Genomic DNA, 72089 nt, shown 5'->3' with positions numbered 1-72089 from the left:
GACAAAGATATTGTATTCAATATCTAATCTGGTGATTTGACCCAAAGTCACCAACCAGGATTATTGACAAATTCCCCAGAATTATAAAATCTTATGAAAGCTACAAATATTTTATTCAAAATTGCCTTAAATAATAATTATTCTCTCTTAGTTTCCTTCTATCTACAATGAAAATTTTGAATATATGTACATGGGTCTAAATGTATTTGCTTCTCAATTCAAGAGGAATTTATGAATTCTAAGCTTATATAATTTGCTGAAAGGAAGAAGTTATTAGTTTCAGGTTTCTTTAGAGGAATGCCAGAGATTCTTCTTGTATATGTCAGTGATGACTGGCTAGTCAGCAGCCTATTACTAGTAGAATTTTAATTTCAAAGTAGACTAATAAGAGTTGACTGATGTCTGCCTGTGCACGTTCTTAAGTGATAATCAGTATAGAATTACTCGTCAGTAGAGGCTGATGTCATAAGCTGACTGTCTAAATGATGAATATAAAATGAAATTAAACAGAATTGAGACAGATGGTTCTAACTTTTGATAAATGTACACATCTTCATAATTAGATAATAAGTCCGTTGCCTGGAAGATCAATTGGGACATAATAACTTTGAAAACCAAATCATTTCATTGTTTGGCATTTATGAGACATGGTAAAAAGCAAATTCCATTTTAATTTACTTAAAATATTGCTTATTTTCTTCCTAAGCACTTGATTAAAAATGGAAAAGCAGATATTGTTGTTTTGTATCCTTCTCATATAAGATTATTTTTTTACATAAAGTTCAGAAACTCATTTCGAAACAAAATTTTGTAGATTGGCTTCTCCTGAGTATGAAGAAGGAAATAAAGCATCTAAAGTATTCTGCATCAAATACTAGACATTAATGGTACAGAAAATGTGAATAATATTGTAACATTTATCTGAAATTCTTTATTTCCTTTATACAAGTTTATGCATTAAAACAGATCGGTATGCTTGTTTTTCTAGGAAGAGACATGGATATTTGATATTTTTGTATATACTTTTCTATACTTATTAAGCATTTTCAAATAAACGACATGTATAAGAAATAACATAACTTTCAAAAAGGTTTGAATTGGGGGGTGACTCAGTGGCCTAGTGGTTAAGTTTGGCGTGCTCCTCTTCAGTAGCCTGGGTTTGCAGGTTTGGATACCAGGCAGAGACCTACACCTCTTGTCAGCCATGCTGTGGCAGCCACCCACGTATAAAAAATAGAGGAAGATTGGCACAAATGTTAGGTCAGGACTAATCTTCCTCGAGCAAAAAACGAGGAGTATGGGCAACGGATGCTAGCTCAGGGTGAACCTTCCTCAGTAAAAAAAAAAAAAAAAAAAAAAAAAAAAAAGAGAATAATCTGAAATAGAAATGACATAGGAAAATAGCCAAATAAGACCTCCCTAGCTCATATCATCTCCCCCTCAGCAAAAATTTAGCATCCATCCATGGACATAAGTGCCTTTGTGGGAGCTGGGTCCAGCACCATACTCTAAGGGTCCTGGGGAGAGTCTTGCCCACCCAAGCATTAGAAAATAGGTCCCAGCTATGGACCATGAAATGGCCTATGAACTGTCTCCAGCCCCTCTTGGCCGTGGTCTGGGAGCCCCTGGAAAACACTGGCTTAAAAAATCACCTGCAGATGAGAGAGCATATGTGGAAGTCCAGGATTCCAGCAGAGAAGTTCCAGCAAGTTGTTAGAGCAAAAGATCCAAGATTGGACACGTTGGGGAGTGTAAGAAGAAAACTGTGATATTACTTGTGTCTCCTCAGCCACCAAAGCGACACAGCTCAGTGCCAAGAAAGCCCTTCTTGGTCCTTGATTTCCCCTCTCAAATCAGTAATGTGTTAAATTGATATGTTAAACTTATGTGTTAAATGGATAAATTATGTAGTTGTATATCATGTCTATTCTATAGATCAACCCTATTTAGATGTCATGTACTATCCTTTTATACATTGTTGAGACTTATCTTTTACTCCACTCTTTCTTAGGAAATAAGTCTATCTAATTAAGGTATGCATTTTTATCATATCTGATCAAGTGCCATGAATATAGCATGTGCTCAGAAATAACTGAAGTTGTTCATTTCATGATGAATTGGTAGCTTTTTCCTCTTTTTTTTAATTCATAGCTCATATTTATTGACATACTTAGAATGCACCAGGCTTATGGCCATGCGCTGGGTTATTGTTTTAGCATATCCAGCATAAAGTCTATCATCCACATTTTAAATTTAGGGGAACTAGGAGCTAGGGTATTCATGGAATTTTGCCAAGATCACACCACTATTCCATGGCAGAACCAAAATTTTTCTGATGAATAATTTGAATCACAACACAACATTTCTTCTCATCATGAGTTTGAAAAACTAATTGCAAACACTTAAGTTTAAAAATATTCTTAGGTAGTCTTCTCAAACTACTCGCTGTCAACAGTTTGTGATATGAATGCTAAAACCTGACCATATTTCAGAGGCTATTAGTTTGACAGCTGAGCATATACTTATGATAATAAAAGAGGTTTTGGTATTTCTGTTTGGCAACAATTAAAGAGAGATTTTATGCTTTATTCACAATATTGAAATATAGTTGCAATGACAAGACATTCCAAAGACAAGAAGAGAGACAGTAAGTTTCTAAGAAACTAACTAGGAAATCTTCAGATTGATAAATTGTTGAGCAAACAATATTAGTTCCAGCAAATTGCTGGCTTCAATTCTAATTGCAAATTTTCCCTTGTATTTTTTTTTGAAATATTTAGGAAAAGTTTGTTACAGGAAATGATGGATTTCAAAGTTTTTAAGTGACATTGTTTAAAGTCTTCTCAAAGGACTTTATCATTATCTAATTATCATTAGATCATTAGAACAGCAACTGGAATAATAGCCACGTCTCCCTGTTCATGTAGCAGAATGCCAAGCATTTGCTTTACCTGGCACACCATCACTGCATTTCATTATTTTGTAGATGTTCACTACACATTATTGCCTTATCACTATTCATCAACTGGTGAATATGCTCTTTGTAAGTATATTTATATCATGTGATTTTGACATAACACTTGTGCAATTATTTACACTTTTAAGGAATTCAAAATTGCGCTTGACTCTGCTACATTATTTGACATATAAATAAGAACTAAGTTTATTTATCATGCGTGTATTCACACCTATGTTCATTATTTTAAATGTATATAGTTTATTTAGAAACTAATATATTAATGCATGAATAAAATATATATAAATATTTCAAAGATTAAGAGGTGAGATACATTTTAATGCATCATTTGTTTCTTGTTGGTGCTTATTTCTGGACTTTTGCACTGCTCTTTTTCTAAATTCCAATTTTTTATAATTGTTTTTCTATCATAGTATTAAGTAATTCACATTTGACGCTGAATAGACATTTAATACTAATAGTAACATTTTGTTATCTATCAATATTTTACATACTTATTGATATATATCATTGTCACTATTTCCAATTCTTGAATAAATAGTTACTATTAGGCCTGAATAGGATGAGACTGTGTTAGATCGTGAGAATATGTAAACAGTTGAGAGGTAAAATAACCAAGTATAAGGGAAATCCAAAAGGATTAACAGAAACTTATTAGAAAAAATCTTTTCAAAGTTAGTGTTTGGTTTATGAAATTTAAAAAAAAATTTAGTAAAAAATTGGAAATAATTATTCCAATGCTGAATAAGGTGGTCACTCATATTAAGATCTGTAGACAATTAATTTTAAGCTAAATTTGCCAAATCTATGTTTTTAAATTTTAATAGTAAGATTATGCTATTATGCCGAACAGGAGAAAATAAATAGACTTTTGGATGAAAGAGAAATTCAATGTTAAGCAAAAATAACTATGCTAAATTAATACTCTTCCAAGATCATAATCGCTATTCTGTATGGATGGGTATATGTTTGGATAGATGGATTGATCAATAGCTAGACAGAGAGATTGGCAGATGCACTTGATAAATTGCAGGGGATCATTGTAGTGACATCAATTACTAAAAAGGAGCCTTGCATTTTGTTATTATCAGTAAAATGGAATAGATTTTATCACTACTTTTGTATTCTCTCTTCATTGCAATAAAACATATACTTTTTCAAAAAGCTTCCATTCATTTCTTTCTTTCACAACCAAACGTCAATATGTTTAGTAAATACAAAACAACTTTATGTGATGTATTCAGTTATTCTGTGGTTGCCACCCATGTGTGCTCTCTAAAAAAAAAACTTGTTCCAGTAGTTATATTTAAAGACTTTGAGGTTTGTGCCACATATATATGCTATAAGATGGTAATAAGAAAAATGAATAATGGAAAAGAAAGAAAGATACATTTCAAATAAAGTAAATTAATTGCCTTTGGCGTTGAAATGCATTGAAATTTGATCCTCATTGCCACCCAATATTAAGATTTACATTAAGAATACAAATTGTATGTTTTCTTGAAGCATAAACTGATTTCCATTGCCCTACGAACTTTTGGATTGTTAGATTAAATCATTATGGTGAACATTTTCAAAGAAAGTTTGAAAGGAAAATGAAATACACTGTGTTTATAAAGTTAATAAATCTAAATAATAAGAAACACAATTTTTTAGAAAACATTTGTTTTGCTTTTAAGCTAATTAAAATATATAATTTTTACCTTTCTATGCATCAATTGTGCTGTAAGCAAGCTGCAAAGAGAATTTTATTTAATGATTCAACATTATTGTTTATCAATAACTAATATTGTTCTAAAAATACTGATTTCCTTTTGGGGATGTTTTAATGAGAGGTGAGGTTGCATGGGTTTTTCACCCGCTCTTTTGTCCAGTACTTCATCAGAGAATCTCCACTTTACTTAGTCTCAATTTGAAGAACAATGGCATTTAAAAATGCTTCTTTTTCCAATTAGTTTTACGTAGGATATTCTGCTTTTAGCAACCAGATTGGCAAGCAATGTAAATTAATCTCACTTATTTCTAATGACTATCAAATTGACAAGATCTACGTGCTCATTTTATTCTTCTAAAACTCTGTTTTCTTTGTTGATGTCTTATTATTGTCTGCATCAAAATTCTGTTCTTCGAAATGTCCTTACTAAATCCTAGTAATTTACCAAATAATGTCCCTCCTAAATCCTAGTTATTTACCAAATAAATCCTTCTTTACTTAGATCATGAAACATATTTTTCTGGGAATCAAGTAATAAGTATGAGTATTTAGTTTTATTTTGCAAAATTTCAGGCTCTAGGAGCACAGTCCTTCATAAGTAGGAAACACAAGTAATCCTGATGACAGCAAAAGAAATGCAAAATATGAAAACACTCCAAATTCCTTCAGCTGTTGGTAATGCTAAATATTAGATGGAGGAGGTGATGGGGATTAATATGTGTAGATGTGTTGTGTTATGGAATGAGAAAAAACCTGGAAAGTGTTGTGATTCACTACCTATTAATGAAGACGACCCTGTTGTGGAGTATTTCTTTGTTTCTGAGAGAGCAATTTTGTTTCTGATTCCTGGTGATTATTTTGAAAGTTCCAAATAGTTACTTGACATTTGGTATGATTTTGTGATAAGCATTTGAAATTATACGAATTAATTTTTTGATCTAACCTTTCTTGGCATCGTAACAGAGTATCACAAACTAGGTGGCTTACAAATTAATTGTCTTACGGTTGGCTAGAAGTCCGAAATCAATGTGTTGGCTAGGACTTTCTCCCTCAGAAGCCTGTTGGGGAATCCTTCCTTGCCTCCTTCTAGCTTCTAGTAGCCTCCAATCTTCACAACTCCAATCTTCACGTGACATTATCCTGAAATCTCTTCACATAGTCCTCCCTTTGTGCATGTCTGAGTATGTGTCCAAATTTCTTCTTTTTCTAAGGACACCAGTCATATTGGATTAGGATCCATTTAATGACTTCATCTTAAGTTGATTACATCTGCAAAGACCTTATTTCCACATAAGGTCATATTCAGAGGTACTGGAGGTTAGGATTTCAATGTGTCATTTTGGGAAGACACAATTCAACCCATAATAGCATCTAATAATGTAATCATAGGGATATTATTTTCCTGTACTTTCTTCTCCCTATCTTCATTATTTTGCTCTTGGCATCTTGTATTTACTAGATTTTCTACCTCCTTTCCAAAGATATAGTTATATTAATGTTGCTAAGCCTTAAGGTAAAAATTATATGTATACATAATATGATTTTCCATTTCTTCCACAACATGCTTTTATTTATGCCTGAATTTAGGTTCTCCAAAAGATGATGAAGGGTTAGAATCCCCTTGAATTCTTCCAATATAAAGCTTTATCATCGAGTTAGTATGCACATTGATGCTTTTAATTTTCAGCTGAAAACTCTTTACGATAGTATAGTCTTCAATTTATTTATGTAAAAGATATTTATTGAGTGCCTACTACGTATTCTATATATCAGGAAGATGGTGGTGGTAAAGGCAGAAAAGGCCCAGCCCCATGGAGATCACATTCTAGTCCTGCATATCTAGAAACAAGCAAATATGTTAGACTGAAAAGTACCAGGAAAGAAATGAGCATCCTTGATATTTTAGAGAGTAGGCCTTCTGACTTAAGGAAGGGCATTATTAGGAAAACCGTCTCCCAGAAAGTGGTATTTGAAAGAAGATCTGCATGTTTGAGAAGTCACTGGGAGAAGTGTGCCTTAGGAATAGGGGACAAAATCATAGGGCCTAAGGTGGGAAAGATGTGATGTTATTTGAATACAAAGAAGTTCAGTTTCACCAGACTCTACTTTATAAGATGAGGTTGAAGATGTCATTGGGAGTTTCCTAATTCTAAGTTAGTAGGAATTCTTAGAAGTTTGGGTTTTATTATAAGTGAGTGGGGAAGTTCTTCAAGGCTGTCAAGCTAAGGAATGATGTGCTTTATATTTTAAAAAGAAAACTCCACCTCTGGTTTGCAAATAGTGATGAAGGCAGCATTTCCTGCTTTTCTTCCGATAGATCATTGAAAAATAACAAAGGAGAGGAACTAACAAAAACTCAAACTCCATTAAGAGTAAAAGTAAAGTAATACCAAACTGCAAATTCAGCGAAAGCAAAACGGTGCTGGACAGAGTTGCACGAGAAATAAAGTAGAGAGAGAGTTCACGGTTTTAGATCTCTCTTTACCAGGAAAAAGCTGGTAAGGGAACTGAAAGCAGAATTAAAACATCAAACTATTTCATAAGAAAAAATAAAGAAAAAAGAAGAAATAAAGAAAGAAACCAACAGTTATAACCTGGCAACTTATTAACTAATGAAAATATTATTCATCTTGGTGTATACCTGACTCTGCAGATAGAACAGCTGTGTGATCTTGGCAAGCCACTACATTCTAGATTTTGTTTCTGTTTTTTTGGCAGGGAAAGAAGGCAAAGACCAGATTTATTATAAAATACTTTGTTTTAATTCTAACACAAGGTATTTTTTTTTTAATTCGTAAATACTATGTCTAGAATTCGAAAGCTATCTTGATCTGAAGCTGCTCTGCAACTCAGCATGCATGGCCTACCTCGTATCAGACACTCTAACTTCTCTCTGTGCATCTGTTCAGTTTGGTTTTTCTATCACCTACTCCTTCTGCTTATTACTACATTCTCTTTCATCATAACTGTCTCACATGTGGCCTACCATTGTCGGTCCTTCCTTGACACTTCCTAGCTTCTGGTAGCCTCAGACTTTCCTTAGTTTATGGCAGCATCCCTCCAGTCATCCCAGGACGTTATCCCAAATTCCACATCAAAATCTTTTAAACGCTGCTTTCAACACTGTTGCTTCATATTCTCAGGACTTCTTAGTTCAAACTAGTGAAAAATGAATAGATTTCTCAGGTTATATTTTTGAGCCAAGAGACACCATAATTTATGGGGCAGCTTACATATCCTGCTTCTTGGGGAAGGTAACATCCCTGGTTGATTTCAGGAGTTGCTGACATGGATAAGAGTCATATAACATTAAATAATCATAGAAGGGAGCACAAGAGTGTCGATTAACAACACACCCTTTACTTAGCAGCATAAACATCCTTTCAGTACTTAGAATGTCAAAGATGCAACCTCTCATACATTGTTAGTGAAACTAAATTGCCACAGCTTTCTGGATTTGGCAATATCTATTAAAATTGTAAACATATATACCCTTTGACTCCACATTTTGACTTCTAGGAGTGTCTTCTATAAACACAATTTCTCATGTGGAAATTGATATAAGATTGAAGCTTGGTTTATAATTTCATTAATCAGGACCTCATTTAACAAATTATGTTGCATCCATTTAATGGAATATTCTGCTGAAACAAAATATTAAAGATTTTACTAAGTTCTGATATGTAATTTTTTCCACTATGTAGTATTAAATTAGAAAAACAGACATGGTGCTGATTATTATATATATTATGGAAATAAACACACTTTTTGCTTGTATATGTTCAAAATATCTCAGATAAATGAAACTGCTAACATTTGTTGCTCTTGGTGGTCTCCCCAGGTGACTGGGAACAAGTGAGTGTTGGGAGAAGTTTTGCTGAATTCAGGTTTGAAACTTTTGAATTTTAACCCATCTAAGTGTAACTAGCTATTCAAACATTATATTGCAAAAAATAAAATAAAATCACCATAGCTTATAAGGAGGATAAGTTATAGAAAGTTAAGTTCAAAGACCATTTAGAAGGATCTTGAAATTGTGAGAGATGATGATGTTTTGCATTAGTAGGCTGATTTGAGACACATTTTGTAAGTCAAATTGATATTATTTGCTGAAAGACTGGAGATGGAAGAAGAGTGAGAAAACCTGGGGGAGCAACTGTAACTCCCAGAGCTTTGACTCGATCACCAGGATGGACGATGACACCGTTTGTAGAGACTGGGGAAATGTTAGGGAGAGAAGTGTACTGGAGGGCGTTGAAGTAGAACCATGCAAGTGCCTCTTGGAAGACTAGAAACTGCTTATGGTAGGAACTGCCTTCAACCATGAATGTCCTGTAGATAATTCAGCGCCTATGCGAGTACCTGGAACCCTGTAAGACACTGACAAAAGCATTAGCAGTGCAGCCACATTCCCGCTTTCCTGGTACCAACTGTGCCCCTATGGAGTGGTGCTAAGAGAAGGCTGCCGGGGATGGCTCTCCTGAGCAAGACCACTTAGGCTGAGAGATACAAAGAAATTGACTAGAATAAATGGGACCTGTATATAAAAAGGCCTTAGGATAGAAAGAAACAAAGAAAACAATTTTGGCTGAAGTGAGGAGGTAGGCAGAGGCCCAAACACGAACAGTCTAAATAGCATGGAAAGCTATTAAGACTGTCAAATACTTTAAAAATGAACCAAGTCTAACAGATACCTGGGGAATACATAGTGGAAAAAAATCTTTAATGAAATTTTACTTAAATACTAAAAATCATTAATTTAGAACTACTTTGTGACTATTTTACTTTCATACCTCATAGGCTGATTTTCTTTGGATAACCACTTTACAGAAAAATTGCTTCACAAGTAGGTATAGTTAGAGTGGTTTTACAGCACAGCAGTACCTGCCACGTATTTCTTGTTAAAAACATAGAGCTTTAAATGCTAAGTTGAATTTTAAATTAAAATGATACCCACATGAGAAATGAATTAAATTTTCTATGGGAAGTATCAGAATAGAGTTCATGTTAAAGTGCTGGTCATAAGGGGAAAAAAAGAAATTTAGTTAAGAAAATAGAAAATGCCCTTAATGACACAAATGATAGAATGCGAAGCCTAACTCTCATGCTGTGTGCTTTATATAGGTATTTTTCTCTTAATGACAGGCAATAGAGCAAACAAGACATTTTCATTAGATTTTTTTCTACATTGTTGTCACACAGTGCAATTTGTATCTATTTGTAATTAAAACCACATTAAGCAGCACTATTTTCAAGTTATACAATATTTCACAGTAAAGAGCTCATATAAAAACCTTCACTAAGTCTACAGACTCAATTATATAATAGGTTCACTGTGTCCTAGTGTGAAAATAATGATGCATTGTCCAATTGCCTTCAAAAGAAGACTTCAGTTTGGAAGTTAGTCATATACTACCTTTCACTGTTTCTTAATTGATTCATGCATGTGTAATGTATCCGGCCGACAACTCTCAAAACTTATGGAATAGACAGATTACAAATAATTCATATTTTGAATATACACCAAAGATATGTTCAGAAAAGGTGTTTAAAAATACTTACAGAGGCAGAATGAAACAACAGAAAGATCTTGTATAAGAAATGCTTGGGCTTGACTCCAGTTTCTCCTTTCTCTCTCTGTCTCGCTCTCTCCTAACTTTCTTTACTTATTTCTAACATGTAGTTAATAATACCTTCCTCCCAAGCATGGACGTTTTAGCCCATTGCTGGGTTGTGATGCATAGTAGAATTCAATTCAATATTATTGTGATATAATTCTATGATTTCCGACTCATTTCTGAATCATAAAACTATAGATATATGTAATATAAATAGACTATCTTCTTCAAGATATCTATTAGTCTTTCCTTTAGCCAATAATAACTTCATATACACTGTACTAATTTCCTAGGGCTGCTGTAACAAAGTACCGCAAACTAGATAGCTGAAAACAACAGAAATGTATTATCTTGCAGTTATGGAGGCTAAAGTTTGAGATCAAGGTGTTGCCAGGGCCATGCTCCCTCTGAAGCCTCTAGGGGAGGATCTTTCCTTTCCTTTTGCAGCCTCTGGCAGCCCCAGGCATTCCTTGGTAACTTCAATCTCTTTCTCCATCTTAACGTGGCTATCTTAACTCTGTGTCTGTGTGCAAACTTCCTCCTTTTTAAAGGAGAACGCTCATATTGGATTAAGGGCCCACCCCACTCCAGTGTGACCTCATCTTAACTAATTACATCTGTAATGACCCCATTCTCAAATAGTCACATTCGCAGGTGCTATGGGTTGGGGCTTCCTCATCTTTTGAGGAGACACAATTCAGCCCATAACATATACTAAAATGTGTATAAAAATAAAACAGTAAAAACATCAGCTACACTAAGATATGACTGACAGAAAATTTACTGCTTGAATAGGGATGGAATTTTCATTACATATAAGGTTATACTGCAGTTGTTATTATATATATTAACTGAATCTAGTCCACCCAATCTATTGCTAATAGAATACCAAACGCATTCATTCAACAATAGGAAGGTAATAGTTCTTTCCCAATTCAATACCTGTTCTTTGGTTCAGTTTCCACTGCCCTTTTATAGTTTTTATCACAGTTGTGAAAAAAGTAAGAATGTGTTATTTCTTGATTGTATTTTCTTTTACGAGGATGTTTCAAAACATTTGTCTTTACAGTTCCTGAAACAAACAGTATCAACAAGGCTCATTGTCATCACAAGAGAGAAACGAATCAGTTCCCGGATGTTCCTGGATCATATATCTGCCTCTGGATTTAAGAATTCTTGAAGTTCTGGAGCTACTTGATTCTCTTTGTTTGAAGAGTGAAATACCAATATATTTCTTTTTAATACTTTACTGTTTTTTTTTTTTTTTTAAGATTTTATTTTTTCCTTTTTCTTCCCAAAGCCCCCCGGTACATAGTTGTATATTCTTTGTTGTGGGTCCTGCTAGTTGTGGCATGTGGGACGCTGCCTCAGCGTGGTTTGATGAGCAGTGCCATGTCTGCGCCTAGGATTCGAACCAACGAAACACTGGGCCGCCTGCAGCGGAGCGCCCGAACTTAACCGCTCGGCCACGGGGCCAGCCCCTGTTTTGGTTATTTTTAACAAACCCTACTTGAATTTACGGAAAAAATATTAGATTCCGATTTTGAAACCTAAAGGAAGGCTTTTATTTTCTGATAGAATGATTTTCTCCAAGCTTACATTTAGGGCATTAAAATTTTTCTAGAATACCCAAACACTTGCAGAACCACATGGAACTCTCTTATGCACAAATATTTTCTAATAAAACTTCATGCAAATTTGTGAGGATTGACGCAACATGATTGCTCAGTGACTGCTGAGATACGGTGTCTATTCTTGCTGGGGTTTGCTAGGTAGACGTGTTGACAGCAGAAATTTTTATAGGACAATGTATAATGCTTGTGAGTCTACAATACAATTAAAGGCATGATGAGTATTGCTGTATTTCTTTTCCTTAATTTAATAGATTCTAAAGCAAGAAGCTATACAATTTTGATGAAAGAAAAAGTTGAGTAATTATAAACACAAAATATCAAATATAAAAAATTGTTATACAAATAGTTCCCACTTAATTGACAAATATAATTCAATTGTTATCCTATCAAATTCTATCATCAAATAAATATAAATGTTGTCTTCTTATTTTAATACCCAGAGACTTTCTCTAACTTACACTTCTTAGGGGAAAGTTTTTGCAGCTTTTACACTTTTTAGACTTTTAGAAGTATAGTACTCATCAGACATTTTAGTTTTCATCTTTTCCCCCACCCCAACCCCTGGCAACCACTGATTTTTTGTTGTCTTCATAGTTTTGCCTTTTCCAGAATGTCTTACAGTTGAAATTACACAGTTTGTAGCCTGTTCACATTGGCTTTTTTAACTTAGCAATGTGCATTTAAGGTTCCTCCTTAAATGTCTTTTCATGACTTGATTGCTCATTTCTTTTTAGTGCTAAGTAATATTCCATTTTCTAGATGTGCCGTTGCTGGGTATGATTCATTTGTAATTAATTTGCATACGGGTGACTTAGGGATTCAACTTTATCTTTCTGCGTGTGGAAATCTAATTGTGCCAGCACCATATGTTGGAGAGATTATTCTTTCCCCACTGAATTAACTCGATTCTCTTGTGAAAAGTCAGTTGATCATAGATGTATGGGTTTATTTCTGTACTCTCAGTTCTATTCCATTGATCGACATGTCTTCCTTATGCCGGCACCATAATGTTATGATTACTATACCTTTCTAACAAGTCTTGAAACTGGGATATGTGAGCCCTTTAATGCAATTTTTATTTTTCAAAAATTTTTGTCCATTTGAGGTTCACTTGCAATTCCATCTGATTTTGAGGATCAGCTTTTCCATTTCTCCTAATAGGCTATTGGAATTTTGATAGTGATTGCACTGAATCTGTAGATTGCTTAGGGAAATAATAATATATTTATAATACTGGCATTTTGTTCATGAACATGGATGTTTTTCCATTTATTTAGGTCTTCTTTAATTTCTTTCAGCAATATTTATATTTTTCAATGTATACATTTCACCTCTTTGAGTAAATTTATTGCTATGTATTTTATATTATTAATGCTATTGTAAATGAAATTTCTTTCCTAATTTCCTTTCCAGATTGTTCATTGCTGGTGTATAGAATAACAGCAGATTTTTGTGTGCCGATCTTGAAACCAGAAACTTTACTGAATTGGTTTATTAGCTATATAGCAGCTTTCTTGTGGGTTCTTTGGGTTCATGCCATCTGTGAACAGAGACAATTTTACTTCTTCCTTTCCAATTTGAATGTCTCTTATTTCTATTGCTATTTCTTATTTAATGGCTTTGTCTAGAACTTTTAGTACAATGGTGAACAACAGTGGTGAACACAGGCTTCCTTGTCTTCTTCCCCAGCCTTACGGAGAAAGCTTTCAGTCTTTCACCATTAAGTATGGTGTTAACTGTGGGTAAATGCCATGTATCATGTTAAGGAAATTTCTTCTTATGCTTAGTTTTCTGAGCATTTTTTATCATGAAAGATTTCTGGATTTTGTCAAATGCATTTTCTGCCTCAATTAAGATAACCATGTAGATTTTTTTCCTCCATTCTATCAATGTGGTATATATTACATTGATTGAGTTCCTTATGTTGAAGCAATCTTGCATTCCTAGGGTAAATCCCACTAGGTCATGGTGTATAATCTTTGGTGTACATGGTGTAACATGTAATCCTTTCAATATACTGCTAGATTAGGTTTGCTAACATTTTGTTGAAGATATTTGCATATGCATTCATAATGGATATTTGTCTGTAATTATCTAATATCTTTGGTGTCTGGCTTTCATATGGGCTGGTCTTGAAGAATGAATTAGGAAGTGTTCACTCATCTTTCATTTTTGGAAGATTTTGAGAAAGATTGGTGTTAATTCTTCTTTAAATGTTTGATAGAATTGGCCAGTGAAGCCATCTGATTCTGGATAGTAATTGGTTGGAAGGTTTTTTTTTTGAGGAAGATTAGTCCTGAGCTAACTACTGCCAATCCTCCTCTTTTTGCTTTTTTTCCTCCCCCTAAGCTAACATCTGTGCCCATCTTCCTCTACTTTATACGTGGGATGCCTACCACAGCATGGCTTTTACCAAGCGATGCCATGTCCGTACCTGGAATGCAAACTGGCGAACCCCGGGCTGCCTAGAAGTGAAAGGTGAGAACTTAACCGCTGTGCCACCGGGCCGGCACCGGTTGGAAGGTTTTTGATTACTTATTTAATCTCTTTACTTACTATACATCTGTTCAAATTTTCTATGTCTTTTTAGAATAAGTTTAGGCGTGTGTGTATTTTTAGGGATTTTTCAATTTCATCTATATTAGTTAATTTGTTGGCATATAATTTGTTCAAGTATACTCATCTTTTTTTAAAGAGATTATTAGTAATATCCCCACTTTAATTTCTGATTTTAGCTGCTTGAACCTCCTCTCTCTTTTTTCTTTGCTAGTCTACAAAAGGTTGTCAATTTTGTTGATTTTTTTAAAGAGTTAACTTTTGATTTTATTTATTCTTTGTGTTGTTTGTTTTTTCTATTCTATATCTTGTTACCTGTACTTTAATATTTCTTATTTTTATTATTTCTATTAGTTTTGGTTTTAGCTTGATCTTTTTCTAGATCTTTAAAATGTAAAGTTATGTCATTGATTTAAGACTTTCTCCTTTTTAAATATAGGTCTTTACTGCTATAAATTTCCCTTTGATCACTGCTTTTGCTGCATCCTATAAGTATTTGTATGTTGTGATTTTGTTTTCATTCATATCTAAGTATTTTATAATCTCCCTTATGATTTAGTCTTTGACTCATTGGTTGTTTAAGAGTATGTTGTTTAATTTTCACATGTTTGTGTACATTTCCATTTTCATTCTGTTACTGATTTCTAGCTTTGTTCCATTGTGGTTGGAGAAGATACTTCATATGATTTCTATAACTGTACTTATTGAGACTTGTTTTGTGGCCTACATATGTTCTGTTTTGGAGGACGTTCTATGTGCATTTAAGAAGAATATGTATTCAGCTGTTGTTGGGTGGGTTATTCTTTATATGTCTGTTAGGTCTAATTGGTTGATAGTGTTTTTCAAGTCTGCTATTTTCTCACTGGTTTTCTACCTGGTTGTTCTATCTATTGTTGAAAGTGGGGTATTGAAGTCTCCAACTGTTGTTGTAGAAGTGTCTATTTCTCCCTATTATTTGGTCAAAACTTGCTTCATATGTTTTAGGACTCTTTTGTTCAGAATATATATGTTTATAGTTAGCGAACTTCTTGATGAATTAAGTCTTTTCAATATATAGCAAACTTCCTTGTCTCTTATAACATATTTTAACTAAAGTCTACCTTGCTTGAGATTAATATAGACACCCCAGCTGCCTTTGCTTAATATTTGCATGGAAGATCTTTTTCATTCTTTCTCTTTCAAACTGTGTGTGTCTTTGGAACAAGAGTGAGTCTTTTGTAAGTAGTTTGTGTTTGGATCTTTTTAAAATCCATTCTGGCAATCTCTGTCTTTTGTTTAAAGAGTTCAATCAATTTATATTACAGTAATTTATAATAAGGATTTCTGCTAATTTGTAGTTGTTTTTTCTATGTGTTGCACCTTCTTTTTTGTGTTTCATTTTCTCCATTGCTACCTCCTTTTTTGTTTAATTGGTTTTTTGTAGTGAAATGCTTTGGATTAGAAGATAATATTGTTAAGATGATAATACTATCCAAAGTAACCTCCAGATTCATGCAATACTATCAAAATCTGAGCGACATTTTTTACCGAAATTTAAATATCTATTCTAAAATTCATATGGAATTGCAAGGGGCCCTGAGTAGCTAAAATAATCTTGAAAAGAAAAAAATTGGAAGACTCACATTTATTGACTTTGAAATTTAATATAAAGCTACAGTAATTAAAATAGTGTGATACTGTTGTAAGAATAATTATATAGACCAATGGAAAACAATAGAAAGCCCAGATATAAATCCTTACATAAATGGCCAACTGGTTTCAACAAAGTTGCCAAGACTATTCAATATGGAAAGGATAGTTTTTTCAACAAATTATGCTGGGAAAACTGGATGTCCATGTGCAAATGAATGAAGTTGGACTTTTCTCTTTTAACTTATACAAATGTTAACTCAAAATGGATCAACAGCCTAAACATAAGAGCTAAAACTATCACACTCTTGGAAGAAAATATGGGAAAAATCTTCATGACATTGGATTTGGCAACAATTTCTTGGATATGACACAAGAATCACAGGCAATAAAAGTAAAAATAGGTAAACTAGACTTCATTAGTAAGTAAAACTTCAATACATAAACGTATATAGTCAACAGAGAGAAACAAATGGGAAAAAATATTTCCAAACCATATATCTGATAAAGGATTAATATCCTGAATATATAAAGAACTCCTACAATACAATAACATAAAAAACAAACAACCCAATTCAAAAATGGGAAAAGAACTTAAATAGACATTTGTCCAAAAAAGATATACAAATGGCCAACAAGTACATGAAAAGATGCTTAACATCACTAGGCATTAAGGAAAGACAGTGCAAAACCACAATGATATATCATTTCACACCTATTAGGATAGCTATAATTTCCAAAACTGATAAAAGTTGTCAAGGATAAGATTTGAAAAGCAGTAAGCTGTTTATGAAGATGCAATTGTTTAAGTGCTTTAATGATTATCTTGATGAAGAAACACGAAATTGGAGAATCAAAACATTAAAATTAGAGAACTGAAAGAACATGGAATTGGTTCAAGAATAGACATATAACAATGGAAGAGAATCAGAGCTAACAAGGAAACTCCTACACATACATGATCAATCGATTTATGACATAACTACCACCATATTGCAGTGAAGAAAAGACCTTTTCAATTAATGATGTCGGGTCAATGAGAAATCCATCTGGAAAACAAAAATTTACTTTATCTCCTAACTGAAACAATGAGTAAAGCCAATTCTGTGAAATCATAGACTTAAGGTGAAAGGTAGAAGAATAGCTTTCCAGAAGATAACATAGGAGAATGTCTTCAATCATTTAGCTTCAAAAAATATTTCTTAAACAAGAACCATGAAGTAACCATGAAGTAAACGCTTGCTAAATTAGGCTTCATTAAAATTAGGGAATCAGTATTTGCAATTCATATGCCAAAAATAGTTTTAAATGAAATATATGATCACTTAACAATCAATAAGAAAAACAAGGACCTTGAATTAAAACACTAGCAGGGGCTGGCCCTGTGGCCGAGTGGTTAAGTTTGCATGCTCAGCTTTGGCAGCCCAAGGTTTTGCTGGTTTGTGTCCTGGGCATGGATCTAGCATTGCTCATGCTCATCAAGCCATACTGAGGTGGTGTCCCACATAGCAGAACTAGAAGGACCTACAACTAGAACATAGAACTATGAACTGGGGGGCTTTTGTGAGAAGAAGGAAAAAAAAATATTGGCAATAGATGTTAGCTCAGGGCCAATCCTTAAAAAAAAAAAATGAGCAGAATAACTAAAGAGGCACTTTACACAAAAAAGAACATCCAAATGGCCAATAAGCCTATGAGAAAGAATTCTACATCATTAGTCATTGGACAAGTGTTAATTAAAACCACAATACAATGCAAACAAACACACACTAGAATGCATTAAAAGAAAGACTGACAATGAAAAGAATAAAATGTTACTATTTTTCTAGAAAAGACCAATATGTTTTTTGCATAAAGCAAGTAATAACCACCAGAAACAGCCTTAAACCCCCATAGCCCAATCAATCAAAAAAACTTCTGAAAGCCCATCAGTGACAGCCCCATGTTTCTGGAAGTCACTTGGTCAGCAAGAACTTCATCCCACAGATCATGATTTCATGTCTAAAGTTCAATGACTAAATGCACCAGTTCTGAAAGATCACTAACACCCTGAACTTCACAGTTTCAAAATTTTTCTATAAGATTGAAAGTTTGTCATATTTAAAGACTCTGAAACTTAAAGGCCTAATTCTCCTTTGGTTTTCAAGAAACATATTCCACTTTTGGTTTCAGATATTGAGTGGTAGGCTCTTCTTCTGAACATCTGAATATGAACAATTAGAATTCTCATACATTGTTCGTAGGATGTTAAAGGTGAACAACCAGTTTGGAAAACCATTGAGAAGTAGCAACTAAAACTGAAAACATGCATACTTGTCACCCAATAATTCTAGTATTGCATATTAAAAAATAGTAACAATTGTATAATAGAGATTTTACCATCTTTATTCATTATAGCCAAAATTGGAAGCAACTCAAATGTCAATGAAGAGAATAATGGATAATTAAATTGTGATAGATTCAAATAATGGGATACAATTTAGCAAAGAAAAAGAACTAGCTACTTCTTTTTTTTTTTTTTTTTAAGATTTCATGTTTGTCCTTTCTCTCCCCAAAGTCTCCCAGTACATAGTTGTATATTCTTCATTGTGGGTCCTTCTAGTTGTGGCATGTGGGATGCTGCCTCAGTGTGGTTTGATGAGCAGTGCCATGTCCATGCCCAGGATTCGAACCAATGAAACACTGGGCTGCCTGCAGTGGAGCGCACGAACTTAACCACTTGGCCATGGGGCCAGCCCCAGAACTAGCTACTTCTGTTAACAACAGTTTGGACAAATTATCACAGATATCACACAGAGAAAGGGAAGCCAGACTTAACAAAGTACATGTGGTATGTTTTTATTTATGCAAAGTTCAAAAAGCAATAGAATTCAGAATGATAGTTATCTTTGAGATTATATGTTGGGTGGGCTGAAGCAAGACTGAGCCTCCTGGAGTTCAGGAAAAAGTCTATAGCTTGATTTGGGTTGTGAATACCCAAGTATGTACAGTTGTAGAATTTGAGTTGTATACTTAATATTTGTGCATCATATTAAATGTATGTTGTACTTCTGAAAAAATATGTAGCTAAGGGGAAAAAAGAATTACTATGAAACTGAACCTAATCAAACACAAAGAAAAATCCTACCAAATTATTTTTCTCTGGAACTAATGCAAACCAAAGACAAAGGGAATTATTAAAATAGTCACTAGAAAAAGATACTCTACCTTTAAAATCAGATGTAAAATGGACACCTGACTTCTATAGAATAATGTTGGGTCAAGGCTCCATTTATCTCCTTGCTTTCATAAGCATCAACTCTCACCAGAAAGCCATCAAATCAATTGATGTTCCTGACATTGGTGTTAGCTCATTTCTGTATCTAAAAGTCTTTGAAGTACTTGGATTTCTCCTCTTCCCTTGTGCACCATTACCTGCCAAAAAGCTACAAATACCTTTACAGAGAATTGAAGGACTGTATGCTGAAATTACTTGCACTGTTTTTTAGCCCTATTCAATGGGACCCAGCCTCTAGCCATTGGGTTGTATCTATGAAGTGGCTCAAACCTCAAAATAGAGCAAGAGACCAAAATTTTACATTGCGATGGCTGATAATATCTTTCAATTTTTCTAATTCTACAATTTGAGCAAATTTTAGTCATCTGACTGACTATCTTGGCCCTGAAAGTTGATTTACTAATCAATGCCTGAGCTCCCTCGTAAGTCAAGGCAACCTGAATGCCGCTTCCTCATTGCTTAAACTATGCTGCTTTGCATGGTTAAAGAGACAATTGGTCTTTACAGTCTGAGACCCTAGGACTCCCACTAATATCAGGCATTCCAACTCCATGACAGCAGCCTCCTTTGTCATTCTGGTCTCCAAAGAACAGGTGCTACTAATCTCAGAGAAGCAATTGTCCCCATCACTAGGGCATTTCCAATGGCTTCAATCTATTAATATTCTTCTGGCTTGTTGTTTTTCTTTTTCCTATATCTAATGATGTCTTCCTATTAGAATGCAAATATGACTAGAACTTAACGAAGATTATTGTCAGACTGAGGAAACTACTTTTTTTTTTTAATTTCAAAAGAATGCTAAATTTTCTACTACCAAGAGATTATGACCTGATATTGAACTCATTGCTTCCTATCTGATAAGTGACTCAAGGGTGAAGTCACTGTTAGAATACTCACATGATGTCGAATTCAAGAGGCCCTATTGTCTTACACTGGTGATCTAGTGGTTACGATTTGGCACTCCCACTTCTGCAGCTGGGTTTGTTTCTCTCATCTGTGGGTTGTTGTACTGTGGCAGTTGTGTGTTGCTGTGAAGCTGAAAGCTATGCCGCTGGTACTTCAAATACCAGCAGGGTCATCCATGGTGGACAGGTTTCATCAGAGCTTCCAGACTAAGACAGACTAGGAAGAAGGACCTGGCCACCCACTTCCAAAAAAACTGGCTGTGAAAAGCAGTGGCATAGTGGCAGAAGGTGAGAAGATGGTGCAAAAAGACCAGGCAGGATTCCACTCTGCTCTACACAGGGTCACTATGAGTTGGCATCAACTCGGTGGTACTAACAATAAATTGTCTTGCATTTATAAATCTTTTCCATGAAAGATACCGTGCCAAATTCAGGAGTCTTTTTCTGACTAGATGGTTTAGTTTCTCTTAATTTCATTTTGACAGATACTGTGCATGTATCCTCAACAATACTTATTTCTGACCACTGCTGTAGTTCAAAGAAACGTACTTGGAAGGATACGTTTTACTGGTAAAGTACATTTTGCTCTTGCTTGCTCTAGGACCTGTCTAAAAAATGTGTCTGTTGTAAATTGAATAATACTGAAGAGTGTGGTCGTGAATTGACCTTTCTTTGGGGACTTTATCCATGCTCTTTCGAAATAACCTCTACAGAAAAAGAGTTAAACAGCTACTTTGACTTCTTGTGAATACTATTTGCACACAAATCAAATATTCCAGCTTCACATATATCTTTTCCTTACTTCATTTGCTTAGTTTAGGCTGAAAGGTAGTCATCCATTGAAACAAATTTATGCCCTAAAAAGCATAGCTAACACAGTTTTACCATAGAAACACACACAAGAAACAAAAGGCAATTTATACAAAGTCATTTACAAGTTATTTAAGGTGTATTTGCTTAGTGTAGAAGAGAACTGTTTTGCTAATTAACAGTTACTATTTCTTGAGACTATTTTCTTTTAGCTATTACATGTATTTTTTCTCATATGTGCTTCTATTGCCCTCTTTTTTATCTTAAATATATATGTAAGCTGCTTTTTTACGATTCTACAGTTTTAACTGTTAGTCTATGCAGTGCTTTTCAACAAATAGGAGCTGTAAGCTAATGAACGTTTTGTTTTCTTGCTTAAGTTTTACTCAAATATATTCAGAGCTCCTCCATCAAATACAAATTTAAATAGAAATTCAGAGAAAAATAATTACAGATTAAAACTTTAGAAATCATACCTTGATTTTTTTTGTGGGGAGAGGAGGACATTTAGCTGACAGATTTAACTGAAGTAATATCTTGCACTTACGGATTCTGAGTCAAAACAAATCTAACTATTATTTTAAGGCATTTTATCACTTTCCATGGCATTTTTTTTCCTGCTTGTTTACTAATTTAGAAATTTGGATTTGTGTTCACGAATACACTTTATTCATGAGATAGAAAAATTATGTATATAAGAAGTGCGTAAGTAGCAGTTGGCAAATTATAAGGTACTAACTAATAAACTTAGTAAAAGTGATAACTTAGATCTCAACAAAAATTTGTCAAGTGATTTTGTTCTTTGAAAAAGCTTAGGATCAAATTATATAAAATACTCTTTCAATCAGTGTTCCAGTTTTTCTATGATACACACTAGCTTCCTAAACTAGTTTTGCTGAGAAACCACTATTTCAAAGGCAGTATTCACAAAACCATATCTCTTGATCCTTTTATTCTTTTTGTCAAAACCTTATCCTTAATAAAAAAAATTAAACTATGACAAAAAATGATACCTATTGTAGTACTCCTCTTATCACACGGTTTTATACCACTGAGAAAATATTTAAATACTTTATGGTTTGTTTTAATATTTGTAATACAGGAATGATACATATCTGAAGTGGTGTGCTGATAATTGTCTAAAACCTGACTTTTGATGAGGGGAGACTGATTTGTAGTGTTTGGCAATTTTGTGGTATAAATGACACTACTGAAAGGAGAATTGGAAAGAGATACATACAGTACACTCATGCAAGCTGGTGTGAGCTGCCTCCGGCACAGCAGTCTCTACCTCAAAGAGGAGTTGTGAGGGAGTTATATAATATTTTTTCTTCAAGAATTATGCATATGATGATGTTATGCAACAATTTATTATAATTTAGAAGTCTACAACTCTAAATTATAGACTCCTTTAATCCTCATTACTCATAGTTTTGCTTACTTGTTGATTCTACTGCTTGAAAGACCCCCCTTCCTATGTTTTCTTAGGGTATCTTTCAGCTTTCATGAGGTAGTTTATTGATACTGACAGGGATAGCAGAAATAGAGAGGAGCTGAGTAACCATAATGGAGACGAAATTAACAAATTTATGCTAATGAAGAATTATAGTACAATTTCAAGGCAGCACACCACTAAAAGTAGGGGAGATCTAAGATTAAGATTAAGATTTCCATCATATAAAAAGCAAAAACTAGGAAAGGCATAGAAAATGAAATTTAATATAAGAATTTGACTTTAGCCAATTATGCCAGTGGGTTAAACATTATATGTTCCTTTTTCATCTGGTTAGGCCTGATTTCAGAAAGGCAGACAGTTGGAAAAGAAACATGGGCATGTAGTGAGAAAGAACAAGGAAAAGATGAAACCTGCGAGATAAAGCTGGAACCTGTGTTGGTCTCCCACTGCCTCTAAGCTGCCAACATTGGTGATTCAGATAACCTGCAGGAGAAGCTGACCACTTTCATCATGAACTAAATATGCACCTGTTCCAGGAGTTGGCGAAGCTGAAGGAAGACATGAGGGCTCCTGGAGGAGCTATAGACCCAGATGCTTTTGCAAAACTACAGAGTGAGTTTGCATTTCAGCAAAAATTTATGAGCAACAACGGGATCTGGTGACTGTACCCACCTTCCTAGTATGGTTGCTGCTTCACTTCTGCCCGGCAAACCTCATGCAAGTTCACTTGGCTCGTGGTCACCAAGAATAGTATATGGAAGATAATTCTTTGAGAGGAAACATTTACCTATGCAACCTAAAATTTCTTCAGAATGTAAGTGGCTTTCAGATGAGCTTGTCCATTGATAACATCCTGACAAGAAGGATAGGGGATAGGAAGCAGTGTTACAATCCCCAAGTGTGGCACTGCTTCTAAGGACAGTGTGACCACAAGTCAGCTGCCAGACTACCTCCATCATTATGGTTTTGATCCTGTCCACCGATCACAACTGAGTTGTCTTCAGATCTGCCAGTGTGCTTCATCCAGCTTCCATAATCAATTTTAATCTAAGACAGTTGATTCTTAATTCTTTCCAGATCAGCAGCCTTTAAGAAGTCCTGCACTAAATCTCAACCCAAATAACGATGGTGGTGATTAATGGAATCAATTAGATTTTCTTCTCTTGAGTAGAACAAGATGTAGGTTAGTCATTTACTTAATTTCTAGTAGAAGAAAGAAGCTAAAAGTCATGAAGAAAATATAATGAGAAAGCAGTAGAAGACTTGTACAAGTGAAATCCATGGATAAACAGAAATAATGCCAAAGCAGAAGATTTAAGCAGGAACAATACTCCTGATTGATAACCATAACTCATAGATTATCTGCTAAGCAACTATTGCTTTTATCTGCAGGTCTAGAGCAGAAGGCTTTACAAATGAATGGCTAATTTAAGGCTTTGTGAATATTTGGGATTAGTGGTTTATGAGTGCTTAATGCGTACTTGGTTCTTTTATTCTTCCCTATGTTGAGCACACAAACAAGTTAACTTATTTTAGCTATTTCTAATATATTTTATAAGCTACTTGATTCTATTTATAGAGTCTCCTATTTTCTATAGTAGAACTGAATAGTCTTAAATAATATAGCAAATATATATTACATGTTGGATTTTTTTCTAATTGACACTAATTATATATTAAAAGATTTTTTCATCAGAGAAGAAAAGGATATTTAAAAGAACAAAAATATATTTAGGTTTTAGTCATGCTAAACATAGTTTTTAAGAGAATGCATTATTTAAAAGACTGTATTCAAAAGGAAGTGAAGAGGCATTTCCAGAATGGTAGAGTAAGGGCCTCTATAAAGCTGCTCTTCCGTAAAGCAATTAGAACACTAGAAAAATTGTCAAAATCAACATTTTCAGACCTTTGCAAATTGATCAAAGGCTTTAAATAATCTGAGAAGCGTTTCTTCAAAAAATGTAGCTGACTCCCAGTAGCAAAAGAACTTTGTGGCATTTTAACTTGCCTCATTACCATCCCCCTCTTTCCAGATCTGTATTAGCCTTAAAACACAGCAGTCTTACACCCATGACAACTGTGAAAACAAGCAGCCTACCAGCCACTGGAGGTGACAGAATGGCATTGGGGCTCCCCTAACACTTCATCCCCAGATAACTATTTGATCTGTCTGGAATCACTCTGACAAAAAACCCATTCATAGGAATTGTCTTTATTTGACCTGACTCAGAGCTCCTTCAATGAGAAATCTTATTCCCAAAGCATTTACTGAAAATAATTAGCCTGAAATTATTTAACATTGCAACTGCCCTAGATGGTGACACTATTTTTGGCAAACAAAAGGCTTCCTACAATAGTTAAAAGGATGATTGAGGGAACAAGATGTCCATAGTGGGCTTTGGAAAGGAGAAGGCTATATTCATGTGCAGATTATACTCATGACCAGCAAAGACCTGAGAAAGCCCTAATCTCTAATGTTTGGCTGACCTTGAGGCACTTGGCAAACAAGAAGTGGGGACTGAGGTAGAGTTGCAGACTGCTGGAGCCTTGAAGGGGTGTCACACCACAAACACACAGAGCCCCCTGGAAAACGAGGGAGATATATTCGCAAAGGCATTTGATCATTGGCTGATGAATAACAGCGAAGCAGAGACTTCAGAAGCTGCACATGACAACAATTACAGACATTACAGAATGAGTCCAGAAAATCATTAAACAAACAAAGAGCAACAATAACAACACAAACAACAATAACAACAAACTTTGTTGATAGATTATTCTAAAGTCCAGAGTTGCCACATTTTTTTAATGTCCACTTTTCAATAACAAAATATAAGACATACAAATAAATAGGAAAATATAGTCCAAAAACTTGAAAAAAACCACAATAGAACTATACTAGATGAAGCCCATCTGTTGGAATTATTAAACACAGTATTTAAGTCAAGTATTACAAATAGCTTGAAATAACTACAGAAAATCTTGTTTAGACAACCAAAAGACAATGTGAGAACAGTGTCCTACTAAACAGAGGATTAAAATAAAAAGTTAGAAATTATTTAAAATAACCAAATAGGAAATCTGAGTTGAAAAAGAGTAAAATAACTAAAGCTAGAAAATCACAACAGCAGATTTGAACTTGCAGAAGAGAAAATCAGTGAATTTAAAGATAGGTGAATTGAGAATATTTAGTCTGAGGAACAGAAAGAGAAAGTACAAAGAAAAATAAGCAGACACTCAGAGACCTATCAGACAACACCACTTGTACCAACTTACACATCATTGGAGTGCCAGAGATAGAAAAGACAGAAAGAAAAAGAAAGAATATTTAAAAAGTAATGTCTGGGCCAGCTCTGGTGGCCTAGTGGTTAAGTTCAGTTCCTGAGTGTGAACCTACACCACTTGTCAGTGGCCATGCTGTGGCAGTAGCTCACATACAGAAAAAAGAGGAACACTAGCAACAGATGTGCGCTCAGGGTGAATCTTTCTCAGGAAAAAAAATAAAATAAAGAAATAATGTCTGAAAACTTAAGTATACATATCAGTGCATATATATATAATATGTATATTTATAATCATATTTGTTTTTTGCTGAGGAAGATTCAAAATAACTGAAATACATCTATAAAACACTCCACCTAACAAAAGCAGAATACACATTCTTCAAGGGCACGTGAAACATTTTCCAGGAAGACCATAAGCTAAGACATAAACAACTACCAATAAATTGAAAATGATTGAAATCATGCACAGTATTTTCTAAAACCACAATGGAATGATATTAAAAATCAATAATAAAAGGAAGTTTGGAGTAGTCACAAATATGTGGAAATTATGCAGTGTACTCTGAAATAACCAATGGGCCACAGAAAAAATCATGAGGGAAATTAAAAAATATTTTTTAAAATTTTCTACTCCGTGTTATACTATTACGGTGTTTACATGTCTTAAATTTGTCCAAGCCCATAAAATGTACAATAGCAATAGTGAACCCTGACGTAAATTATGGACTCTGAGGGATAACCTGTCAATGTACATTCATCAGTTTTAACAAATATGCCACTCTAGTGGGGTATGTTGATAATGAGGGAGGCCATGCGTGTGTGAAGGAAGGAAGCCTAGGGGAAATCTTTGTACCTTCCTCTCAAGTTTCTTGTGAACCTAAAATTGCTCTAACTAATAAAGTCTATTAAAAATAATTTGAAATGAATGTACAACATACTAAATCTTATATGAGACAGGAAAGATAGTGCTTAGAGGATAATTTATGCCTTTTAGTGTGTACTTTAAAAAAGAAAATAAGATCTTAAATCAATAGCTTAATCTTCCACCTTAAGAAATAAGAAAAAGAAAAGCAATCTAAACCCGAAGCTAGAAGAAGGAAAAAAAAAATAATAAAAGTTAAAGTGAAAATAATAGAAACAGTAAATAGAAAAACAACAGAGAAAAATTAATGAAATCCAAAGTGTCTTCTTTGAAAAAAATCAACAAAATTGACAAACTTTTAGTTAGATTAACCAAGAACAAAGAGAAAAGACTTCAAATAATAAAATCTGTAATGAAAGAGGAGATATCACTAATGGCATCATAGAATAAACAGGACTAGAATTATATAATCTTTAATAAATGGACAAATTCCTAGAAAGACATAAACTACCAATACAGTGTTAAGAAGAAATAGAAATTTTAAATAGACCTATAACAAGTAAAGCACTGAATGAGTCATTTGAAAACTCTTCACAAAGAAAAGCCTAGACACAAAAGGTTTCATTGGTGAATTTTACCAAATGTTAAAAGAAGAATTAGTACCAATCCTTTACAAGTTCTTCCAAAATAATAAAAGAAGGGAAATACTTCCTAAATTCTTCTGAGAGATCAGTATCAACCTGGTACCAAAACCAGACCAGTAAATGACAAGAAAAGAAAACCACAGACTAATATCTCTTATGAATATCGACAGAAAAATTCTCAAAAAATAACAGCCAACTGAACTCAGAAACATAAAAAGCATTATGCACCATGACCAAAGTGGGATTTATTCTAGGAAGGAAAGGTTAGTCTAAAATCCAAGAATCAATCAATATCATACACAGCATCAGTAGACTCACGACAAAAAATAACAAACATATGATTGTTTCAATAGACACAGAAAATACGTTTGTGAAATCCAAGAATCTTTCATGATAAAAATATTCTACAACCCTGGGATAGAAAGAAACTCCTTCAATATATAAAGTTCATGTATGAAAAAATGCATGCTTAACATCATATTTAATGGAGAAAAGATCTTTGCTTTACCTGTCATATCAGGAATGAGACAAGTATGTCTGTTCTTCATACTTCTATTCAACATTTGACTAGAGGTTCTAGAACTGGCAAAAAATAAACAAAACAATAAGAACAACAAAAAAGAAAGGCATCCAAATTAGAAAGGAAGAAGTTAAATTGTCTCTACTCACAGGTGGCATAATCTTGTATATAGTAAACCCTAATGAATTTAAAAAAACCACTTAGAACTAGTAAAAGAGTTTGCAAGGTGGCAGAGTACAATATAAATATACAAAAATTAATCACATTTTATACACTTGCAATGAACAACTCAAAAGCAAAATTAAGAATACAATTCCTTTACAAAAGCAACAAAAGGAAAAAGTATGCGAACATAAATTTAACAAAAGTGAAAGTTTTATACACTGAAAAGTACAAAATATTTTTAAGGAAATTTAGATATGCCACGTTCATAGGGTGGAATACTTAGTATTACTAAATGGGAAATACTCCCTGAATTTATGTACAGATTCAACTCAATTCCATTGAAAATTCTAGTTCCCTTTCTTTTTTGAAAAAAAGTACAATTATTAAAATTAGTACTCTATAATGTGCTAATGTACTTATTTGTAAAGTCAATTGTTCACAAAGACTAATAACCTACTACATATTAAACACTAAAAAAAGTCATTGTTCTTGCTTGTTGTGAATCCATGAGTGCTGTGTGTGTGTGGGGGTGGGTGTGTGTGGGTGTGTGTGGGTGTGTGTGTACGTGTGTGTAGGGGCAGAGAGAAGATGTCCCTCTGTTATACATAAATATTCTTGTACTACACAGTACACTTTATATTTAAAAATCTTTTTAATAATTAACTATGAAAGATATAATTTGTGAAAATTTCGTCTTCATTTAATCTTATCTTCATCTTATGTTTGCTATATAGAAATAAAGTTTATTTGAAATATTTATCTGCAGTAAAACAATCTTCACTTGAGATCATAAGGAATCAGAGTGCTTCTTTCATCTGTTTCTGACACAGAAGGATATAATCACTTTTATTTATTTTATTTATGATAAAAGAAAGGGAGAGGTTAAAAGAAACACATTTTTAAAATTTCTGTTTTATTTTGTTATGTTTTAGAGTGCACTACAGTTTTTTTAATAGCTAAAATATGTAGTAGTTTCATAAGTAAAACTAGATATGCCTTTTATTTTTTATTTATTAATTTTGGTGAGGAAAACTGGCCCTTAGCTAACATCTGTTGCCAATCCAACTCTTTTTTGCTTGAGGAAGATTGTTGCTGAACTAACATCTATGCCAGTCCTCCTCTATTCTGTATAGGATGATGCCACAGCACGGCTTGATGAGCAGTGTGTAGGTCCACTCCTGGGATCCAAACCTGCGAAACCCGGGCCACTGAAGCAGAGCGAGCAAACCCAACTTCCACACCACCAGTCTGGCCCCTAAATATGCCTTTTAATAGTCACATTGAATAGGATACTCCAATTAAGAAATATTTCAATAATGAAACATTTCAAATAGAGATTATGAAAGATATATAACGTTCTTTGTGAAAATTATACCTTTTTACATTAAGAAAATTATAGTAAAATGTTCCCAGTTAAATTACTTAGGTATTTCATCAGAAAGCTTATGCAAGATGGAAAAAATTCTTTAATGGAAATAAAATATGTGTGAGTCAAATTAACAGTATTTAATGAGATATTTTTCATAAAATTATTAAATGATATATTGATTTAGAATAAGATTGTAGTAAGTTATTTTTATTAGGTGTTTAACAATTCAAAGAAAATAATTCTCATGAATATTGACACATATTTACAATAAAACATCGAAGAAATTCAAGCCAGAACCATTCAGAATCTTAGGCTCAGTAGACAACATGAGATAAAAATCATTAGTTGTGATGGTTAATTTTATGTGTTAACTTGACCGGGTCACTGAGTGCCCAGAAATTTGGTTCAACATTCTGGGTGTGTCTATGAGTGCTTCTGGATGAGATTAGCCTTTGTTCTGGAAGACTGAGAAAAGCAGATTGCCCTCCCTAAAGTGGGTGGGCCTCATCCAATCTGTTGAAGACCTGAATAGAACAAAAAGGTAGAGTAAGTGTAAATTCACTCTCTCTGCCTGACTCTCTTCAAGCTGGAACATTGGTCTTCTCTTGCCTTCGGACTCAAACTAGAATTATACCATTGGCTCTCTTGAGTGTCCAGCTTGCCAACTGCAGATATTGGGGCTTCTTAGCCTCCACAATCACATGAATCAGTTTCTTATGTTTTATATATTATTACATTATGTTATATAACAATTGTTTTATGTACTAAATATAATTATATATAACAGAAAATTACATACATCATATATTATGTGTGTATGTGTGTATCTTTATATATATCTATATCTCCCTTTGGTTCTGTTTCTCTGGAGAATCCAGAGTACTATACCAGTGTGTTGCAACTATGTGGCAGGGGCTCATACATGAGATGGAACCAATCTAGTAAAATTAGATACAAGGTGAAAAAAAATATTAAGGCCAGTGGCAAAGTTTTCTTGAGATTAAATCAACTGGAAAGCTTGCCTTTAGACTCCTTGCATTCTTGTGTGAGAGCTGGAAAGATATTTAGAAAACCAGCATAATAATACAAAAAGAGGAGGAATATTTGTATTTACCTAACGCCAAACCAATATGGAGATAAGGTCCAAATCTCTTTTCTCACAAAAGAACCTTTATTTTAGACTAGGTTGTTTTCTGTATTAAACATGTATATCAACTTATTCATATTATGTCAAACCCAAAATTGCACCAGAAAATGTTAAGCAGGCAAGCAAGACTATTCAAGTTTGTTGCTACAGAGGAGAGAGGCTGGAGTGCAGTCTGACCTCGCCTCCACTGAAACATATGTTTGAGAGATTCAGTAGTGGAGAATTTGGCTTTTCCCAAAGAAAAAGTATGCTTTGTCTTATCTACACGACAAGTGGTATTTTTACAACTTGGAGCAAGACACTCGCCAAAATTGGGTTCCTGCCCTCCCACAGAGACTGGGATATAAGGCACTGTCTTCCTAGATGATTATATTTCAAAGAGATGGGTGCCTGGTCCTCGAGAAAAACAGTCCTAGGTTGTAAAACTGGCAAAAGACTTTTTAAAAGATTTACATCTCAAAGAGGCAAAAAAAGGATTTACAATTACAAGATTTGGTTTTGGTTTTGGTTTTATTTTATTTTGCTTTTTAAGTAAACACCCTAAGGAAAGGAAGGTCGGGGTCCTAGAGTCGGGTAAGAGCCAGTCCAAAGTTTCATCAAACTGAGGGGAACATTAAGGCCCTGTTGGTCAATTGATAATAAATCTCCTCTCATTATTAAGGGAGAAATCAAAATAGATCACTTTCTTCAATTTTTTTAATATAGATCATAATTTCTCAAAACTTTAAAACATATGTAACAACAGCTAAACACTTAATAAATTTAAGCCTTTTCTGGATGTAGTTGGACTATTTTTCTTAAGTGAAAGAAAGGATGATAATAGCTATTAATAACTCCATCAAAATTTCATTGTCAGACATTCAATAACTCATTCAAATAATGAATACCTCCAACTTCTCCATTTAAGAATATTTTGAAAATCAGTGTGCTGGCCTTTATTAATGTTATTTGCTGTTCTAGGGAAACTAACAATTTAGACTGAGGTGGAAATAAAGAAACATGGCTTAGCTAATTAGGATGATTTAGAGACGTTTAAATTTTATATAAGATTCTCACAGATTGTATTATGCAGAATATATTAATATACTATATCTTCTTTTTTTGTGTTTTGTTTTCCCAAATGCCTTATAACTACAAAACTACAAAGCAGATTCTACAATTGACACACAATTTATATGTGGGATGGTACCTTGGGAGAAAGAAAATCATTTAGCTGTATCATTGTCGTTTAGCGGTACAAAGATCATGCTGGAATAGCTGTTTGTCTACTTTGCCAATTTGAGTAAAGATGTTGTAATAAAAGTGAGAGCCAACAGGGGTAAAAAAAATCTCACGTGTGTCTTAAACGTTCACATGGAAGTGGAGAAACACTGCACTCTTATTGCTCTTAAATTCCTCCTTTATTTTATCTGAGCATTCCTCTGTGCGCTTTCAAGCCCAGCAGGGAGTTTCAGAAAGAGGCAATAGAGAAGAGACTTGAGAAGCCAATATCTGAATAATTTAGGTGGCACTAAGGAGAACTGGGAGTCATTAAAAGGCACTATCTAAGAGCAAGAGCTTCAAGTTGTGAGTATCATTAGTGTGAGATCCAATATAAAGCAATCAGGAATTCCCTTATAGGCCTGGCCACTGAAACTGTGGAGCATAGCTATTCCGTAAAATGCTGCAGTTGGTTCTGCCTAGAGCAAAGCCTGCCGTTACGAATGCATCCAAATTTATTCACAGGCACCTGTAAGCCGCTTTTTTCTTTTTTTTTTTTTTTTTTTAAAGAGAGAATCGGTATTTAGACTAAGGACAATGGCCTTTCATGCAGGTGAATTGACTATGGTATTGGGTTTATCATCATGATATTTTCATCATCCTTCTCCTCTTCGTCATCATCATGCAGGTCCTTAAAAGAGAATTAATCTTTTTAAACCTACCACAGTCTTCCTTCCTGACTTTCACCACCTCTCACTTTACAAAAGAAGAACCGAGTTTTTATGTGCACAGGATTTTGAAACATTTGGGAAATGGTAGAAATCATTATGGCAGATGCATAAGAGAAGCTGAGAGAAATTTATGTGCCAAAGATGGAGGGACAAATGGCAGCTGTTTTACACTTCTTTCCTTAGAGTGTTGATAACTAAAAATGCTAATATCTTTGGGCTATTGCACCCACTTGTTCTTCACTGATTTGAAATCCCCGAAGGAAATTGCATTTAAATTAAAATCTATTTGCGTCAACAGCAAGATGTGAAAACAGACATTAGTGACTAAGGCAAAATTAACATTTAATTTAGCCTTTTTTTCTTTTTAGTCAAGAAGAAAATACCAGGAAGGAAAAAATATTTCCTTTTGGTACTGAGAGAAATGTAAGAATGGTGTAGAAAACGACAATTAGATTGACCTCCAGACCAATAGAAAATGAGTATCTATTAATTTCTGTTCACTAGAATATAGTGTATTAGAACGGTCTTGATATTTTCTTTTATATTTGGTGGAGTTTTCCCCTGAAATTTTGGGGAAGTTTCTTGGTCACTATTTTTCTCTGTGGGAATGCGTAACAGATTCAATATTTTTGAGATAGGAATGTTCCATTTACCATTTTTTCTTCTGTTGATTTTGCCAAGCTGTGTTTTATTTTATTTTTTGAAGTGTCTGTCCATTTTATGTAAGTTGTCAACTGTATTGGGATAAAATTTTTCATATTTTGTTATTATCTTTCAAAACGACTCGAAAGTGTGCAGTTATTCTCTCTCATGCCCCCACTGCCCATTTTTATTGCTAATATTAGCAGTTGCTGATTTCTTTCTTTTTTTCTTTTCTTTACCTGTAACATTCTAGAGTTTTATAAATTTGATCAGTGGCTCAAGCTTTTGGCTGAATTGATTTTCTTTTTTGAACGTTTGTTTTCTAGTTCACTGAAAAATCATTATTGTTTTCTTTCTCTACTTTGATTTGCTAACCTGTGTCTCCCTATGGAGATAGTGGCTTTGATCAATTATGTAAAGTCTTTCTTGTTTTTTGCTATATATATACAACTGCATTTATAAATTTCTCTTAAGTCACTGTTTTAGCTGCATCAAACATGCATTTATATATAGTGATGCCATTGATATTGATTTTAAAATATTTTCTATTTTTTCCAATATGTTTCATTGCGATTTCTTCTCAAAACCATAAATAATGCAGACAGGTATTATGTTATTTCCATCTAGTTGGAGATTTCTAGTTGTCCTAATTCCACTATGATCAGAAAATTCGTCTCATATTATGCCAATCCTTTGAAATATTTTGATGATATCTCTATGGTTGAGCATATAGTCAATTTTGCTAAATGGTATAATTCATTTTATGTGAAATGATGCATATTGTATCATTTTGCGACAGTGCTCCAAAAATTTATCTATGTAGATCAAGGTATTAATTTTTTTCATAACTCCTTTACCCTTATCATTACTTAATTTTGTCTGCTTTTTCTAGTTATTGGAGGTGTTTTAAATTTTTCCATTATGATTATGTGTTTCTATTTCTTCTTTTATTTCTGTCAATATTTCCTCCTTTATAAATTATAACAATATAATGTATGGTGTATGTACATGTAGGAGTATGTCACTTGATATTTCTTTTACTGTAGTAAAACTTTTGCCCTAAAATTTTCTATGTGTAATATTAGTTTGGCTCAACCAGTTTTCTTTTATTCAGTGTTTTACACGATATAAATATTTTTCCATTCTTTTATTTTAACCTCTCTGTGTTTTATATTTAAGGTATTTCTCTTATAAGCAGCATATTGTTAGGTAGTTTTGGTTTATCAATTTTTTTCTTAATATTTTAGTTGCAATATGTGACTAATTAATATTTAATATAATTACAGATATGTTTGGATCAGATCTATCTTTTTACTATTTTTAGTTTTTCTATCTGACTTAGGCTTTTGGTGTCCCTTTTTTCTCTCATATAGTGCCTGCTTTTAGGTTACTCTGTGTTTTCTGGTAGGCCATATTAATGGCTCTCATTAATCTCTTTGTATATTCTTTTACTTCTGTCATAGGATATACATACTTTAACCTTTAGTCACAAAGTAGCCCTAGATCAAATTCCAGTCAGGTTCCTCTGAGCCTTCTTCTTGACTAGGCCTCAACCTTGGCCTATAAGAGTTACAACTCCCAGCACCCTCCATACTAAGAGACTTGAATAAACACAAGCATAGTTTCTAACAGCTCAAGGCTATGTCCCTAGGATGATGACCCCAGCCCTTTTAAATGCCTGGTTGAGAAAGGTCAACATTGCCAAAAGAATTTACTGTTGTTCTAACCAAAGCTGGTCTATGGGCTCCTGATCTCTCTTTTCTGAGAGCATTTACTTTAGAAAACTTGCAGTTCTAAGACCTTTCTCTATGTCTTTGAGATGTATCTTCTACAACCCAGGAATATTCTTCTCAAGGAGTTGGGAGCCATGCTTTTGGAATGTAAAAAAAAAAAGATAGAGCTCCAGTTATCCAGTCTCTGTGGGCAGGTAGGAGCCCAACTTTGATAAGCACCTATTAGCACACACAGGTGGCCTAATCACGTAGACTAACTCCCCCACCCACTTTTTCTACTGCCCTGGCTTTGTTCCAGCCCTGGCTCTTTCTTCTTCCTTTCTCCTTTTGAAATGCCTGGTCACATCTGCACAGATCAGAGTTGTGCTAGTCTCTTTCCTCTACTGCAACAGCCTGCATAAAATCTGTCTTACTGCCTTTAACAAGTGTCTCGCTTTGTTTTTTCTTTTACAGTAGATAATGCCCCTTTTGCAAAGTGATTCTAACATGTTAAACCTCAACAGCAGTATGTGAAGATTCTGCTTGTTCCACATCCTCACCCACACTTGGTATTTTTCTATCTTTTTTTTCTTTTTGTTGTTATTTTAGTAGATATATGGTGGCATCACACAATTGTCTATTTCTCATTTCTCAGGTAACTAGTAAAATTGAATATCTTTCCATGCACTCGTTAGTCATTTGGACACCATCTTCTGATAAATTCTTCTCCTCATTTAAAAACTGTTTCTACTTTTTTATTATAGGTCCTTTGCATATCCTGGAGACGAGTCCTTTGTCAGATTGATGGATAGCACTATCTTCTTCCACTCTACGGTTTGCCTGGTTACACTATTAAAAGTGTCTGTTGACCAACACATTTTACTATGCTCTCATAAATGAATATTTTATATTTTTAACATTTAGCACTTTCTGTGTTATATTTAGTAGGAAAGGTTTTTTTCTATGATTAAGTCCAAAAGCTTTTATATTACTTATTTAATCTTCAAGGTAGTTGACATCTATTTTCAAATATGGTGTGAGTTAAGGGTTAAGATTCTATTATTTCTCCATAGGAACATTCCCTTTACATAACACTTTTCGTTGAAAATACCATCTGTTCCCCACTGCGCTACCATGTCAACAATGTCATAGATCAGTAAATACTTGAGTCTAACTTTGGACTATTTTTTTCCATTAGTCTATTTACCTTTGTACCAAAACTTCAATGTCATATTTAGTATAATGTTATAATAGGTTTTTAAATTCTTCTGCAAAGTTATTTAGCCAAATGTGAGGTCTTTTATTTTCATACTAATGAAACTAACATTCACACTATTAACACTAGCTTGTCAAATTATGCATGTGCACATACTTAAAAATATACAAATACTGCAGGGAATCAGATCAGAATTCAATAAATTTATCGATCAATTTCAGGAGTACTTAATTGTTTACAATATTGAGTCTTCCAGGATCACAGAATATCACTTAGAATTATGGTCACGTTCTTCATGCTAATTGTTTTAACTTAAAATTTAAATTGCCTATGTTAATATAACTGGCTGTTTTTTTTCCATAAAATTTTAACTAATTTATCTGAGCAAATAGTTTCCTTCTCTAGTCAACAGCCTTACCCTGTTAACAGTTTGGTAACCTGAACAAAGAGACTGCTAGTCAGGATAAGAATTTACATTTCAAAAGTTGCCTCAGACTCTCGCCTTGCAAAGTCCACCAAGCCTAACCTGTTGTATCATGAATTTTGCCCAATCTCAACCAATTCAACATCTTCTTAAACCATTTGACTTCAGACTAAAATATCCCATGAACATCCTTTCTTAATGTCCCCTTCTGAGACACCAACTGCTAAGATCTTTTTGAAGTAGGCTCTCATTTGCTGCAGTAATTTAATATAGTCAGCTTTGCTAGATCAACAGATTTTAGGTGATCTATGTGGAAGAACTAGCAGCTGACATTTGGGTTCATTTAATATCATGCACGCCATTCAATAAGTGCATTCTAATGTCGTTACATATTTTGTTGCTTTTAAAAATGGCGCCTTTATGCTCCACTTCTGCAGCCGGGTTCAGTTCCCAGGTCCAGACGTACACCACCTGTTGGTGACCATGCTGTGGCAGTGATCCACATACAAAATAGAGGAAGATTGGCAACAGATATTAGTCAGGGTGAATCTTCCTCAGCAAAAAAAAAAAAGGGGGCCTTTAAGAATATTAATTTAACATAGGTCTCATCATAAATTATAGAAACAATAAAATAAAATGGAGAAATTATTATAATTCTTTTTCTTTAATTTTCCTCTTTGATGAAAAAAAGCAATGTATCTGTCTTGTAAGCTATTATTTAATTGTCCATTGAAGGGGGTAGTTTATGATAAAATTAAAGACATTTTTAAAAAAACACACACCTGGACAACATGTTTTTTGATACAAGTCTGATTTTATTATATCTTCCATTCAAAGAATCAACGTTCTCTTTAGCTTCAGCTTATAAGCAATTTTGAAATTTATTTTGAAGAAAATTGTAATCCTTAGATAAACTATTGTGACTAGACATCATATTCCATTACAATTCAGCCAACTTTAATGAATTAATCAATTAGCTAATTAAACAATTAAATATTCTCAACTATTTCTTCAAAATTTACATAACTGATTTTTAAATGTCATATATTGATCTTATTGGTCAAATTTTCTGGAATTAAAAAAAAAAATGTTTAAACTCAATCAGAGGGGCCTTCCCCATGGCCGAGTGGTTAGGTTTGCACACGCCACAACTAGAAGGACCTGCAATTAAGATATACAACTATGTACAGGGGGCATTTGGGGAGATAAAGCAGAACAAAAAAAAAAGATTGGCAACAGTTGTTAGCCCAGGTGCCAATCTTTAAAAAAAAAAACCTCATTAAGAACGTTATATTATATTGTATTAGATAGTTACAATAGGGTTTTGCCTAGGCATTTAATTTTATTGTAACCCTTTAGTCTTGGCTACTTAGATTCATTACTGATTTACTACTTGTGGATTGTGCTAACATCTACCTCATTTCAAATTCATTGAGGTAACTCCATGCCAACATAGTCAACAGTCCGACCTGATTTCCTCACAATCTTTATGTTCTAACTATTTTCAGGGCAACATTTCACAATTCTTGATTGCTAGTGCCGTACCAGAAACAGCTGACGCTGGCTCCCGTCAGCCTCCAAGAGCCAGTTGTGCGCATCTTACCCCTCCTCTCAGCCCAGTACCCTCACTTTGGAAGCTTTTATTTACTCTGATGAAACCTACAAACACTATAAAGTAGGGCTTTTTGCTTTTACTGGACACGATTTTATTTTCCTGTGTACCCATAATACTAGTTGACAATATGGTTTTAAGGTAATTGTTTTATGGTACTACAGATAGTTAAAAATTCACACACACACACACACAGAACATTATAGTATTTCCTGCTTATTCACCTACTCACTTTGTTAGAAGCCAGAAACAAATGATTAGATGAAATTCTAATTATTAGTTAAACTTCTTTAGGAAACACAAATGTTGTTTTTAATCTAAAGTAACAAAGCAAAAAGCTATTTGGCAACGTGAAGCTTTCCTCGCACAGTTAGCTGAGGGAGCCCATGTGTTCCAGGTCTTCTGATTCCTCAGTCATTGCTGGCCAGTGACCTTATCATAAATTATTCTTCTTCAGAGAAATTAATTATCTTTGGAAGCACTGCAACCCTCATCAAGTTTTTAAATACTGTAAATATCAAACTTCACAATCATTCACAGCGACAAAAAGAATCATCTCTAGGCTTCTTTTAATAAAAAACTAATCAGGACATTTGAAAAGCCATCTTCTACTGGACTTGTTTTGAAAGACTGTGACAGAATATTTTAAAGTAAAAATGTCCAAAGTAATCCCCAGTATTTGTATAAATATGGCACAAAATAACGTGCCATATTTATTTTATTACTTTAAATTACACTTTAATAAGCTCATATACCCATAGAATAATGAGAAGGCCACTTTACTAAGGTATCAACAGAATTAAAAACTTGTTTTATGCCAAATTTGAAGATAACCTTCTAAACAGCTTAAATTAAATTTCCATCTCGGTAAAAATATGGCTATCTACTCTTACACATCCTTCATTCTAGCACGTGCTTGGAAATGACTGCCTGCCCGGCACTATTGTAGTAACTGGAGATAAAAAGTCAGGAGACTTTAAGAATAAGAATATACACATGTAAGTTAAAATTTATGGATGACAATGGGTATAATCCATGCATTATTAGCTTGGAAAGATATTTTTGTTATTTATTTGTTATTAAATTTACATTTGAAGTTAATCTATTTGGAATATTAAAAGTCACAATCTTAAATTCAAATTGAATAAGTTTCTGTTGTGATATATAATTGCAGTTGAATAATTATATGGATTTTAAAAACTTTCTGTAGTCATTCACACACATATATGTTTAAATTACATTTGCTTTTGATTCTTAAAAAAATAAAATTTAATTATTGAATCTTAAGAGAATTGCATTATTTTCTTAGAATTAAAAACTGCAGCATAATTATTTTAAAGGGAATAAAATTTATGACCAAAAGCATTTATAGATTATTTATGTATTTTATAGATCAACCAAAGAGAGGTACACTTGAATATGTGTTTAACTTTTTCAACATTTGAACAAATGCTTTAAAAATTTAGTTGAAAGTGCCAATATACAATGTCTTTAAATATTTTCTGTGGTTTCTGGGACTTGCAGAACCATAATTTTAAAGAACATAATGTGCATAATTTGGATATTAGGTAAAGTCCACACAACATCAAAACCACTGCATTCACATTTTATTCCTTATGTATCTTTATATTTTCAAAGCTATGTTTCCTTAATACCTTTTGCAATAGATAATCTTTATCATAAGATGTTGCATGCTAAATTATGGGTGTTCTACTTTTCTCTCACTGGATTAGTCAATTTTTTAAATATTCTTGTATCTTCTAGAAAATATTAATAAATTTATATGCTTTATAAATGCTTAATATTAAGATTAGCTTTATTTTCTCTTACTTTCCACATTTTCCAAAGAGGAAATAATAAGTATTAGAGAATAATTCTGATCAGATAATTCCAAAATTTTTAAATAGAGTGAGCTCATACAGTGGACTCATAGAGTTGCATGTTTTTTGCTTATTGTCCAAGTCAGAAAATCCACTCAATGATTTAAAATGAGAAAAACAACTAGTTTTTAAGGCAGTTCTTCACTTTCACATTATTCAGATATATATACTTATATATATATACTATATACACACAATATCTTTAAACCTATTCAAATATTTCCAAATTTCTCCCACGCTTAACTATTTTGTAAATAAATTCAATATGTGATATGGTAATTTTCAAAATAGTAATATGCTAAATTATAAAAATTTTGATATAGAGCTAGAATTTTGTCTAAGATATTTTAGGGGAAAAAAGACAGATGAAATTTTTCTCTGCTGAGCTGGTCTTTAGCTGCTTTTATTTCTAGCCAGTCTTCAGATATATCCACACAGTTGTCCAAACACATCACCTACAAAGTAAGGTTGTATTCTCTACAGACATGTTTGAAGGGACTAGCTGCAGGCCAGCCCTGTGGCCAAGTCGTTAAATTTGCCGGTTGGGATCCTGGCCGCTGACCTATACATGGCTTGTCAGGCCATGTTGTGATGGCATCCCACTTACAGGAACTAGAAGGACCTACAATTAGGATATACAACTAGGCACTGGGGCTTTGGGGAGAAAAAAAAAGAGGAAGATTGGCAACAGATGTTAGCTCAGGGCCAATCTTCCTCACCAAAAAGCAAAAAAATAAATAACAAAAAGAAAGGACTAGCTCAAATCTTTCCCATTTCACACATCAACCTTTGAATCTGTCTATATATTGGCAAGGTTAAAGGTCTCTGAAGGCTATAGAGTAATAGAAGACAGCTTATTAGTGTGGGATTTAAACATATGGTAGCTACTATTTCCAATATTAATTTAGAAGTGTATGCTTTTGAAAAATGTAATAAATTTATTCAAGAGAAAGCCTTAACAGGAGATTATCATAAAAGTGTTTGGATTTTTCCCCTCGGACCATATAGTTGCATGGCATTGAAAGGAGGGCATTGGGAACAGAATTTTAAAAAGTTCACAGTGATCCTTGCAAAAGAGATTTGATGAATGTACGTGTGCTAATATTGTAAAGGATAGGGAACTGGCAGCAGAGTGCAATAGCTGGATAGCCTCACTGGGTGCACTTTGGAAGTTTATGTTCCCTTGCAGGACACTTCCTTATAAGTAACACACATATACCTATTGATCCACAATGCCTGCTCCAATATATATCAAGTTTTCACATGTCCATTTTCCTGTTTCTGGATAGTCTGCTCTGTTCCATTAAACAATTTTGTTTTTGATCATTCTTGTTTCTGCTCTTACACAAACATTTTAGAATTAACCTGTAGATTTACACACACAGTGTTGCAATTGTGTTTGGAATTATACTACCATTTTGGGAATTTTTTTTTTTCTGAAGATTGGCACCTGAGCTAACAACTGTTGCCAATCTTCTATTTATTATTTATTTATTTATTTATTTCTAAAGATTGGCACCTGAGCTAACAACTGTTACCAATCTTCTTCTTCTTTTTTTTTCTGCTTTAGCTCCACAAATCCCTCTGGTATATAGTTGTGTATTTTAGTTGTAGGTCCTTCTAGTTGTGGCATGTGGGACACCGTCTCAACATGGCCTGACGAGTGGTGCCATGTATGCGCCCAGGATCCGAATCAGTGAAACCCTGGGCTGCCGCAGCAGAGCACGAGAACTTAACCACTCAGCCACAGGGCCGGCCCCCAACAACCTGGGAACATGTAAAGGCTTATTATAGTGAGTCTTTTAGTCCATGGGAATGAGGTATCTGTATTTGTTTAACTATAAACTAATGCCTTTTAATAAGTTTTGTGATTTCTTCTATAAAGGTATTACACATTTCTGCATAAACTTTTTAATTTTTTTAGAAATATGAATAGTTTTCTTAAACCGAATTTTCTAAGCAATTTGCACTGGTTTGTAGAAGTGTAATTGCCTGTTTGACATGGATTGTTTTTTCTTTCTTCTTTTCCTCAAACCCCCCAGTACATAGTTGTATATTCCAGTTGTAGGTCCTTCTGGTTGTGCTATGTGGGATGCTGCCTCAGCATGGCTTGATGGATGGTGCTAGGTCCACACCCAGGATCCAAATTACTGATATCCTAGGCTGCCAAAGCAGAGCACGCAACTTAACCACTGAGCTACAGGGCCAGCCCCAGTTTGATGTGGATTTTGTATCTAGAAAACATTTAACATTTTAACTGCACTGTTTTATTGAACTAGCTCGGACTCTAGTTTAATGTTGAACAGGTAGTTTTTCTATTAAGATTTTTCAGGTTCCTTAAAATTTTTCAGGAGATTTCTCTCTTACTTTCATTTGAAAGATATGATAAAAGATTAATTTGAATTGTTTTGAAAAGAATTACCAACAGAGCTAGACTCCCGCTGTAAATACTGACAATGTCAGATGCTCTTTGAACAGCCTCATTTGTGGCAAAGATGTGGGTATTTCTCCCTTCTGGACAATGAGAACCGTAAAAATGTCTGCGGAACCTTTCTGGGAGAGATTTTGTATTGATATTAAAAGAAAAGAGAGACCCCAAAACCAGTAACTCGAATCTCATCATGAGATTAGACAAACTCTATGTTAAGCGACATTCTGCCAAATATTCCGCTGTATGGCCATACCACAGTCTATCAATTCATCTATTGAAGGAAATCTTGTTTGCTTTCAAATTTGGGCAATTTTGAATAGAGCTACTATAAACATTCATGTGCAGGTTTTGTGTGGATATAAATTTTCAGCTCATTTGGGTAAATACCAAGCAAAGTGGTTGCTACATCACATGGTAAGAGCATGTTTAGTTTTGTGAGAAATTGCTAAACTATCTTCCAAAGTGGCTGGCATGTAACTTTTCTCGAAAAGACTTTTAGAAGGAATTTTAGAACTAAGTTTTTTACGGACAGAGATCAAGGCCGGAAATCTGGGTGAAATGTATTATGAGGAGTAGTTAGTAGTTAGGTCAGGAAATTGCACCATATCAAGTCAGAATTTCCATTCTTGAGCAAGAATATCAAGTAAGAAAATATGAGACTTCACGTTGGGAGATAGATAAAAAGACCTGCTATTTGAAGACAGTGTAACCAATCAACTAAACAAACAAATTAAGAGAGGGAAAGAGTTGTAAAGAATGACCAAGAGCAGGGGAACTTCTCTGAGAAGTGAAAATTTTATTAAGGATTGAGGTAAAATATTGTATTTTTTCTTTTTTATGAGGAAGATGAGCCCTGAGCTAACATGTGCTGCCAATACTCCTGTTTTTACTGAGGAAGGCTGGCCCTGAGCTAACATCCATGCCTATCTTCCTCTACTTTATATGTGGGATGCCTACCACAGCACGGCTTGCCAAACGGTGAGTAAGTCCGCACCTGGGATCTGAACTGGCGAACCCTGGGCCACAGAAGCAGAACGTGCGAACTTAACTGCTGCACCACCAGCCTAGCCCCCAAAATACTGTACTTTTAATGAACAGTTCCAGTTTTTGGTCAGTCTCTTTCCTTTACGCTATTGTAAAGCAATATTTCCCTGGGATCACCAAGGACTTCAACTACAGCCCTGCCAGTATTACAGAACAGACAGAGTGTAAAATAAATACTTTTCTGAAAAGTTAACTACAGGTTGATGTAATGTTAAAAGGGAAACGCAGATCTTTGTCATCATCACAAGATCAGATTGGAGAAGAATGGAACATTTCCCCAAATTAAGTTGTTGCTACTTTAGTAAGGTTTCTGGAATACACACCTTGCGTTATTCATAGTTGGCTTTTAGAAAAAAGAATACTGAAAAAGTGTTAAGAAATTTAAAAACGAAAAAACTCTTCTTTTCCAGTTAAAGAAAATTGAGAACTATAATCAGCCTTTATTTGTAATACATTGTCAGGGATAGATAAAACTATAATAGTTATTGACATAGGGAAATCTAGAAGAAATGAAGGTAAAATGACTTAGATCCTTGAAATATGCTCCTTATTTGAAAATAGAGTGCTTTATATGTGCTTTTAATTGATGTCAGAGAGGAAGTAATTCATTGACCTGTTTATGGACTAAGGAAAAAAATCATTAGGCACCTGATAATATTAGTAGAAAAAGGGGAGGGATATTCACGTTAGTTTAGATATTGGTTGTTTGTGAAAAATTCCAGAAGGATACAATCTAAATTTTTGATTGAACAAGTAGGGAGCAGATGTGAGTTAGTATGGAGAAATGGCTAATTATGCACACCAAGGGAAATGATTAGAATTACCTGCACACATATATAAATTAATCAGAACCTCTCTAGAGGTAGATCAGAGGAAAACTAAAGATGATTGAAAGGAAGTTTTGTTGAGGTGATCCAGAGTGCAAATAATATATTGAGCCTCACACATGCAGTAAGAGTTTCACTACTTTCAATCCGAAATTGATAATTTCTGCATTAAAGTATTTAAAGTGTTTAAAGACAGGTATTAACCACCAACTAACACATAAGTACCTATTTCTGATCAAAGAGGCTTTTGATTAGTTAAATAATAAGATTTCATTACCTGATTCAATTCATTTTCAAATTTTCCTTTTTCATTTCCTTAGAGAGTATAGCATATGACAACAAAGGTGATATATACATATATATGTAGTTTAATTGTTTCCAAAATATCTAAAAAATCCCCAAATGTAATAAAAGGAAATGTTTTAAGATTCCTGGAAGGACACTAACATGTTAATACCTTTCCAGTGAATAGATTTTATTTTCCCTAAATATTATTATTTATTCCTAATACTTCAAATACTATGGAGACATTTCATAATTAATTTTCAAATTCAACGTTTCATAATTCAGTGTTTAATTTTGTTGATTTTTTAGTTAACGGAACTAATTTTAGAACAGTATTACATTTACAAAATATTTGATAAAATAGTGAGAGAGTTCCCTTATATGCTCCACACACTATTTCTACTATTATTAACATCTCACATTAGTATTTTACATTTGTCACCATCAATGATCTAATTCTGATACATTATTATTATTAACTGAAATCCATAATTTACTCAGATTTCCTTAGTTTTTACCTAATGTCATTTTTCTGTTCCAAGAACTGATCCAGGATACTACATTATATTAATTTTCATGTCTCCATAGTCTCCTCTTGGTTGTAACAATTTCTCAGATTTTCCTTTTTTTTTGATGACCTTGACAGTATTAAGGATTACTAATCCTCGTGTTGCATGATGCCACTCTATTGGAACTTGTCTGATGTTTTTCTCATAATTAGGCTAAGTTTATGGGGCTTCGGCTGGAAGATCACACAGGGAAAGTGCCAATATCATATCATATGAAGGGTTCTTTTCACCAACGTGATTTATGATTGTTGATATTGACCTTGATGATTTATCAGGTATAGCCATTATAAAGTTACTTTTCACCCACTCATTTCAATACTATTCTCTTTGGAAAAAGTTGCTATGAGCTCCCAGACTTATATTCCCTTTCTTAAGGAAGGAATATCTATATTATTTATTTGGAATTCTGCACACAATTTTCATCAGTTGACAAATCGTTTTTCATGCTATAATAAGGTTATTTTGTCAGTACATATTTTCAGTATCTTGCTTTTATAGCTTTCTAGGGTTGACCCACTACTTCCATTTTGAAATTTAAAATTCATGAAGCTGATCTGGGTCACACTATAACCATGAAACTTAAACCATTCTCTGTAAATTGAGGAGGTTGTATGAGATCATCTCTAACGTCTTTTCAAGTGCCTATATTCTATGGATCTTATCAATCTTTAAGTTCTTCAAAATCAGCGTTCATTGATAAATTTTGCCTGTGATTAGAAAGTTCACTAACTTACTGGTTTCAACTACATCTGGAATGTATTTTTCAATTTATTCTGTATCTTGTCGCTTGTTAAACTTTTTCTAAAGTGTAATTTTGATCCTTTTATCAATCTGAAGATGAACAAACAAACAAACACATAGATATGAAAGACAGATTGGTGGGTACCAGAGGTGAAGGGGGTAGGGGGAGAGCAAAAGGAGTAAAGAGGCACATATGTATGGTGACGAATGGAAACTAGACTTTTGGTGAGAAACACCATGCAGTCTATGCAGAAGCTGAAATATAATGATGTATACCTGAAATTTACATAATTTTATAAACCAATGTGACCTCAATAAAAAAAAATCTAGTAGTAGTCTACCATTCCAATATCAAATATTAACAAATATCTAAGCAATATCTGATATAACAGTAGCCTTGTACCAACATATACTCACATACAGTTAATTCACACTATTAGCATAAATCCTAGCATATCATAAAATATTTCTTAATCTTATCCCTACAGGATTATAAACTTCTTGAGGATAGGGACTATGTGTTGTACAATTTCATAACCAGGACACCTCTCAGCATAGTATTTAGTACTTGGACATGTATTTAGAGATTCTCAATAAGTTATTTTTCCATTATATCCCATGTATCAGTCTCGGAGAGTTTGAAGAACATAGAATCCACCTTCGAAGAATATATAGTCCATTATAGTCCAGTGATGCAGACAGAGATACATTTCTGATATTATGTGTTGAGTCTTATGGAAAAGACACGAAAAATTTATGATAAGTGAAAGTCAAAGGAAGTCATAATCCAGATTAGAAAGAGTACTATAAAGTCTTTCTGGATTGGCAGAGGCTTAACTTTAATGTTAAAAGAAATTATGTAGAGTTATTTAAAATGAATTGTAGATAGGAGGAGGGCATTTAGGGAAGAGGGAATATTGTGGAAAACAGTTTGTTGCATCCAGAGGAGGACAAAGTAGAGAAGTAAACAGGATCAGATATTAAAAAGATCTTGTAGGTTATTCTATGTGGTACTACATTATCCTAAATATTATGGCAACTCACTGCATGATTTCTAGGTAGGTTTGTAACTTAGATAGTTTTCTGTTTTAAAGTATGTCTTATTGTAGTTTGTTGGAGGTGGTAGCTTGTAACAATAGGAAGTACGTGATTTGTTAAGAAACTACTGTGGTAATTCAGTTGAAGAAATATTAGAGCCTTTCCAGTTAGACTAAGATTGTTACTAGAATGATAGATCCATATCCTGGCCATGTGACTTTGAAGTGTTTCCTACTAGAATGAATGAAGTATATGCCCGTGGTTCACTGATATTGAGTTTGGACGTATGACTTGCTGTGGCCCATGAAATGTAGGCAAAGCAACAGTGTGCTAGTTCACGGCCAATAACTTAAAATAAATCACAGGTTTCCACTTGTCTTCTTGTTTTCTGCTATCCATCGTGGGAAAAACTTGTCCCAGGATGCTTCTCCACGTAAGCTGAAGAATTCTGTGGAGCAGACCTGAATCCAGCTTGTAGACTGAAATCAGGTCCAACAGATCCTAGCCAAATAGAAAATCACCTGCAGATCGTTGAGCAAGAAGTAAATGATTTTTGTTTTAAAATGCTGTATTGTTTTGTTTTGTGTTTTCGTTCTTGTGTTTTTTTTTGTTTTTTGTTTTTTTTCCCCAACTGAAAACTAAGTAGTACAAAGGAAGAGATGGGAACACTTCAAAGATATTTTGTTATGGCAGTATACTTAACAAGACTTGTATTTAATTGGAACTATGTTGTGAGGGAGAAAACAAGGACAAGTGGTTCCTCATATTTCTGGCTTGGACAATTTAATATAGAAAATGAGTGCTGGTAAGTGATATATACCAAGGTTTATTAAACTTAGTCCTTCCCCTCATATCCACATTTAATCCTCATTTCTATACTCATAACATTTATTGCCTGTTCAACTTTTTTTCAAACTTTATTTAAGCTTAAGATTTTAATATTCTCGAGGCCAGCCCAGTGGTGCAGTGGTTAAATGTGTATGTTCCACTTTGGCGGCCCGGGGTTCGCTGGCCCGGATCCCGGGTGCAGACATGGCACTGCTTGGCACACCATGCTGTGGTAGGCACCCCACGTATAAAGTAGAGGAAGATGGGCATGGATGTTAGCTCAAGGCCAGGCTTCCTCAGCAAAAAGAGGAGGATTGGCAGCAGATGTTAGCTCAGGGCTAATCTTCCTCAATAAATAAAAACTAAATAAATAAAAAAAGATTTTAATATTCTCCTTGACATCCCCCCAAAAATAAATTTGGAATCATTGCCAAGATGCAGTATTGTTGTGAACATCTAACTAAATAGTAATGATCATAAGGTAAATGTGGACAAGGATTATGTCTATAATTTAACTATTCTATGTTCAATACCTACTAGAGAGCAGACACTAAAAACATTTGATAAATATATGAATAAATGAATGAAGTATGTGTGAAGTGGAGTGACAGAATAAGGGAGAAAGATTGATAGGAGGCTTGATATTAAGTATTATATAATAATCATTATTTGTATTTATAACATTAATTTGGAGTTTTCAGAAATAAACATGTATTTATGTATATGTAAATATGCATATATATTTATATCAACTTTCAAGCACAAGTATATTACATACGCTATATAATATGAATTGTGATAATTTGAAGATGAAATTTTAATTGAAATAATATTTATTCTAGGCATGCTACATAGAGAATATACATTATGTTACATAATTAAATTATAAATATGATATTATGGTAAGCAAAACTATCTTTAATCTGTTATTTTACTACTGCATGGTCATAAAGAAAACTTCTCAACAAGTTACTTTTGCAAAATATCTTTCTCATAGTTAATTGTAGTTTATAAACACATCTTCAAATAATCCCCAAACCATGACTTGTTTGAAGTTTTAAAATGAACTTTAACATTCTGTTTTAGTGTGACTGTGTGTGTGAATATGCGAATCATATATTCAAGAAATCTTATAAAGAAGGATAATTTAAATCGAAAAAGCTAGCTTTAATGTCTTAGAACTAAAATTCATGAACTACTAAGGCAATTCATTTATTTATTTATCATATGCATATTAAGCATCAACTAGTACACCAGAAAAGAGCCAGAATGCTGGGGATGTAGAAGTTTCCTATGTTCAAATAACTCCCATTCAGTTCAGTGGATGGGGGTGGGAGGCAAAATTAAAAGTAATAACGTACAGTTAAAGAAGTGCTAAAATAAGCGTAAGCTTGTAAACCTATTAGAGACTGGAAGAGTATTAGTTCAGCCAGCCGAGGTATGTTGAAGGCAGCCTTCTACAGTGGGAGATATCCTCACTGGAGGTGTGAAATAGAAGGACATGAGCATGAATTTAAAAAGTCACCAAAAATTAGATTAAGAATTTACATGAATAATTTAAGTATAGAAACAAATTACTGGATAGGTAAATGCAAACCAGATATTCTGTAATACATATTGATCCTCCTCACCATATTTGTAAACAATTGACTTGAAACAAACTGCATTGGAATATAAAGCATTTAATAATCTTTTCTTAATTATTTGTAAATGCAAACAGATATTTAAATCCAAATTATCAGCAACTTGTTTCTGAGGGACTATTGACTATTTATAATCAATCACAAGCAATCAGTTGGAATTGATTATAAATAACAGATAGCTTTGACTATACCCCATACATTAAATGGGAAAATATTTATGTGATACTAATTGATTTATGTGTGTGTATGTCTGTGCATGTGTATGTAACCACATACTATACATAACTACTACAAGAATCACTGTGGAAAGCATTCGTTTTACTGTCTGGTCAATTTGAAGACAAAAATTCAGATAGCATTTTGTAGTTAAGCAGTGAAATATACATATATTTATGGTAGACTTTTATATCATAAAGTTATTGCAAACAAGTTTTAATAAAATCTATGTAATTTGAATAAGTAATATATGATGTACTTTGTTGTAAATATACTCAAATGTATTATGGACTATCATGTTTAGGTAAAATTTGCCATTATATTTTCTTTTTTTTTTTTAATGTTTTTATTTTTTCATTTTTTCATTTTAGTAGCTAACAAAGCAGTGTAAATAACTAATTTATTTTTGATATTATTAAGAACTTAGTTTTCAAAACATAGGTGAAACTTCACAAAGGTTCATTATATACAGCTTTTTTTACTTAATTTTTTTCCCAGCTTTGTTGAGGCATGGTTGACAAATAAAAAGGGTGTATATTTAGAATATACAGCAGGATTTTTTTTAAGGCATACAATGTGATGATTTAATATAGGTATATATTGTGAAGTGATTACACAATCAAGTTAATTAACTTATCCATCACCTGACATAGTTATTTTGTGTGTGTGTGATAACACTTAAGATCCACTCTTTCAAGTTGTGAGTGTTCAGTACCGTATTATTAACTATAGTCACCATGCTGTACATTAGATCCCCACAATTATTCATCTTAGAACTGAAAAATATAGCTTTTTATAATGACATGATTATTTCTTACGTGCTTTTTATTTTGTTTTGAAAATATTTCTGTCACTGTAATTGCTGTTTTGATCTCCTTACTGGTGATCAGTATATTCAAATTTTCTATATCTTCCTGGTCCAGTTTTGGAAGGTTGTATGTTTCTAAGAATTTATCCATTTCTTCTAGATTATCCAATTTGTTGGCGTATAGCTTTTCATAGTATTCTCTTATTATCTTTTGTATTCCTGAGGTGTCCGTTGTAATCTCTCCTCTTTCATTTATGATTTTATTTATTTGAACCTTCTCTCTTTTTTCTTGGTGAGTCTAGCTAAGGGTTTGTCAATTTTATCTTTTCGAAGAACCAGCTCTTGGTTTCACTAATGTTTTCTATTGTTTTTTTAGTCTCTATTTCGTTTATTTCTGCTCTGATTTTTATTATTTCCTTCCTTCTGCTGATTTTGGGCTTTGTTTCTTGTTCTTTTTCCAGTACCTTTAGGTGCACTTTTAGATTGTCTATTTGGGATTTTTCTTCTTTGTTGAGGTAGGCCTGAATTGCGATAAACTTCCCTCATAGAACCGCTTTTGCTGTATCCCACAGATTTTGGCATGTCGTGTTTTCATTTTCATTTGTCTCCAGGAATTTTTTTATTTCTTCTTTGATTTCTTCATTGACCCAATCATTGTTCAGTAGCATTTTGTTCAATCTCCACATTTTTGTGGCTTTTCTGGTTTTCTTTCTGTAGTTGATTTCCAGTTTCATACCTTTGTCATCAGAAAAGATGCATGGTATTATTTCGATCTTCTTAAATTTATTGAGACTTGTTTTGTGGCCTAATATGTGATCAATCCTGGAGAATGTTCCATGGGCATTTGAAAAGAGTGTGTATTCTGTGGTTTTTGGATGGAATGTTTTGTATATACCTACTAAGTCCATCTGGTCTAATGTGCCCTTTAAGGCGAGTGTTTCCTTATTGATCTTCTGTTTGGATGATCTATCCATTGGTGTAAGTGGAGTGTTAAAGTCCCCCACTATTATTGTGTTACTGTCTATTTCTCCTCTTATGTCTGTTAATAATTGCTTTATATATTTACATGCTCCTATGTTGGGTGCGTAGATATTTACAAGTGTTATATTTTCTTGTTGGATTGTTCCCTTTATCATTATGTAGTGCCCGTCTTTGTCTCTTATTACAGTTGTTGATTTAAAGTCTATTTTGTCTGATATAAGTATTGCTACCCCTGCTTTCTTTTCTTTGCCATTTGTATGGAATATCTTTTTCCATCCTTTCACTTTCAGTTTGTGAGTGTCTGTAGGTCTGAAGTGTGTCTCTTGTATGCAGCGTATACATGGATCTTGTTTTTTTATCCAGTTGGCCACCCTATGGCATTTGATTGGAGCAGTTAATCCATTGACATTTAAAGTAGCTATTGATAAATATGCATTTATTGCCATTTTGTCACTTTTTCTTTTTTTGGGGCCTTTTAGTAGTTCTTCTCAGTTCCTTTCTTTTTCTCTTGCTCTCTTCACTTGTGGTTTGATGGCTATCTTTAGTAATATGTTTGATTTATTTTGTCTTACTTTTTTTCCTGCTTGTTATAGGTTTTTGGTTTGTGGTTACCATGAGGATCCTATTTAATATACTATGCATATAACAGTCTATATTGAGTAGATAGACTCTTTAGCTTGACCTCTTTCTAAAAGGTCTACTTTTTCACTCCCCTCCTCCCACATTATATGTTTTTCACATCATATATAGTCTTTTGTTTAGTGTGTGTCTATCCATTACCCTCTTATCATTGAAATAGGTAATTTTAGTACATTTGTCTTTTAACCTTCATATTATCTTCACAGGTAGTTGATCTGCTGCCTTTACTATACTTTTACCTTACAAGTGATTTTATTGCCTGTTTTTTCTTGTTTTGGATTTTTTTGATAATTTTTTTTCTTTTATCTCTATTTGTGGTCATTGCTTTCCCACTTAAATAAGTCCCTTCAGCATTTCTTGTAGAACTGGTTTCTTGGTGATAAACTACTTTAATTTTTGCTTGTCTGGGAAGCTCTTTATCTTTCCTTCTATTCTGAATGACAGCCTTGATGGATAGAGTATTCTTGGTTATAGGTTTTTTTCCTTTTAGCACTTCAAATATGTCATGCCATTCTCTTCGCGCCTGTAGGGTCTCAACTGAGAAGTCTGCTGACAGCCTGATGGGCTTCCCTTTATATGTCACTTGTGGCCTTTCTCTTGCTGCTTTTAGGATTCTCTCTTTGTCTTTAATTTTTGACATTTTGATTATAATATGTCTTGGTGTGGGCCTCTTTGGGCTTCTTTTGTTTGGAGCTCTCTGTGCTTACTGAACTTGGATGTCTGTTTCCTTCCTCAGGTTAGGAAAATTTTCCTCTATTATTTCAACTAATAAATTTTCTGCCCTTTCTCTCTCTTCTCCTTCTGGGACCCCTATAATCCAAATGTTAGCATGCTTGATATTGTCCCAGAGTTCCCTAACACTGTTCTCATTCTGTCTAATTCTTTTTTCTCTTTTCTGTTCTGCTTTGGTGATTTCCTCTAATCTTTTCTCTAGCTCGCTGATCCGTTCTTTTGCTTCCTCTACTCTGTTATTGAGTCCCTCTAGTGAATTTCTCATTTCAAGTATTATATTCTTCATTTCTGATTGGTTCTTTTTTATATCTTCCAGTTCTTTGCTGATGTGCTCACTGTGTTCATCCATTCTTCTCTGCATATCTGTGAGCATCCTCATTATATTTTGTTTGAATTCCTTGTCAAGGAGGTCACTAGTTTCTGTTTCACTTAGTTCTTTTTCTGGTGTTTTGTAGTGTTCCCTTGCTTGGAAAGTATTCCTTTGCCTCCTCATTATGCCTCTTTCTCTGTGCCATCTTCTTTGTACTAGGTGAGTCAGCTATGTCTCCTGATCTTGGAGAAGTGGCCTCATGTATGAGATGCCTTATGAGGCCCAGCAGTGTGCCTCCCTCTCGTCACCAGACCATAAGAAGCAGGAGTGACCCCTTTGTGGGCTACTTGTGTTCTTCTGCTGTGGCAGGGTTGCTCCCACTTCAGGTACCCAGGGAGTCTGATCTTTCCTTCCCTGGCCAGCTGTTTGTAAATCCGGTTTGGGGGGCCTCAGCACTGTTGGCTACAAAGTCTATTAGCACACTCTTATTGCAGTTGTCCTCTTAATTGGGTTGGTACCCAGTGCAGCTGGTTGCTAGGCTCAGGGGCGTAAAGCTGTGATAGGCCTGAGGCCAACAAGGCTGTTGTCAGTTCTCTTAGGAGTGCAGCTGAGTGGGGTTAGCCCTTAGCATGGAGGCACTCAGTTGTTTCAGGCTTTGGAAGGTGGGGCTGATCCTTTTTATGGCTATTTGTGAAGCACAAGTCTTCTGCCGCTGATAAGCCTCACCCCACCCCCCCCACTGGACCACATACACTGTCAACACAGTACTGGTCCGTGCACACTTCTCAACCTCCTGGAGCATACACCACCGCCACACTGCAGAGGCCCCCACCTCTGCCCCAATGCCCCCCACAGTTCACCTGGTCCTCACACAAGCCCTGCCCCACAGAGGCAAACACCCTTGCCTGCCTGTAGAGGATCAAGGCACTCAGTCAATGCAGGCTGAATAGCAGCCTGAGGGCTTGCTGTTAGGTGGGGCCAGTCCCTAGGGTGGGTTGCCTGCCCTGGCTGAACTGGATTAAATTTGTGCTCTAGTGGGTGTGGCAGACTCCTGGGCTAACAGCCTAAGGGACACACCTCAATGGCCCCCACCGGTGTCCGGTGTCCAGTGTCTGTATCAGCAAGCCTGGACCAGCTCAGAACAACGGCCCCCACCAATGTCTCAGTCTCAGGAGAGGATCGTCCTCTCACCAAGATGCTCCCAGAGCCCATCAGGTGAGTCTCGTTTCACGAAAGGACAGTCAGCCTTCTCTCTGGTGATTTTAGGTTGCTGCAATGAGTGAGTTTGTGCATGGGCCCTTTAAGACCCGGATCTTTTTGGCTTTTGGCCAATAGCTTTTCTGGGGTGTCCTCGCTGCAGTTAATAGCCAGCAAAGCCAGACAGTAAGACCCCCCTCTCATTTGGGCTGAGTCCAAAGGATGGTTATAGCCATATTGACCCCGCTCCGGACCTCGCTCCTCCAGGGAGGGCTGCATACCTTAGGTTGGCTCCCGCCTGGCCAGCTGAGAAGCTCCGCTGCTCCCAAAACCGGTTTTTGTCCTCTCCTGCCGGAGTTGCTGCCTCTTCTGCTTTCGTCAGGACTGTCCCTTGCCGTGGGGGTTCTTTTTATCCAGTGTTCAGTTTTCAATCCAGGATGATTCTTCCCAAAATTGTTGTAACCTGGTTGTGTTCGTGGGAGGAGGTGAGTTCAACGTCTGCTCACAGCGCCATCTTGACGAGATCTCCCTATATTTTCTAATTTTTTTAGTGTAAATAGCTTAAAATTGGAAATAGGAAAAACATTACACAACTATAAATATGCATTTATTTTGAAATCTTTCACTGTTATTCACTTCAAAACCCATCAATTCAAATCAACTATATCTCTTACAGAGAAATGATGAAACAAGAAGCCTTGAATTACCGAATAGCAACTTAACTAAATCAGTTAATATGTTACATTTTGCCAAGTTGAACTTGACAAATATATTCAGAACTCATCAGTCATAAAATTTTTACAAGTTGAAGTTCGGTCACTCATTTAAAAAAAATTCATATTTTTAAAAATAATTAAAGCACTAGTTCATTAAATAACTCCTTTTGTTAATGTTAATGAATCCATTTTTGGAATGAATACGTATTATATGAATAGCTTTGTGTTTAGACACAAACACTCAATATAACATCATAGTAAGTGTTTTTAATCATTACAATTTGTTCAGATTTTTAAAGTCAGATTTTATCAAAGTATGATGTAATAAGGCATACAGTTCTATGAGTTTGTATATAGTTGTGTAACTGCCTTCAAAATCAATGTACAGAACATTTCCATCACCTTAAAAAATGCCTTTATGCTTCTTAGCATTCAATGTATGCCACCTGTCTCAAGTCCTGATCTGAATTCAGTCCGTATCAGTATTGCCATTTCCGGAATGTCATATAAATGGAATCACGCAGCATAAATCTTTTGAGTCTGCCTCATTTTACATAGCATAATGCTTTTGAGTTTCATCCATATTGCTACATGTATCTGTTGTTTGTTCATAACAATAAGTTTTAATTTAGTTTCTAATGCATGTCTCCTGTGGGAAAGATTCATGGGTGTCTTTCTGTAAATCTGGTTAGTAGAACCAAGTTTGAAAGTATCATGAGAATCGAATCTTTCTTCTCTGGGCTTAGAAATGACAACTGAGATTCAGAGAGGTACCTCATCCAAATAAAAGAAAACTAATTGCTACTTGTAAAAAAGGTCTTTATAGTAGCCTCATAAGCATCTGTTAAACATTATTTTTTAATATCTATCTATTGATCATAAAAGACTATACCACAATTCACAACAGGTTAACTAAAAACATAAAAATCTAGATAGACATTGAAGTATGACTTGAGATGGAGTAGTAGATTCTCATGGTGCCCCTCCTCCTTTATCTGAGCTGGATTTCATGGATTTATGTTCTTTGCATGTTCTAATAATACTTTCCGACTTCATCTTCCCTCTCTGGAAATACTTTTAGTTGGACTTTTCTCCACAGTCTGGCTATTAAAGCTAGTATTCCTTAGGTATATATTTTAGAACCTCTTTTTCTTTGAACTTGATATCTACTTCTTCTTGACTTCATTTGCCATCCACATATCATGACCATATGAATAACATAATTGCAAAATATATGTATCCAATCAAATACCTCTTTCGTGTTTAAAACATATGTGAAACAATTTACTAAGGCCTCAGCTGGCTATCTAGCAGGGATCTCAAATACAGCAAGTCCAAAAATAAACTCACTATCTCCCTTGTACCTATTTCCTCATGTGTTTCCAACCTCAGCGAATGACACTACACTATGCTCAACTTCTTTATCCAGACGCATGGGGTTTGTATTGATTACAGCTGGTCCCTTAAACCAACTTCACTCAGTTACCATGCCTTGGCTGGATAATTCTGTCTCCTACATATCTCTACTCCCTCAATTTTTCTCCATTACCCTGTAACTGCCATTAGTCTATGACACTCTATACTTTGATCTCACTCAGGATCATCCTAAATAGTTCCCTGCTTATCTGTGGCTTTTCCCCATTCCATCTTTGTATCACATTAGAGTATTAGTGATTTTTCAGAAATGACATTTTATTCATGCCGCTCACCTGTTGATTATCCATTGCCCTAGGAAAAACCAAGCTACGTGCCTAGACTTCATGATCCATCACCAATCATCTCTGTAGCTTCACCTTCCAGTAATTAGCCCTCCTCTTCTAAGTTTAAACCTTAGCAAAAACGCCTCACCTCTTGGCCTTCACTTACATAGTCCTCTCTGCCTGGGGCAATCGTTCCTTACATGCCTAGCTAATTTCTACTCTTTGAAAAAAGAAGCCTGAATATCACCTTCTGAATGAAATTTTTCCTGATTCCCCTCACTAGATTAGCTTTTTTGTAGTATCTTCTTGTCTTAATTTTCTATTGCTTTTATAAAAAATTGACACAAATTTAGTGGCTTAAAACCTCACATATTTACTACTTTATAGTTCTGTAGAAGTTAAACGCAAGTCTCATGAGGGTGAAATTAAGGTGTCCACAGGGCTGCGTTCCTTTCTGGAGGCCCTAGGTAACAATCTATTTTTTGCCTCTTCCAGCTTTCAGAGGCTGCCCCTGTTCCTTGCCTCATGAACCCCTTCCTCCATCTTCAAATCAGCAGCATTGCATCTCTCTGACTTTTCTTCCACAGTTACATCTCACTATACCCACCGTAGGGGAAGCATTTCTGATTTTAAGAATCTATGTGATTAGATTGGGCCTACATTTATAATCCAGGATATTCTACCCCCACAATGTCCTTACTTCAGTCACATCAACGAAGTCCTTTTAGTCACGTATGGTAAGATATTTGAAGGTTTTAGGGATGAGGACATTAGAACTATGATGTTATGACGTGAACATCTTTGGGGAGCCATTATCCTGCCCACCACAGTTCTCATTTTACCTTTAATTCTCCCTTCTATGCATGTAACAGATAGCATTGCAATTTTTATTTCATGCCTATCTTGTTGGTTAGTTTATGCCGTGCAGTACAATGTTTGAACTCTTTGTTTCCTACTCTCTAGAAATTGAGAGTTCCTCTTAAATATTTGTTAATCAAAGCAATGGCTACCTACTACCTGGATGAAACTGAACTTGAGGCTCTAAAGGAAATGTGGAATGTAATAAAAGTTATTCTACAATATTTTTAGTTATAAAACACATTAATCTCTTCTATCTTTGCCTGGGAACTCCTATTCTTTAGACGTCAGTATGCATAGGAAAAGAACAATTATTGCATGCAGCTGATATTGTTTGACCTACTCTCTTGAGTGAGTTAATAATGTCTTTTCTCCCATGAGCAATATCTGATTTCTATTTAGTGAAAACTCATTCCCCATCCTCCCAAAACAATCCTTTTAAGTTTTAGATATTATTATGGTTGTATTTAACAAAAAATCTTTTATATATCTTCCTAGGTTAATTTCATGGAAAATAAGAGACAATCATCAATGGCTTCTTGCATAAGCCTTCCTCCAGTCTGAAATAAATTCTGCTTAATTTTATGAGGCATATTTGTTAGCATTTTCAGTTTAAAAGCATAGAATCCATATCAAATGGTTGTATGGACTTTGCTCATCTTTGAACTGTCTGACTTCAGATATATTACTTACTCTTCTCCTGTTATTCTCTGTTTTATGGGGTAGGCTGTCAGCCTCAGCACCCCCCCCCTCCAACCCACCTATGGCTTCAAGTTGCATCTGGACAACACGTGATGCTGGAATAGAATTTTACAACCAGACACAAAGAAGAAGAGAAAAGTCAAGGTATGTTTCTCTTGCTTTCCGCCTTGAGCAGTGTCTGTCTGCAACAACGGACATAGATCTTCCGTGGTTCCAGATTCCATCATGTACCTGCCTCTTCTTTTTTTTTTTTTTACCTTTAGCTTTATGTTTTATTCATGATTTCATCACAAATTCATGTTTGACTTGACTTTTTATCATTTTAATTAAATTCTTGCTTTGATTTTCCCTTCTTTGAATTAGTCATAGCTATTTTTTGTTTTCCAGTTCAAACTTTGATTTATGTTGTTGTATTATGTGCACATATTTACAACATTTCTAAACATAAGCCTTCTTATACACACATTCAAAATAGTTCTGAATAAAAAATCATAAGAATATTTTGAAATACTGTTTTTTGAAGGGGACAGTTGGACAATGTATAATGTTAGGCATATTGATGAAATAGTCAAATATCTGCTTATACCATCAAACATATTAATTTATGTGTACCTATTCTAAATATGCTGTACAAAAATATATTTACTCCAAGATCTTTTTGTTTATTCTCTCAGTTCATGTAATGTTTTCAGTTAAAATTCCTAATATGTGTCAATAATATTATTGCTTTTTTCATTAGAGCTTCTTTCTATTTGAGAAATCTAATGACTTCTACAGTACCTCATCTTCATGTTAGTGTAATGGTTTAATATAGATTATTTTTTTTTTGACGATGAGAATTTAATCCCGTTCCACAAGTAGGTATTTGCATAAAATTTTGGCAGACATCTTTCCACTTGTTCTGCTGGTGTTTAACTGTACTTTAAGCATATTTTTATTGCTTTTAGTAATGATCTGTAATAAAATTCAACTCCTGCAATTTTATGTTCATATTATTATGAATAATTATTGCATTTGTGACATAATTGAGTGATTTCTTTTTATAAAATCAATTCCAACAGGTGTTCTGCATAAGCAGTCAATGCTAGAAATGACTGAGATCTGAAATGTGTATTGAACCTTCTGCAAAGAGAACTTGGTTGTTTAAAAGGAATTAATTTTGAGAGCAGTTTATATTATGAGAGATCTTGTAAGGATTCTTTTCTCAGGAATACTTTTTGAGATAATATCACATTATTTTTCAAGCATATGTCAGAAATAAACCTGCTCTTTGTCTACTATCTTGACAGGCAAATGATGCTCTAAATTGCATTTGATCCCACATAAAAACATTACACCAATTTATCAAAGTAAGAAAGGAGTAAACATTGCTTGATGTATTCACACACAAAAAATAATTATTCATTAATATAAGGCTAGTTTCTCTTATAATTTCTGTCAGGGAAAAGGAATGAGAAGAAATACATGATAACAAATTACATGATGGCAGCTATGTAATCAAGATATTGTTGTAATATATGATAGTTTTACAACAGATGCTATTCTGTTGCTATATTTCTCTGAGAGGATTTACTCAACAAACAATCCCCAAAAGGGATTCTATGTGTCATGTGACCAACTTTACTCTCCTAGTCATTATGATTGAATAAGCAAGTTCCATCGTCAATCAGATTCTATCTCTTAGGTGTTTGAAACTGGAAACTAGGAGATTGAGCCAGCTTATTGAGGAACAGAAAACAATCTGCCCTATGAATTGTATCTAACTCCTAACAAGACTGGTGGTAGTAGAGGCAGTTAAGATTCTGTGGATGGGGACTCTGGAAGTGTCTTGGTTTCTAAACTTGCTCCCTGGTTCAATGTTTCCTTAGATGTGAAGCATACCTTCTTATAATAAACTTGGGACAGCTTGAATGACTTTCTAATCATTGACCTTAACTTTTCCCTAAAAAAAATTAGAAGGTTAAAATAATTTACTGGGAAAAAATTTGTTCTTTGGCCACCTTTGCTTTATGAGATATACTGTTTCTTTTTTCTTCCATGAGTATAAATAATACATGTCCATCACCAAAAGTTTTACATACATTTTTACTTTAAAAAAAGTAATCTATAAGCCAACTACATATTAAAAATTGTGCTATAAAAAGGGAAATATTTTATTATTGAATAATTTTGTTCTCATTTCTTAAACTTTGGTCCTTTGATTTGCTTTCACATCTCTTTACTTATTCTGTATATCAAGCTAAACAAACACATGTTCTTTTCCTAATGTATTTCCCTTTTATGGCTGTTAATTTGACTGTATTTGCTTATTGTCTTATTGTATCTAGTTTCTTCGTGTCTTATTTTATTTTGTATATATTTGTACACACACACACACATATTCACCAATTCAATAAGCACCTGCCATGTCCAGATATAATTCTGATCTACATTGACCAGTATGGTGTCTACTAGGATATGAAGCTATTCAGGCACTTTGAATGTGCCCAGTGGGAACTGACATGTTCTTTAAGGGTAAAGCAAACACCAGATTTTTAAAACTTAGACTACATTTAGAAAAAATGTAAAACATTTTGTCAATATTTTTTAATTTAATTTTTGTTAATATTTTATATGGATTACACATTGAAATTATAATATTTTGGATATATTGAGTTAAGGAAAAGATCTCATTAAAATTAACTTTCTTTTTGGACGTTATTTAATGTGATTCCTTTAAAATGTGAAATTATATATTTGGCTCACACTTGTGATTCATGTTTTATTTCTATTGGCCAACACTATTCTACATAATAAAGTTGAAAAGTATGTTTGCTTTCAAGGGATATGTGGATCATATTCAACAATCATGCACGTAACAAAAATAAATCTTAATGAAAGCATTACCTATTATAGATTATAATATATTTCACAAAGAAAATTGAATTTATGTTGAAATTTAAAGACAATGTGAGTTTATGGTAAAAGCTAGGGAAAAATTTACGTCATAATGATGGCCAATTGATATTCTAAAAGACTGATATACAAAATGATATGAATAAGAGCAGGGGAGTAGAGGCATGTAACTAGATAAGTGAAATACCACATATGTATCTACTAGAGAATGGTCAATCTTTTAGACATTATGTTCAAAGAGGCATGATACGTATGGCCACAGATGTTAACTAGACTTATTATGGTTTTCATCTCACTACATATACAAATATTGGACCATTATGTTGTCCATCTACAACTAATATAACGTTGTATGTCAATTATACCTCAATAAAAAATGGTATAAACAAAAAGCCCTCTAGAAAACTGAAATAAAACTTCAAAATTCAAAAAGGCCATGATTTGTATATAAGTGCAATATGCATAAAAATTTACAACGGAATCACAGCAGATCCCTTTTACCGCACCTACGTTAGGGGGCAACGATCACATTCATTGTACAGGTTTTCATGTTCTATATACTACATGTCGCTGTATAAAAGACAGGTCGTGATTTAACCCATAGACCGTACCGTAAAGTCAAAGCTGAGGAAGCCAAGTGTTTTAGGACAGATTTCAATGGTAGTTCTCTTTTGTTCATTTGTTCAAATAAAAAGGATAACAAAAAAATGAGTCATGATAGTCCAGGGTGACTATCTCTATAGAGCCCTGAAAGAGATTTGTAAGAGTCCATATCTCTGACTTGGAATTGTATTTTGTTTTAAAATTTGCTCTAGTAAAAAAGTCCACTTTGGGGCCAGCCCCATGGCTCAGCGGTTAAGTGCGCATGTTCCGCCTTGGCAGCCCGGGGTTGGTTTGTTCAGATCTCGGGTGCGGACATGGCACCGCTTGGCAAGTTAGGCTGTGGTAGGCATCCCACATATAAAGTAGAGGAAGATGGGCATGCATGTTAGCTGAGGGCCAGTCTTCCTCAGCATAAAGAGGAAGATTGGCGGCAGATGTTAGCTCAGGGATAATCTTCCTCAAAAAAAAAAAAAAAATCCAATTTACTTAAATCCTTGGAAAATGTACACAGTCCATTCCTCCTTTATAAATGTATATTTTTATTTGCCATTTCTCAATGTTATCAAGTTTCTTAAAACGGATTAAAGCTTGAGCATTCACTGTATATGACACATACATGAAGCATGGTAACTTGGGAATTCCATAATTTCCATCTGTTTTGATTTTTAAGAGCATTAAATTTTGAACTTAAATGGCCAAAGAAGAAGAAAATAACATTGCTAGCGATTTCATGGTCCTGTTTTACCTCATTATCTCTTGTTGAGTCTCCTACTGTTAATAAAATTGAAAAATCATGCTGAGTTGAATGTCCAATGGCCCGAATAAAATTGATTTTAACATTGTATATCCCTCATCTAAACTTAGTCATTGACAGCAATGGAAAAAAGTTGTCTTCAACATTTTCTTTATGTACTGCATGTGTCAGTGTTGCTTGTTTATGCTGTGTATTTACCTTGTCATGATGAACAAGACTGACAGAATTAGAGATCAGGGTCATCATTTAACAAACAAAGATTAAGACAATTCTTAATCCCTTCATTAAAATATTGATCAAAATGACACCTCAAATTTAAGAATAAAGTAAATTTTAGATTAGCTATGTATTTTAGATTCCAGAATTTTATTGTTTAAGTCTGAAGGAGGTGTGAAAATATAGAATATATGTTTATTAGAAATTCTCATCTTATTTCAAAAATACTTTATTAAGAATGGGAGACATCAGAGATGGCAGCATATTAAGCTAGAGAAAGTAATGTTAATTCTTATCTGTTCACTTCAAACATGTAGGAAAAATGTAGAAAAATATCTGTTTCTACCAAGTAAATAGAAAAAGATAGGGTCAAGTGAAAAACAGTAATAATGGGAGAAAATGGTCTTGCTTTATTTTGTACATTAGCAACAGTTTGAATGTAAGGTTTACCACAGCATTATTATATTTTGCCTTGAATAATTTTAGATGAATTTATTAAAATGCTACGACTTCCATTCCCAGATTCTGGGGTCAGGATTTTATTTTTAAATCAAAGTTCAAAAACCCTCTTCGCTTGATGCTAATAGGATAATACGTGTTTTCTTGACTCATTGCTTTAATTTAATTAAACCCTCCTGCTGTCTGGAAGCCATTGTTCAGGAATTCTGTTTTGTACTAGGAAAAGAAAAATTGCTGCAACGTTTTCAGTCCTTCAGAGGTTGGTCCACTGGGAAGGTGGATCCCAGGGTCCCAGAAGCTATTAAATGTAACAGCACTTGGCACAGATTCACCTTAGCACAATTGCTAGAAAATTAGTTCACATTAAGCTGCATTTAAGTAATTTAGTGTCGTAATATCCTTCTCTTAAAATGTCTCTTAAAAATATGCCTACTGTAAACATAATATTCACACATCCAACTGTCCCTGGGAGATCTTAGTTCTTCTCTGGGTTCCATGAGGGTAATCAAACTAGAAATGACAATTTAAAAACCACTAATCATAACTGATTTTGTAGCTTGTTTTAATATTGTTGCTTGTTTTGCAATATTTACAGGGGAGTTGAGAAAAGCATAGGCCTAGGAGTCATTATTTATCTCTAAGCATGTTTGTTTTTACAGGTGTCTTCTGCTTATCAAAAGGACAATTATTTCTTAGAGGAGCCTCATTGATCTTCATAATGGAGCTAAGAATAATTAGTGTGGGCATCTGATGAGCAATTAGGGAAAAAATACTTTGAAAACTTAAAAATGCTGTACAAAATGTGGTTATTATTCAACTACATGAGCATAATATTATATGACTGTGGCTTCTTCCTTCATGCTATAACCCCATCCATCTCCACTGACTACTGGTGGAAAAAAAGACTGCTTTTTTTTTTACTTTATGAGAGATAAATATTATTACATTTTGAAAATTAAAATACTATTTCCCTTTTAATATTAAAAAAAAAAATTCCAGGGATCAGTTTCAGGTATAACCTTTCTCTTCAAGCTTAAGATAAACATGATTTATCCCAATCAGAATGTTTTCTTAGAAATATAGAGACATTTCCTGCTCTCATAAATGATATTAAGTCATGTTAAGTAATAAATGTTCATCAGTTCAGGTGTACAATTTCTTAATATTCCTCACTAGTCTGTGACCTGTTTCTACTCTTTCTGGGGAGAAGGGTGGAAATGATGTTACAGATACTGCTTCTCACATTTTCTCACATCCCTGCTCTCTGTTACTTATAAAGATATATATGCAAATGATGCAAAGGACTAATAGTGTCACAGATTTTATGAATTAATGGGACTATTGTCTTGTGCTACATTTTAATTTGTATTTCTATGACGGAGTGCTGACACAGAGAGGCCAATGTCATTGAAAGAAGAATGTATTACTTACATTTCCCAAAAGGAAGGCCATGCCATGTGGGGCCACATGGGAAACACTAGGTTTTGGTCAGGAGGTGGAAGACAGGAGTGAGGGGAAAGCCTGAGCCAGGGCTGGGACTGGGGTTTCCACAGGAAAGGGAAGGCAAGGCAAGGTAAAGGTTTTAGGATTGTCTACTTTGAACAATTCATGTGGGCTTTGGGTTATATGAATGGCCTTTAGTTTCCTCATACCTGCTCCTGAAATGGTTTAGGGCAGGAAAATATTGACTTGATGTGTGAGAATTAGATAAGAATGTGAGTAGGGTCACAGCCTTGGATCAGCGGATCTGCACAGGAAAGGGCCAGTTCCAGGTAAGCCCACTTATAGGAGAGAGATAAACACTTTGGCTGTTAGTTTGGTCCTGTGCTGAATGGATGCCAAATGACATAAGAATCTAAGGAAACACAGTTAGAACAAGAATAAATATGGCAATTATAAGTATGGCACAAGTGGCGGTGGGATATTTTTCTGAGGAAAGTTCTCCCTAGGCTCTTGTCTAGCCATTTCTTAAGACAACCATCCAGTCAATCAAGCAATAAAACAAAATAAAAGACTCAACACTGTGCTCACTGGCAGGACTTTGCAATTCAATTTAGTGTGTGGCCTAAGGAATGGATTGAATCAAACTATTTTCTTGAAGACTCTTTGCTTGGGAAATCTGACTGAATTTCAATCCAAGCTCTGGGAAAATCTATCCACATGTCTGGACAGTTTAGGGAATCTCTCATTCTCCTCTCTAAAACTGGTAATGGTAATAGTTAAACAACATAGTTATTGGAAGAATTAAATGTGATACATTTTCAACAAGGCCTACACTGATGCCTTGTTTGAAGTAGTCAGGTAAGAAACAGTTCCCTCCCTAAATAGAACTACCACAGCATGTGGCTACCGAGGGCACTGCTGTTCCCATATCCTAACTTTAGGCAGGTGTTCTATTGACTGGGTGGGCTTCTTTGTTTTGAGCTAGAAATTGAAAGTTGTTAAGAGACCTTTCTCTTACCTTGCAGTCTGTAAATTTAACCTCACCAGAGAAAGAAGTATAAATTATATTGAACTTCCAGCTTAACAAGTTAAAACAAATCAGTTTAACCTAAAACATCCTTAACTTTATAAAATTATGACATCAATATTTTCAAATTACTGAGAACGGAAGAAGACATTACCCAATCTGTTTATATGTAGATGTATAATATTCAAGTGTCAAACAAGATAAGAAAAAATATCCTGTGTTACAAGAGGAGACATAGCATTGTCAACAAATAAAGCTTATCATTTTCTTTCATTGCTGTTTAAGACAGGAAATTAAAAATTTGTCTCTTTTAACTCTAAAAAGAACATTATAATGAATTAGAAATTTATTAAATAATAATTAACATTTAGGTCCTTGATGTTATGAACTAACTGCTAAAGCTCAAAACAACTATAAATCTGCCACAATAGAACGTATAAATTTTAAATATACATGTTCATTTGAATTTCTCATTTTACTAAATAATGTAAGGGAAAGTGTCATGCAACTAGGATGATATCTGGATTACATTAGGCACTGGATTAATATATGATCTCAGTAGGCACTCGGAAATGATTTGAGACCACAGCCATGCATTGCATAATAATGTTTTAGACAACAACAGACCGCATATACGACAGTGGGCCCATATGGTCCCACCATATAGCCTAGGTGTGTAGTAGGCTATACCATCTAGGTTTGTGTGAGTACGCTCTATGACGTTTGCACAATGATGCAATTGTCTAATGATTCATTTCTCAAAATGTATCCCCATCATTAAGCGGTTCATATTTAAATTCATACACATATGTCGAATAATATTATGTTCAAGACATTATACAAGATAATACGGAGTATGCGAAGAGGAAGAAGATAAATTACTTGTATCAAGGAGCATTCCAAGCAGAGCATATACAGAGAATGAGCAGCACTGGTCCTTTTTCAACTTTTTAACGAGTAAATAGACGTTCTTAGAGAACAAATATAAAAATAAATTGCAAGCAAACAAAGATGCACTAAAGAGGTCCCGAGGCTCTCTAAACAACAAGTGAACAATCTCCCTTGAATATAAGTGGCAAATGAAGAAGGGAAGCAGACTGAATAAAATATGCTTTATACCTAAATTTAAAATCTACTACTTAAAGGACAATAGGCCTGATCATTGTTGAAACTTTCCGCTAGGTGATGCATTTGGGTCTCTTTTAAGCAGGCATCCTATTTTTTTTTTTTTTTACATCAAATATAGTTAGTATAGTCTGTGACATATGGATAGCTAATCGTACCAAATGGTGGTGATAAGCTTTACAGAATACAGTGTGACTAGTAAGCAGTTTTAGACTTATTTAGCATTTTGTTTCCTGGCTTATGAGTAGGGCAAGAAAGTTGCGCTTAATATTTTTAAAGAACAACCCCCGAAAAAGGTACAGAAGACTATTTCAATCTTTCTCAATTATTTATTTTTTCATAGCTACTGAGTTTTTGATACTTTCTTACTTCTGGACTATAAGAATAAAGATTTAGAGTCAACAGAAATGCCAGAAACTTATGACAGTGCAATTACCTATTATAGTACCATTAACTCACTTTCAATTTAAATATAATGCTTTAATATGAGATTTTGTCATCGTTCTTTACGTAGTAAAACACTATTATTTTAGCTACTTCTATCACTCAGTGATTTTTTTCATCTATATCAAAATGTCTCATATCACACTGTCAATATAAACAAATTTGCTAGTTTCTGGATTTCCTCAGTAAAGTGTGACAAAGAACAGAAACTCAGTTTCCAGTGATCAACCCCAAGGATGCTGAAATTTGTCTGGTGTTTGGGTATAGTTCAAGGAAAGGCAGAATCACAACACCTGTGCATTTGGAAATGTTTTGTTCTCAAACTTTATAATCATCTCTAAAGCAGGAAACAATCGCCCTCACTGAGGAGCTCATTGGCATTTAAAAACTTTTCATTCTGCCAACAGTACTCTTTTCAAAATTTACCTCACCCATAAAATGGAAATTCCCATCACAAAGCAACACTGAATGTGAGATTAGCTGTTCAGATTTACTTTTTAAGAAGAAATTATATGGAACTAACATAGAAAACTTTAAAACGAGTCTGTAAATATTGACATAATTTCTTAATATTCTCGATTGTGTATTTGTCCCTATCAATATAACCAAGTTTTGACTGGCTTGATTACAAGCATATATTGGATTACTTGCAAATTGGGATATTAATATTTTTTTATAGTTTGAAGGATGCAAAATTTTTAATGATTGTTTTGCCATATATTCCTAAATAATTTAAAATTTTGGAATATTCTTTAACTGTCAAATGTTCCTTATGTCAAGATGATTAAACGTCTTCATCATTTGATAAGTATTTCAATAACCTTCCAACAAGTTTTCAGTTATTTATTATATTAAATGTATCCAAATTTAATTGAAAATGGACAAATTGTAGCATTTTAAAAATGTTAACTTTTAAAAACTTTTTCAATTTGAATTCAGTGAAACTATCAATTAGGACTGGACATTTAAAAATATTTAGCTGATTTCAGTCATATGTTGTTGTTTTGATTTCCAAATAATTTTGGTTTTTAAATACAAATTTTAGCTTTTAACATCTTATCAAAGATAAGACTTGGCCGTTCAGAACCTAGAATAAGAATTAAAACAATGAAAAACAGTTTTATGATATTTTTCTTCACTTCTTAAATGTCATTTTAATTTGACCATCGCAATTTATGTAAAAGAATATTTAAAATATTAATAATAATAATGAAGAGTAAATTTTCTACTTTATTTCTCAATTTATTTAGAACCCTGGAGGGAAAGATGGATAATATTTATTGGGTTCCTTACCAAATCTAAGATCTGGTTATAAATTTCCTGATGTAAAGTTATAGCTTCAGAATTGATCACTCTCATGAGATACAGACTGTTTGATTGACATAGCTCCTTGTTTTACTTATAGGGTTCTAAAATGAATATTTCCAAATCTGAATTCTTAATTCACTGCTGCTAAACCTATTTTTCTCCTAGTCTTCACCATCTCTTTAAAAATTACTACCTTTTACTACCATTTAATCAACCCTTGATTATTCCCATTTCCTTATTCCACATGAATGTCATCAGTAAATCTTTCCAAATTATAATCCATTTAATTCTATTGTGTTTTTTATTAATTTACAAACTAGTTTAAGACACAATCAGCTCTAGCTACCAATGGCAATAACCATGGATTCCTTTCCACCCTTGGTCATCCAAAATTTATTCCCTTCTTGATAATCAGAGTGGTCTTTTAAGTCTTACCAGATCATAAGGCTCATATGATTTCTCATTTACCAAATGAAATCTAAAAGCCTTAATCTGGTCTAAAGTGACCTCCGTCATACAACTCTTCTTAAAATCTATTCTCATTTACTTTCAGCGCTTAGTGAGAATCAGTTGCAGGAAGTAAAGAGTGGAATCGAGAGATAGCTAGGTAAGTGATTATAAAAATTATTTCGAGAGATGCTGGTGACTTGGACAAAGGTGCTAGCAGTGAAGGGGGTGAAAAGTTGTTATGTTCTATTATGTTGTGAAAGAAGTGCCAACAAGATGCCCTGGTTGATTGGAACCAAGGTGAGAGATAATGAAAGGCATCAAGAGTGATTCACAACTTTTGTCCTGAAAAATTGGAAAAATGAGTTTTGCAATTTGATGATATGGGCAAAGCTGGAGGAGAACCCGAATTGGAGGTAATGTTGCAGAGTTTAGGCATTTCTTTTGTTTTCAAGGAGATTAGCCCTGAGCTAACTACTGCCAACCCTCCTCTTTTTTTGCTGAGGAAGGCTGGCCCTGAGCTAACATCCGTGCCCATCTTCGTCTACTTTATACTTGGGACGCCTACCACAGCATGGTGTGCGAAGCAGTGTCATGTCTGCAACTGGGATCCGAACCGGTGAACCCCGGGCCGCGGAGAAGAAGAACCTGCGAACTTAATTGCTGCACCACCGGGCCTGCCCCAGGCATTTCTTTTAAAGATTATTTTTGAGAAGCTAATAGAATGTCAAAATGTGGTTATCAAAGTTGCATTGTGATGTTTGTGCTTCTAGTTCAGAGATGTGTGCCTTAGATAAAAAACGGACAGTTGTCTACATAGGGATGGTATTTAAAACTTGGGATAGACCACCAAAAAAGTTAGTTGTTATGGGTTAAATATGTGCATTCCCCCAAAATTCACATGATAAAATCCTACCCCCTAATGTGATAGTATTAGGAGGGGTAGCCTTTGGAAGGTTTTTAGGTCACGGGAGCAGGGCCCTTATAAATAGGATTAATGCTCTTATAAAATGGACCCCAGAGAGCTTTCTCCCCTTTTTTCTGCTGTGTGAGGGTACACGGAGAAGTTGGCAGTCTGCACCTGGAAGAGGGCCCTTCCTAGAACCTGACCATGCTGGCATCATGATCTTGGATTTCCAGCCTCTAGAACTATGAGTAAATGAATTTCTGCTCATGGTATTTTGTAAATTCTCAGTCATTATATTTTTATTGTTTGAAATGTATGTATAATCTATAATAATTGTGTTATATATGAATATAATAAATATTTTATATATATTGTTGCTTTTTTTTTTGGAGGAAGATTAGCCCTGAACTGACATCCATGCCCATCTTCCTCTACTTTATATGTGGGACCCCTGCCACAGCATGGCTTGATAAGTGGTGTGTAGTTCTGCGCCTGGGATCTGAACCAGCAAACCCCAGGTTGCCCAAGTAGAGTGCTCGAACCCAACCACTACACAACCTAAGCTAGCTCCTGTATTCTCTCTGTTTTTTTAATTTCCCATTTCCCCCTCTGGATATTTTCACTAATCTCTCCTCCAGTTTATTAGTCCTCATATATATTGACTTAATTTATTGCTAAACTTCTTTATTGAGTTTTTTTCATTCATATTATGTTTAAGTTTTTAAATTTTCACTTGACTACTTTAGATTCAAATTCTTTAATAAAATTCTCCTTTTTTCCCTACTTCATCCATCTTCATCACTCTTTCGTTGTGTGTATCAATGTTTTGTTTCTTCAATCGTGGCCATTTGGTTCTATTTCTTGGCATGTCTTTTTTTGTTGTTGAATGACAAAAATCGTTCATGAAATATTGGAGAGGGTCTAGATACTATTTAATTTATTCAGTGAGGGTTCCTACTTTATTTTACTAGGTATATATAGGAAGGTGATGACACTAATTAAATGGTGGAGTAAACCCACTGAGGATTGATTTCAGTTTTGATGTCATCATTTACCTCTTTCTCTTAGGGTATAAACTTTCAGGTGTTCCAACTGAGAGTGTTGGTTTTGCAACAGGATTCCTCGACTCTAACGTGTTCTAATTCTAAGCAAACAAAATTGTCAAAATTTCACTCTACTTTTTTGAGGTTTTCTGTTTAGCTTCTTATCTTCCTCCCACCATACAGCTGTACAATTAGACAAAAGTCTTGAAGGAAAATATAACAAAATTGAGTTTATTTCTTTATATTTCCCTTTCAACCACATGTTGGCCCCTCAAGTCTCTAACAGCTTGTTGCTCCAGACCTGCAAACTTGCCTAATGCTCTGTTGGTTTCTTAATTTCTTTGTAGCATTCCTCTCTTCAGGCAAAGCCTTCAGACTCTTCCTAGCATCCCAAATTGGCAAATGCATCTAGGTAATACGGCATCTGCAAAATTGGACTTCCTTCTTATTTTCCCCATTCTCCTGGATCCAAGTCCCTGGCATCCTGCTTGTCTTAGTGTCTAGTGACTTCAAACACTTCTCATTTGATTCTATCCTCATCTCTAGTCTCAGTGGACATTGCTTGTTAAGAATCAATTATATCCTGGCCATCAGTAAATCTATTAATACAAGAAATATGAAGACATTCTTCATAGCATTATTTCTTTCATTTTGCAAATTTATTTTAATATTTTCCTTTCTTAATTAAGTAAATGAGCTTTTCACCCCATTTCTGTCACAGAAAACCACGTTGACATTGTCAATTGTGGACTTTATTTCCCAGATCCTTGTAAAATTTCCATACACTTAAGCTGTAGTTGTTTTTTATGATATGCTAAAATATTGAACTTTATTTTTTGAGGAAGATAGCCCTGAGCTAACATCTGCCATCAATCTTCCCCTTTTTGCTGAGAAAGATTGGCCCTGAGCTGACATTTCCGCTCATCTTACTCTACTTTATATGTGGGACGCCTGCCATTGTGTGGCTTGGTGAGTGGTGTGTAGGTCTGTGACTGGGATCCGAATTGGTGAACCCTGGGCTGCCAAAGCTGAGTGCACAAACTTAACCACTGTGCCACCTGGCTGGCCCCTAATTTTTTTTTAAGCATTGGCTTGCGTGGCAATTACTGCCTTCTAAATAGTGTGTACTCAGTCACAAGCAATTTTCCAAGAATAGTACATGTATTAAC

The 72089-nt window shown here is 34.3% G+C and overlaps 1 long non-coding RNA gene across 2 annotated transcripts; it reads left to right on the top strand.

Annotated features, from left to right (window-relative positions):
• The first annotated feature begins 20413 nt into the window (after nt 1-20413).
• Nucleotides 20414-70523, top strand: LOC138923467 (uncharacterized). 2 transcript variants are annotated; one of them, XR_011437112.1, is made up of 6 exons: nt 20414-20598; nt 20796-20880; nt 35617-43393; nt 58274-58393; nt 69077-69130; nt 69480-70523. It is a non-coding gene; the product is annotated as an uncharacterized lncRNA (long non-coding RNA). The 2 variants fall into 2 exon arrangements; XR_011437111.1 differs by having other exon boundaries at nt 69077-70523.
• Nucleotides 70524-72089: the final 1566 nt, after the last annotated feature.

This window comes from Equus caballus, chromosome 3 (genome assembly GCF_041296265.1).
Source record: "Equus caballus isolate H_3958 breed thoroughbred chromosome 3, TB-T2T, whole genome shotgun sequence".
Taxonomy (NCBI): Eukaryota; Metazoa; Chordata; class Mammalia; order Perissodactyla; family Equidae; genus Equus; species Equus caballus.
Note: the sequence above shows the minus strand (reverse complement) of the source record. Positions and strands in the feature narration are given on the sequence as shown.